At 37.8% G+C, this 72,089-nt stretch overlaps 1 protein-coding gene and 1 long non-coding RNA gene across 3 annotated transcripts in view; one reads left to right on the plus strand and one right to left on the minus strand.

Moving 5' to 3' along the window:
• Window positions 1–13,666: 13,666 nt before the first annotated feature.
• On the minus strand, window positions 13,667–22,453 carry LOC149918194 (uncharacterized). Of its 2 annotated transcripts, none has more exons than XR_016466091.1 (3): window positions 22,388–22,453; window positions 16,721–16,836; window positions 13,667–14,680 (listed from the first exon to the last, which is right to left on the minus strand). It is a non-coding gene; the product is annotated as an uncharacterized LOC149918194 (long non-coding RNA). The 2 variants fall into 2 exon arrangements; XR_016466090.1 differs by lacking the exon at window positions 22,388–22,453 and adding an exon at window positions 18,807–18,840.
• Window positions 22,454–67,240: 44,787 nt separating this feature from the next.
• The window catches only part of ARSJ (arylsulfatase family member J), a 39,727-nt gene continuing 34,878 nt past the window's right edge, over window positions 67,241–72,089 (plus strand). Inside the window, exons 1-2 of the mRNA XM_031596914.2 lie at window positions 67,241–67,256; window positions 68,143–68,519. Coding sequence (XP_031452774.1) covers window positions 68,152–68,519 — 368 coding nt within the window. The 5' untranslated portion in view covers window positions 67,241–67,256; window positions 68,143–68,151. The remainder of the gene's footprint in view (window positions 67,257–68,142; window positions 68,520–72,089) is intronic.

Raw genomic sequence — 72,089 nt, forward strand, 5'->3', positions numbered from 1 at the left:
ATTGAAATAATACAGAGAAAATACTTGTTTTCAATCAAAAGATTTTGAAGTTTAGTAAAGTTTTAGCAAAAACAGCAGTATGTTTAAAATGGTGGATTTCAAGCTGAAATTTTTTCAAATGACTCAAAAGATGCATGAGAATTTAGTTTGCAGCAGTTGGAGATTTTTTCCTTTCTGTAGCCAGTAGAGGTGGAAAAACACCTCTCTTTCTCCAAAACCTCCAGAGAGAATGAAATTGCTTTTCTTCCTACTCTCAGGTAGTATCTAGTCACCAGGAATAATCACGTGGGGTTGGATCTCTCCATCAGCTCTTGTTTATTACAGTAAGATAGGCAACAGAGTTGAGCTCTGTTACCTTTCAAAAAATGAAGCAATATTCTTTTAAAAGTCATTTGTCTGTCTCTGTATGTAACCATTTCTGAAAGATAGCAAGGAAATTAAAGGGTATATTGAAAGTGAAAGGAGGCAAACAAGAAGCATAAGATGTGAAAGCATTTAATATTCTGGCAAAGTAAGTGAAACATTTAAGAGCTGAAAACTTGCCATATAAACACAAAACAAATAAGAAAAACTGCATTATTAATTTATAACACAGGAAAATTACTCTGGAAGCTTGAAGTTTGTTTATGACTGAACTGTTGAATTATATGCATGCCCCTCGGTGGTGCAGCCCAGCCCTTCTGTGGCGTTCTGATCCCTCTTGCCTAGTGCTGAGGAAGGACCATAGACAGGCACTGCCTTAAGCAGGAGCTAAGGGCTGGGTCTCACTTTTGGCCCACACTGCTTGTAGTGCAGTGTCCTGCTTCCACCTATGCTCTGATCTATGACTGCATAGACATACTTGGAGAAAAACACCAGAGTATTGTTATGTCCAGAAATAGGACCTATAATATTCCTTAGGAGACAGGAAGAGAGTATCCTTGAAATGAAATATAAGAAAAAATATCTATTTTTTTTTAAATACCTTTATTTATCAGACCACTTAGTTGTTCTTTGAGAAATGTTTTTGTTCTGAAAGAGGAAATAAATTCTATTGAATGAAATGGATCCAGACATCTTCCACAAATTGATAAATGTGGGGAAGAAACTTTATCACTGGATAATGATGAAGACCAGGTATCTTTGCACTTGTACAGAGCATCAAAAAACTCTGTGAGCTAGAGCAGCATCTAGTACCCTGTCTGCAAGCTGTGTACTGCCAGATATGTTTGCACAGTACATGGTTTTGCTAGCACAGTTGTGTGCTAACACTGCACCCTAAGGTGCAATAAGGTGACTGAGCTTAGCTATATGAAGTTGCTACTGCAGAGACAAAGAGCAGAAAAAGTCTTCTGTGCAGCATATTTGCAATGTTTTAGATTCATCATATCTGATCTGATCAGTATTTCAGCCAGTCTAATAAACCTAGCAGACACCAATCAGCAGACATGGAAGTGACCAAGACCTTTGACTTTATTTTCTAATGTGAGAGAACCTCATTTAGATCCTGAAATTTACTAGCAAAAATCTGAAGCAGAAAGAAGTTATTCCTGCTAACCTGTACTTATGTTAAACTTTGTAGCAGTGTCTTCTCTGAAGACAAACTGAAATAGCTGAATGGCAAAAGGAAAAGGCAATCCGTGGTATTAAATGTTGAGGCATGGTAATGAGCCTCTGGATTTCATCATGCTGAGAGCAGAGGTACCTCAGATATCTGTGGCTGAAGCAGTCACTAGACATTGATCTTGCTTTCTGTACCATTCCATTTTTATACAAAGGGATTTTCAAACACAAAAAGGGAAAGCACTGCTATCTAGGCTGCTGCAAACCAAGAGCATTATGCTGGCACTTGCTTCCTACTGCTAGCTCTGCATGCAGGAGTAGCTAAGGCAAATGAACAGACTCCTTTTATGTGCACCCTGTGATTGGGCTCCTTGTATGAAATATTGACAGCAGGGAGGAAAAGCCAGTTAGCGAAAGCCTTTTTTGGTTTCTACTGTCCTGTATGCATGCCTGTTGATGTGAGCAGACTAAACCAAAATAAATACACAGCGCTTTTAGTGGTAAGCAGTACTGCCTTTGATATTTGCCTACTCAAGCCATAGTTCTATGGCCCTGGGAGTACCAAGACCCACCTTGGCCACAGTCCCTAGCTCTGCCACAAATGCCAGCTGCTGTATGCTGATATGATGAGACCTGCAACCGTTCTCAGCTATACAGCAATCTGCTGCACCTACAGGTGAAGCAGGGGCTCTACTTCTATCTACGTATCCATTATTCTGCATTGTCACTGGCAGGTGTTTAAAGGGTTTTAGTCATTTTTCAATAATCAAAAGACTGATTTGATTCTGGTTTGAAGAGATATGTGTTTAAGCTCAATGCATTTATCTGGATTAGTGTTTATTAAGAATCAAGGTACTATCAGGGTCAAATTGTGACAGATTGTATGGTTATTCTATTACCATGTCCAGTTTAGTAATTTTCACAATCTTGACCTCAGTGAGACTGTTCTTATTCTCTGTCAGCATGTAAAATGGATGTAGCATTTAGTTCCTAGAGAAGGCCATAAGGTGAAAATAATATCTGTATGGTTCTCTCCTCCGGATGATGTTGCATCAAACAAATGATAAAGTTCAAATTTGCCGTGGAAAAAAGTCCTCACACTAATATTTTATTTTTTCAAAAGGCAAGAAACTGAATTAATCTACTGTGATCTCCAGACTGGGCTGCCAACACCTGCATGGCCATGCTTTTTGTTGTCATCACTTTTGAGGTATGCGGTAGTCCAAAAGGTTCATCCTTTTCTCTCTGGTCTTATTTGCTCCCCATCAAGAAACCTCTCTAAATTCTAAGATAAACTTATGTAGGTATGGTGGAAAGTAACTGCTTTTATTACAAACCTCTTACAGATTTGTATTGCAGTAACCTGCTGCACTTCTTTCACTTTGTCCTTGCATTCTGCCAATTTGCAAGAGAGAGATGTGTAACACGGTCATGTACTGCTTTCAGTGCTGAATGATCTAGGTAGGAACTAATCAATAAGACTTTCAGTGATAGATTACAAACTTGACAGCCAGATAAGCTTAGCTTAGGGAAAAAAAAATTGTCTTAGCAAGGAACATTTGCTGCAGAAGGCAGTGTTTCAGTGTAGACTGCAATGGTGCCTACCTTTCCTGCCTTAGTCAAAAGAGATTTTCCTATTGAAGTCTTCATGAGATTTTGCAAATGTTTTAATGTTATCTCTTTTCTACCACACTATGCTTCTTTCCCTCTTACTCTAGTACCTCTTATTGTTCTATTATTTACATTATGTTTTTTTTTGGAGATTTAAGTTGTTTTTCATCTGCTCAAGTTTTTTTGCTTCTATTTTGCCATTCCTTGGGGGTCATTGTTTCAGTCATTTGAATATTTCATAAATAGTTTGAATTCCAACCCAAACACTTCACTTACAGTCATGATTGCCTTTCTCAAGTAACCAAGAACACAGATCTACATGTGTACCAAGTCAAAGGTTTGTTTCCTTTTTTCATCCCAAGTGTGTTCTTGTTTGATGAGCTAGTACAAAATATATGTATCACTTATGTCATCTAGGACTGAAGAATTTAAAAGTAAATGCTTAGAACTGCTATGACTTAGAGCAAAACACGCTGAACACAATGTAAATGTAAATCTGATTGAAACGATACTGTAAAATAATTAAAGAAGCATGAAGATATTTATACATTTTGCATATATGCAAATAAGTATAGAAACTATTCTGCTGAGAAAGGTTGTCTTTTGGAGTCTTTGAAAGCAAATTTAAAAGTTTTCCTGCTTCCTGTTTAAAGTGTGCAGTAGATGTATGACATGACATTGCAAATAAAGCTCTTGCTTCATTGTTAATGCTTGGATAAAAGGAAGATTACAGGACACCAAAATAATGCAAAAAAAGATTGTAACTGCATAGCACAAGACCATCTATTTTAAAGGAGAACTATATATATTTGAATATTTGACACTGGATATAGATTACAGTTTAGGTAATATTCATGCTATAGGCTTCAGAAGTGTATAGCATGATGTAAACATGATATGCTATTTCCAAAATTAATCTATGAATGTATTTTTCTTCCAGATGGTTTTGAAAAAGCGTATAAACGTTGACATGTTTATATAAGTGTAATGAAAACTTTCCCTCTTCAACCTCTTGGACATGGCAGAAGAAATAACTAAACAATAGTTAAGATTTCTGTTTTTGTCTCAGGTTTAATTACTTCCTGAAGTTTCTGAGTCTTAAATGTTCTGCCTTGCCTCTGCCTGAAGCTATTTGTGTTTTTATTTTGCCTGGAAAGTCTGAGCAAAGGAAATTCAACTGTTCTTGAATCTGATGAAACTGAGGGGTAAAAATATATACCAAAATATGTATATAATTTATATGCATTTATATAGAGAGAAATACTTCTACAGCCAAAACTACTGGGAGTTGAAACTTGAAATACGGCATGGAAATTGCCCTCACCAAGAAGAAAGGCTTTTGAGTTTTCTAGAGAAAATTGGTTTTCATCAGCCTGAGTTACAAGCGTTTAAAATTGAATGCTGAGAGTGTACTGGGTTTTGCAGGAGTTTTTCGAATGGGCTCAGAAACTGAGCAGATAAGAACAGCTTGTGCTAACAGTTGGTGCAAAGAACTCATTAAAGGAACTCTTTACTCAGTAAAAGCGTCATTGTTCCATCAAGTTCTGGCACTACAGGTTTTGTAGAAGTATAGCGTTTAACCTAGTTGTGGTAAAGCTTTAAGTTAGCAACAGCCAATTGGCCCATTCTTAAACAAGGTAGATAATATATTTAGTGGAATACAATTTACGTTTTTTTGTCCAGTGAAATCCTTAAAACACCAATAAGGTGTTGTAGGTGCATGAGAAATGGCCTCTACCTCTCTGGTATCCACCTCTGATGGACAGACTGTGCTTTTCATTATCTTTGGTCTTTTTTTTTTTTTTTTTTTACTGGAGATCAGAAGTTTTTTATAGGAACTAGAAGAGATGTTTTGGCCTGGGCTGAAAAGGACCTCAAAGATCATCTAGTTTCAACCCCTTTGCGACGGGCAGGGTTACCAACCACTAAACTAGGCCCAGAGCCCTGGCCTTGAATGCCTCCAGGGATGGGGCATCCACAACCTCCTTGGGGAACCTATTCCAGTGCATCACAACCCTCTCTGTGAAAAACTTCCTCCTAATATCTAACCTAAATTTCCCCTGTCTTAGTTTAAAACCATTCCCTGTAGTCCTATCAGTATTCACCCATACAAACTGTTGTTCACCTTCCTGTTTATATGCCCCCTTCAAGTATTGGAAGGCCACAATGATGTCTCCCTGGAGCCTTCCCTTGTCCAAGCTAAACAAGCCCAATACCCTCAACCTTTCTTCATAAGAGGGGTGCTCCAGCCTCCTGATCATTTTAGTGGACCTCCTCTAAAACCCTTCCAAAAGCTCTGCATCTTTCTTGTCCTGGGGCCCGAGGCCTGGACGCAGTACTCCAGACGAGTCCTCACAAGAGTTTGGTAGATGGGGACAATCACCTCCCTCTCCCTGCTGGCCATCCCTTTTTTAATGCTGCCCAGGATATAGTTGGTCTTCCAGGCTGCAAGCACACATTGATGGCTCATGTCCAGCTTCTCATCCACCAGGACCCTCAAGTACTTCTCAGCAGGGCTGCTCTCAAGTTCTTCTCCCAACCTGTTTAAATACCTGGAATTGCTCTGGCCCAAGTGCAATGCTTTGTACCCAGCCTTGTTGAACCTCATTAGATTCTTATGGGTCTACTTCTCCAGCCTGTCCAGGTCCTTCTGGATGGCTTACTTTCCCTCCAGTGTATTGACCGCGCTGCTCAGTAGGTGTCATCTGCAAACTTGTTAAGGGTACGCTCAATACCATCGTCTGTGTAATTGATAAAGATGTTAAAGAGCACCAGTCCCAAGACTGATCCCTGAGGGACACCACTTGTAACTGGCCTCCACCCAGACATAGAACCATTGATTGCAACACTTTGGCTGCAACCAGCCAACCAGTTCTTAATCCATGAAACAGTTCATCTTTCAAAGCCATACCTCTCCAATTTAGAGAGAAGGATGTGGTGAGGATCCATGCCAAAAGCTTGGCAGAAGTCCAGGTAGATGACATCTGTTGCCCTTCCCTGTCCACCAATGCCATCGCTCCATCATAGAAAGCTTCCAGATTGCTCAGGAAAATCTGCCTTTGGTAAAGCCATCCTGGCTGTTTCAGATAACTTCTTTGTCTTATATGTGCTTTAACATGGTAACCAGAACATAGTAATTAAACAATAAGTTGAATTTGCTCTTTAAATTATAATAAAAGATTAGTATTTGGCACAAATAATTGAGAAGTGTTGATTATTGTCCACTGTAGTTTCTTGATTTATAGAGGAAAAATGATAATATGCTTGACATATGAAAGGGAAAATTTCTGACCACAAGAGGAACAAATGTTCTGATTTTTTTTTACTTAATTGGATGAGCTCACATACATAGAAAAGGAATTTATATGCATTTTTGACAGCTAGGTATTCTGTTATTCTAGATGGTTCACAGGAACAACAAACTTTAACAGCTATCACCTTGAATTTGACAAATCTTTCATAAAAGTCATTATTATCTGCCAATTTTTATGGCAGTCAAATACACCCACATTCAAGAACCATCTGTTCTGCTTGAATGTATTCTATCTGTCTGATGAAGGAAGAATATTTTCAATCAGACTAGGTCTTCAGATATTTTTCAAAAGTAGAATGTAACCTAGGGAAAATAAAAGTTAATGTATATTTATTGTTTAGCTCCTAAACAATTTCCTGCTCAAGTAATTAAATAGACTTTGAAAGAGCAAAGGAGCCGCTAAAGTGCTAGAGCATCAAGAGAATGTCTGCTAAATAAAAGTGACTAGAGCACTAGAATGCTTTGAATTATAAATATATATATTTATGAAATAGCAAAATTAACAACATATGCTAACTACAGGTTAGTGATAAAACTCAACCAGGAAAAAAAAAAGGAAGAAATTATTTAAGTAGTACATCTCAACTTTGTCAGTTAGTACACCAAAGAAGGCATGTAGAACTGTATATTCCCCACTTATGGTATTAGTAGGGTTTTATATCTTCTTGTATGTTTAAAGAGTAGGCAACTTTGATAAGCCAGTAAATATAAACCATAGGGCAAGAGTACTCTTGTTATAAGGTTGTGCTTGCTTTATGCCTTACACTGGTATTTGAGCCAGAACATGCTATGGCTACGTTCAGCCCTGGAGGCTGGTTTTGTTCCCAGAGAAATTAAATTGTGTGTAGACTGGGAAGGGAGGGACGTTTGGCAAGGCATTGGGATGTGTAGTACTAGAACTAGGGATTGAAGAGCATACCTAAATGCCATGTTTTAGACCAAGATGTTTCACTTCCATTAAACAACCTGTTTCATTTGTTTGTTTTAAAATGGTGTGAGAATTGATGCCAAGTCTGCAGCTAGATTTTTGTTTAAAATTGAGTATGTACTATATTACTTCCAAGTTGCTTCCGATACTGAAAAAACAGACTGTGAAGGCCTCTGGAATGTGCAGAGGCTGCTCAGCAAGCAGAAGAGTTGGGCTAGTCTTGCAAACAGAATTTATTAAGATCAAGAGTTTTGTTTCTGTTCTAACCTGAATTCCTTTCTGCTTTTCTGAACAGAAATAAACATACTGAGTTGTGCAGAATGTCTGTGCACTGAGAGATCATTCCTGAAGGGGCAGTGCCCCCAGTCAATCTTGAATTTGTTTTTCCAATTGCATGAATCTAAAATTCTTATGAAGTTTGGCCAGTAGGTGCTTTCCTGGTGTAATTTTGTCCTTCTCATGGCTCTTTGTGTTATAACATAGCCCTATAAATCAGAGTCAGAATCATTCTACTTCCGTTAAGTACAGACCAAATGTTCAAATTTTAGCCTGAAACAGTCATATAAAAAGGAGCACTCCATCCATTTTCAGCCTAAGTCTACCACGATGATCAAAATAGATAATCATAGCAGAACTGAGCAGTCCTTGTGAAGGAACACCATTTGGTAGCATGCCAAGAAATTACTTCACAATAGCAGCTGGAGTTGGCACACCAATAGCATTGTGTGTCTGCCATTCTCCCGAGTTCATAACCTGTGGAATTTGAGAACCTGTCATATAAACAGCTTCAGAGAGGTCCCAAGGAGTAGTCTGTACCAGGTAAAGCAGTCTGATCCAACATGTATGGTGGTTTATGACATCTATAGAAAAAGAGAGCATACTCTAAAAACATTTCAGGATCGTGGAGTCTTTCTGAGTTTGCTATAACTTTATTGATTTAATCTCTGCTAACATAAAAAAAAAGAAAAAAGAAAAACTCGACATATGTTACCATTAGGAGAATCAGGAATTAAGAAACACTGCTCTGGTACTACATTTCTCTGTAACTACCTCAAAGGAGTTTCCCTGGTTTGCACCTTCTATTACTTATATCTTCATAAGTAGTTCATTATCTCTCTGGTTCATTTTTTGTGTCTGTTGTTATCAGAAACATTTGGCAAATAAACAGCAAACAGAAAATTGCACTCATACTCTTGATGTCTATTAAAAAAAAATCTGCCTGATTGCTGTCTGAAAATTACCAGAAAAGCGTCATGTTTTGATTGCTGAGTTTTGGAGTGAAATAGCAATAAAACAACAGGCCAGAAATCAGAGTTGCATTTTCCACAGGCGTCAGCTGAACAAAAAGATGATGCTGATGCTATAAGCAACCCAGAATGCTGGAAGAAAGTTATGGAGGAATTGCATTACTTTTTCTTCAATAAGTTTGAGTTCCTGGCCAGTCCCAGTCCCTATCAGAGCCAAGAGTTTCATGGTTGTTACTTTCTCAAAAATTGGAGAAGGATAAGGCTCTCAATTCACACTGTTATTCTCTAGCTACGTTATTGTGACTTTAGCATATTACTACAGTTCTTAATGAGACTGATTTTTCCCGATATTTTTCATAGCTAAATGTGCCAAAGCTATTGCAAATGGATAAATAGGCTTTCCAAATAAAGTTGTTTTATGAGTAGTTCTTTGGCTTCTCACTTTATTACCTGGAGAGGCTGTCATAATAGTATTTCACTTGATTAGGAGCAGTGTATCAGCAGAGTACACATAATACTGATGCTCTTTTTGCTTTATTTTGCACCAGCTCAGCAAAAACCACACTCAAAAAGAAAGATGAATTGCATTTTTAAAAACTGACAGATGGACAGTTTCGGTTTCAGGGGCCTCAAAACCAACACTTTGGGATTAGACAGACATTGTGCTCCTTCAGAACTTCCCTCTGTACAGATACAAACAGAAAAGTGGTTGTGGCTTGAGAAATTTTGTTCATCTTGTTTGTCTCTGTAATGAGAACAAAGATACAGGGACAGAAACTAGCATGCTGAGACTGGAAGAACTGAGAGGAGAACAGACTTGTATTGCTGGAATATCAGGTGTGTGTGTGTGTGTGCTCTGCAAATGTTTTTGAGTATGAGAGCTTCTGCCAAAGGCCTAAATCAAAAGAAGAGAACAGATCTGTTGCATAACATTTCAGGCACACTGCATTCAACCACAAGATTATATGAATTAACAGACAGTTGCAAATCAGTTCATGAGCTGCAAAGCAAATAAATTAGGCTTATCTTTCCTCTTCTTTCTATAATCCAAAACCAAACCTGTGAGTAGTTTTGTTTTGTGCCTGTCTTCACTAGAAGGGGTTTTTATTCTGTTTGCTTTCTTATTTTGTTACTTTGTCCTTAATGTTGTCTGGTTTTGCTTTTTTTGTGTGTTCCTTGTTTCTTCTGAAATAATCTAAGGGAGAATATGATACAATTGTCCTCATCTTTTCTATAGTGACTTGGATGTTTATATTGCATCCTGTAAATGCATCCAGAATTTTTGTGTACTTTGTACTGTTTACACCAGTTATGTAAAATCTGTGTTGATTCTTATATGTAATATTAGTCTTCTCTCTGCTACCATGTTGCTTTTTTATGTTTGTTAATACATTCTAGATATTCTTCCAGAGGTTTCTGTCAACATGATAGAACATAGTTTGTATTTGAAGGTCAGCAAATTTTATAACTGCCTATTGCTTTGAACTAAACTCACTCTTATGCACCCCTTTTTTGAGACATAAAAAAATTGTAGATCTAATGGCTTGGCACGTAGCACCGCATTTTTGTTCTCTTGCACATAATGTTCTGAGTGACAAAAAGAGATGTTGACTGGTAGAATTCTTTCCATCTATATCTTTCTTTTATTCATAGTTTGCCCTTCTTGTTATTCTATAGTCAGGATTTCTGTTGCAGTCTAGACTAGCTGTAATATATCTCAGTTGAAGTAATCCTTTTTAAAGTCCAATAACAAACTTTACAAATTAGCTTTGAGAGTACTCCTATATGCATTTCTGGGATCTGCAAACACTTTTCTACAAGTAACATAAAAGAATTTCCTGCATAAAAGAATTTTCTCTACTTTTTTATATCTTTTGGTTATCTGCCCAGCTCTTCAGTACATACCTTAAAACAGAACTCACAAAACCCAGAAGTTACTGTACTGCAACATCTTCGGCTCTTTTTGTATCAACCATTAGGACATGAAGAGCTGTTTGAAGTAAATGATGCTTCTGTACGTGTTTCTAACAAAAAGAGTTTATAGTGTTTCAAGATGCACTTAAAATTTCATGGAATCCCCCCGATAGTCTGTATATATATATTCTGGCTTGTTTATGCCATCAGTTTGGAAAGAATTTGGATGCTTTGGTCCTTTTTAAGTTCTACAGCACATAGAAGTTCTAACTATATTTGGATTCTGATAAACAGATAAAAGTTTTGGTTTTGTTTTTTGGTTTTTTTTTTTTGTTTCTTTTTTTGTTGGTTGGTTGGTTTTCTGGTGTTTTTTTTTTTTTGTTTTTTTTTTTTTTTTTTTTTTTTCTGTAACATATGTTGCTCTGATAGAAAACTGGGATTGGAAAACTATCTGGTGAATAATTAGAGTAATCCTCTGCTTTTCCATCTTAATTTAAGGTACCAGCAAGTCTGAGTTTCTATTATTGCATAAAAATACTTTCCTTGCATTCATTTTCTCTAATTGCAGCACTGTAAGCTAGTGTGTGCCTATCTGTCTCTATGAGTAGTTGTGAGAATAATTTTGACAAGATTGGAAGTTGTCTTTCTGCAGTAGAAATTTTCTTAAACCAACTTTGTCTACATATAATTTCCAGTGCAATAAAAGGACATGTACACTGCAAATCTTCCACTCTTTCTATGATTTCTTCAGTGTTAAAAATCATTGTGGTTTAAAATTTCTCCCCTTCTGAGTTCTAGCATTCTATCACACAGTCGCTTTTTTTTTTTTTTAACATATTTGCACAAATTATTTTAGAACATCAGCTCTTACTGCTCTTTCTGCTCCTGATATTGAGGCATAAACATATGGATCTTTAGGAGTAGACATTACCAAGACTGTCTGGATTAATCATGTAATCATCTTGTGATGGTGGAAAAATCTTTCGGTTGTACATAGGGCATTCTAACTTTGAGAAATGACCAAAGAAGTCCTCTCACATATTATGACTTCAGAAACTATTTTTCTCTAAGTGGGTTAGTTTAACTTATACATTTATACTGCTATCCTGCTACTTGATTTATTAAGTCCAAAATGCCAGCCATCATACAACAGTGTTTTTCTCTTGAAGGACATTATTAGTGTCTCTTCCTTGAAAATACAGTACTTAGAAAGATGCCACCTTAACCCCTAGAAAAAACTGAAACAAGTTTCATCTCATAAAAGTGCTATGGATTAGCTAGTTGCTAGGCAAGCTGATACTGTTTTTTTCCGATGATTAGTGTTCAAGTCTTCTTCCTCTTAATCATTGGGTCTCATATGACCTGCTAATTCACTGAGCAGTATTAGAAGTATGAAATGTAGGCAGAAAATGGAGAATTCAGAACCATAGATTTTAAGGGCAGAAAAGATCACTTTGATATTCTCTGTCTTGCTTAACTCACAGCATGGTGTTTTGTCCAGTGATCCTGCCATGAATAATGCTTTCTGCTGAGTAAGAGAGCTAGTGGCTGTGAACAGTTTGATTTTAAATACTTACACTATCGTTTTATACCTAGCACCTAGTTTCCATTTTCTCTTATTACTCCTTCATTAGTGAATGCAAGAGAAAGAAGAATATTTCTGCAGGTGCAGATAAATGTAGGAAGTAATGTTCTAAGAGTAGAAGAGCATTAGATGTGGCTTCATGTATTTAATGCCAATTGCATCACAGCAGGAAATTATGCTGCAGGGTGGTGGAGATCTGTGCAAACCGTGGGTACTCACAGAGCCTGCTGTGCAGAATAACTATGAGAATAATTTGTCTTCATAAAAGAAATTAAATTAGTTTTTAGTTTCTTTCCTTATCTTGCAAAATGGTGTTTCTCTGATTTATTTTTTTGTTGCTTAGAGGGAAAAATGTATTCCGATGAAGTGATCATATAGCTACTATCCAGACCTTTGTATACCAATAGAATGAACCAATATTATTCAGGAATAACTTTGAAGCTGTGGTAAATTGTCATATGCCTATATCTAAATGACAGGGCTAACGCATATGTAGCATATGTGTTTTGGCTGCATCCCTACTTGGAATATTTTTTTAATGTCCTTCCTAAAGAAAATGACATTTTGTAAATATTTGGCACATGTTAATACCCTAAGATCAATTTGCACTCCCTGCAGCTACACTGTGCATTCTGTTCTATATGTTTTAATAGCTAAAGCTAATCTACACTCCCTTGAAGCAAATAAACAAAAATGAATTTTGAAATTTAGATGCTTGGAAATGGTTTAGTTAAGTAAAAATTGCTTGTGGAAGCAATCAAGAAGGTTGTAAAATTATCCCATAAATTATAATGAAAAAATGAAGGAACAAAAAATTACAAAAAGAACCAGGACTCTTTCAAAACAATGATGAATCTAATAGTTGCTTCTACAGAACGTTAGCTATAATTTGCCTAGAGGTGAGCAGAAATAATTATTGTCAAAATATTAAACTGGCAACTTAGGTGCACAGTCAGATATGAGAAGAACTTGCTGAATTCTGATTCTTGGGGTGACTGTTGGTGAAAAGTGCTGCCACAGCTCATGCAGCACATACAGGTGAATCGTAACCAGGGACTTGGCTTCTGAATCAAAATATCTGGAGTGTCTGATCTGACACGTATTCAAATCAATGAGAATCTTTCTGTATGAAGTATATAGAATTACCATGATCTGTGTTAAATGTTTAGTTGGCATGTTTTATCATTTTACCGGAAACCCCTTTCTAGGCTATGTCATGACAGAAGAGGTTCTGTAGAATGCTGATTAAATATGAAAGCATCATGCAAATACTCATTGTCATGCAAATGCATTCAGACAGAATTCTGAGTAAGTCAGTACGGTAAAAAGGCGGGAAGAAAGTTTCATGTGCAGAGCTCCTGCACTGTGATATTCCTGCTAAACATCCATAATCTCCAACCAAACCCTTCTTTATAGTTAGTAAGACATGTTTTTGGAGTTTAACATACTGTTACTGCTAATACATCATTAAAACATTTGGATAGTCTAAGTTGAGTGAAATAAAGGTTTTGCCCTTTGCTGCTGCTGCTCATTGTCTCTGTGCATCCTCAATAATGCAAGGATTATGTACAAAAGAAGCCACGGGATTGAACTGATGTTGAATTCTGTCACGTAGTAGCACTATTACTAGATACAAAAGTTCTGTATATGCTGCAATAATTGACCAAGAAACAAGGCGTAAGGCATTCAAACAGTCAGTCTTGTTTCTCTTCTGTTACAATTGCAGTACATATACCATAAAACATATAAGGAAATGGCAAGCTAACTTTGGGAGCCATACAAAGACAATTTCTTTTAGTGGAAGATTTAGACATTTTGAAATCTATCTACAGCAGAGTGGAACAAAATGTTAGCATTTCAGAATTCTTCATGAAAAAGTTTAGTATTTAAAACAAATAAGTTTTCTTCTTTTCTGTTTCGTCATGAAACACAGCAAAGGTGAAATTTTTGTGTTTTCACAAAGTTTTGAGTACAATAGTTCTGGATATTCAAATAAAACATGTTTCCAAAGCTGTTTTTCCAACAAGCTGTATGAAATGAACTTTTCTGATGGTTTAACTCAAGCCTGTGATATTATTTTTCCTTTACTTACATCTAAATATGAACTAACTTTTCATATATCACAACATTTTCCTATTACAGACTGAGGGGCCGAGTTTGTCTGCAAGGGGGTCTAAGTCAGTTTGTGCTCATAGAGGCTTGTGAAGACTTCATAGCTCAATTTTCTATAGGAGTTTGAAATCCATCTTGTGAAGGGCCTCAACGGCACAGGGATGTCAGCCATTCATTAGTGTTTTAAGACTTAAGAGTCACGAAGCAACCGTAGTGGCCTTCGACCACATACATAGAGTTATGGCATCTGCATTCTGGTATGGAATTCCAGGCCAGCCCTGGTCAGTCTTTGTGCAAACTCCACCCCAAGGCACCTCAAAGCAGAGGGGATGATCTGGCTCTCAACCATTCCATTTTCTGATTCTTGCACGAAGAAATGTGTATCTTTGGCTCTTGTCTCTATTCCCTGTAGACCAGGCATCAGCCAGCTGGAAGCACAAGTAGAAATTATAATATATCCCAACTAGCAGGATTTTTATGTTGTTATTAAACAGCTGTCCAAATATCATGTGAGAGTTATTTAGAAGAATTCTTTCTCTCAGGTTACAGCGCACATTTTAAGGCAAGTTCATAATCTCTCATTTTGATTTAAGAACAGGGTGCGTTGCTGATGTTGTTGGTTTTAAATAATATTTAATTATTTATTCTCGAGAAGGATTTGGGGGTTGGAACTAGATGTTCTTTGAGGTCCTTTCCAACCCAAGCCATTCTGTTCTATGATTCTATGATCTATTGTTGCATGGCTGTAACAGTGAAGTGAGTTTGGGATATTATGAGGCATGGGATGGCACAACAGTCACCAAGTCTTGTAAAAAGGCCACTGCAAAACGTTATTCTAAAGGACAACAATTTTTTTTCTATGAGGAAAGGTACTTGTCCAAGGAATATTCTTTCAGGGAAATAACTGAATACTTTCTGGAAATTACACATTTTTCTCTTTAGTGTTATGCCTACAAGCTCTAGGATTTAATCTTATTAATGTCAGGTAATGGCCATCTCTTCTGATAGCTGAACATGTCCCATTCCCTCAGCCAGTCCTCACAGGAAAAGTGCTTCATCTCCATGTGTTCAAGCTGCTCCTTCACGCTGAAGGCCTGTCCATCCCCATCACAGCACTCAGCCATGTGAGTTCCCACTACCTCAGCTAAGTCAGTCTGGTGACAAGGTGCACAGCCCTGCTTCCTGCTGCTGCTTTCCCAGGCTCCATGTATTTGTGTGCATGCAGTCATCATCCTTTCACTGCTTTGTTGTTTCTGAGGTCTCTTATACCTGTCTTATATCTTTCTTTTTTTTTTTTTCCTAGAACTCTTTACATCTATCTCATTTTTGCTCTGAAAGTCACTGCTAGTGTCATCAAAATTTGTAACTTCAGACCTCTCTGCAGGAGGTGTGCAAGATCAAATTCTCGGGGGAATAGAAGTTTCTGTGATTCCAGTTTTCTGTTAGTGTGTTGCAAACAAGGAGGTTATGATTTTGCATTTTATCAAAATACCCTTTTATTAGAAAAATAAAAAGCATGTCTTATTACAGTTAATTTAATGAGTATGAATACTGTAATAAAGAGGAAGAGCCTGCCTCCTTTCTGTTTTGTAATGTCAGAATGTAAGTTCATTCTGATGTTCCTTTTATTTAAAAATTCCCTAGCTATTATCTCCTCAGAAGATACAAAACCAGAAGAAGAGCTCAGGCTCTAGTCACAGTGTGTGTGTAAGAAGCTTATTGTGTCTACCTTACTTTTTACAGTTCTTTCTGAAAAATACTGAGGATAGTGATGGAGCTATGCTAAAAGTAGAAGAAAAATTGAACCAGAGTAGATTGGTTAATTGTATTTAAAGTGAACTGTCAGCGAGGGTTGATGCTAAATAAGAGAGAAAGTCCTAGGCATAAATTGTACTTACTGTTTCATGGATATGAAAAATCATATCATTAAATAGGAATGTTAGAAGTAGGAATGTGAATTTCCAAAAGGCTATGCATATGCCAAAACATTACCCACCGGTTAGGCCTTTCAGTGCTCTTTTTCTCAGAAGAAAAAAAAAGTGGCTGCTGGAAAATATTCAAAGCTGAAACCTTTTGCTTTTAAGAAAATATGACACTGCTTCTTAATTCTAATTGAAGTTTCTGGCATGCATGCCACATACTGAGCCCGCTGCAGATCACAGGATCATTAGCAGAAGGGAGTGTGAAAAGACTTCTGAATGATAAAGCTGGAGCTCAGTTCACCCTGTGCACCTCAGTAGTATCACAGCAGTACCAACTGCCACAGCTGCTGTTGCCTAAGATATTTCAGTCTTTCCCTGTGGAACACCTTGTTCTGAGATGCTAAGGAAATTGCTGCTCTTTCTCCTGTGTATCAAAATAATAGCCTCCTTTGCTTTGCCCTCCTTTCAGCTGCTAAGAAAGTCATCTGTTCTGAGCTAAAGTTTCTGCATCTGGTTTGTAAAATGTCTAGAAACTTCTTGGCATACCGAAGCATTTCAGAAGAACATCCTACCCCTTCCACAGGGCCTCAGCACAGCTCTGCATTAATGATGTCTTGTTCGTTTGAACTTCAGTCCTTCTTGTGAACTACACGACGTGGCCACTGTCAAAGAAAATTAAAAAGATTATTTCTCTGAGGTTTTTTGTTTGTTTGTTTGTTTTGTTTTGTTTTGCATTTGCTGCAACTTACACATCAGTCTTTTTCTTCATTATTATAATTTATGATAGCACATTGCAGGAAGGGGGAGGTTACAGAAAAAAAAAACAAAAAACCAATGCCATTGCAGAAGGACATGTGATCTGCCAGTACAGGATAGAGGGCATAGCTGGGGTGACTGCAAGGGTGTCTCCACTTTGCAGTGGAAAATACACAGTAAATACTCTCAGGGACATTTCTTTAGTAGGAGCTGGCGAAGTTGGTTAGTCTCCAAAACTTTAACCCTGCATATGTACAAGTATCCAGCTGTTTTTCTTTTTTTCAATCCTGCTGAATATTCACCTTCACCTCGATGACTGCTTTGAGAACAAAACAAAAAATACCCCCCAAATATTTATTTAATGTTGTGACATATGGGAGGCACTAAAATTAGCTGCACAGCTTGTGGAAAATGGATCTCTAAAGCAAATCTTTTTAAAACTAAAGAGGAAAACACAATGTATTTTTAGCAGTAAGGAACTTTTTGCGATGTCTGCTCTTTCCCACTTCAGCTCTCTGTGTGTGTTTTTGTGAAGTTTTCACTTTGGTGTTTGCCAGCACTAGACACATTCTCTGCTAGAGTAAATAGTACAGTTCCGTGGTCTGCTGTTTTTTTTACACCCACTGAGAATCTGGTCCACTTTTTTGAAGATATACGTGGGCATATTAAAGTGACTAATCTTTAAAAAATGTTCTGCTCAACCATTGCCCACCCTTCCGCTTCTCGGCTGCAGACTTCAGAGCTCAGCTGCACATCTGAGCCTTGGTTTTAGTTAATTTTGGAATAATAAATAAACTGAATGTGCAACTGCATTCTATCTTTCTGACCTACTCCAGCAGCAAAGATTTCCCTTAATTCTTAGCCCCCCCCCTGTTTGGACTATGATTTAATTGTACTTAAAAAAATAAAATCATATGCCTTCTGCTATCCAGTTTCCAGCTGCACATTCCCAATGTTATATGCAGTGTTTTTGCCATATGTTTAAAATAAAGAGTCGTCCTTTCCCACCCCTTTGGAGAGCAGATCACTCCACCTCAACCAATAAGAATGTAGAGAAGGACTTGTTAATATTGAATGGCACAGAGGAGAAAAGGGGGCACTCAAAATCAGAAAATTCTCCTGTTTCTTCTTATTGCAGCTGAGTATGTTAGGAAGCTATTCCCACAGGGCTATGCTTTCAACAGAGTTGAAATTTACATTATGCTAAGCCCTTTTCCTTCCCACGTGTGCACGCATAAAGGAGAATATTTTATCTCTTGAATCTTGCAATGTAGACATTAGCAACTTGTCTGAACAAATAGACAAAATTTCTTGGCATACAGTGCTTTTCCATGTTAAACAAGTGAAAAATCACTGCAATTGTTTATACCTTCCTTCTCCCTATCAGCATATGGATTCTACTCAGAGAATTGAAACCAGCGTCAGTGTGAAGCATATTTTCAAAAGCCTGTCAATTCAGAGAGGAGAACAAGCTTTATGTGTAGTTGTTATAAAGATACAATGAACTTATCATCATGGCATCAGTTTATTTACTTCATAGCAAGTAATCTCTGGAAAAAGCTAATCTGTGCATGCTGTAAACTAGAAGAGAGTGTTAACTAATTTAGAGTAGTCATATACTTCTGCAGAACTTATAGCTATTATTGAAATAGAAATAATATTCCCTTGATTTTGTGAAATGAGGACTTAACATTATTTCAAAGATTAATTTAAAAAAGTCCTTTTATAGCAGGAATAATTTTTCCAAGTCTGCAGTTATAGTAATGCTGAATTTGGACCAAGAATAATGAATGAGTAACTCATAAAATAAACAATAAATACATTAATAATCAGGAAAATTAGGACAAAAGATGTTGATCATTATGAGCAAAAGTACCTTTTATGTCTTTCTGGTGTTCCTCTGCAGTCTGAATTTATGAAAGACCAAATTCAGCCTCAGTGTAAAATTAGTGGTTTTGATGAGGTGAATCAGTCCTTGATGTGAGAAGAATGGGAGATGGATCATATGTGAGTGATCCATTAGACTTCCTTGGCTTAGTGAAACTGGTAAGTTATGTTTGTATAGGAAATGTGAAAATAGTTTTCTGGATTTTCATTTTTTATATTGTGTATTTACTTAACGACTGCAATGACTAGAATTCCTCTTCAAAATACTGACATTAACTCCTTCAGGAGACTGCATAGTTTAAAGAAAGTTTATCATTTAAGTAAGCATTTAAGTCGACCCTTTCAGACAATTACTAGTCCATCTGGTAATGGAAAATAGACTGTCAAATAAAACTTACACAAGTGTTACATCTTAGAAAAGTTCAAAGCCTCTGTTGAATTGTTAGGGTAACTCTAAGCTATGGGTAGAATTAGAAACCCTGTAAACCTCATCTGAGATCAGCAGTCAGAGTAGCTTAAAAAAAAATCGAATTTGAGTCAGTCTGATATTTAACTGAAGAACAGTACGTTATTCTTCATCAATTTTGGTCTATGACTTAGAAAGGCAATAAAAAATCACTGTCAGCTGTTAATCTGGCCCAAAGTCTGCTAAAGAGATCTAAGGGCATTGCAAACAGCTGTGATACTGTACTTATAATGTGCAGTGAGACAGAAAGCTGTGGTTGCATCTTTATGATCATATATACAGTTGTCTAAGTCAAACAACTGCTCTGGAAGTTGGAAGAGTGGAAGAGTTAACCACCCAGATGTAGTTCTGGTAAGAATATAGATATTCTTATCTATATATTCCATAATATATTTGTGGGCTTTTAAGTAACATGGGAGCAAAATAAAGTAAAAACAACATAAGCATTACCACCTTCTTCATGTAAGTCCTACAAAAATTATATAAGCAAATAATAGTTGAAGGTTGTCTGAAATATGTCACCTTGCTCCGACTTTCATGTTTTTGTGAAAGAAATGCAGGAACTTTATTTTCAGCCACCGTCATACCAAAACCCTGGGCAGTAATAACATCCTTTGTTATTAAGCATGCAGTTGCCAAAAATAACATTAAATAAGGAGCTGGTTGACAGGAGCTGGATTTGCTTTCTCTTTGTAGGTTTTTTTTCCCTTAAAGCTCTAGAAAGAGGAACAAATTTCACTTTTATTGAAATACTTGACTGTTCCCATTTATTTCTGTGTGCCTGAGATTATACTGTGTTACGATAAGATCTGATGGAACTTGATTTTTTTCATCTCTGTGCTATGGGTGTGTTGTCTCAGCTAGTATAGTCTCATAAAGGGTAGGGCCTTGCTGCATGAGTTATCCTGAAATAGTTGAAACTATTGCAGAGTAAAGCACAATTCAACATGAAAAAGAATGTCAAAATAGACCATTAATCCTTCTCAAGGTGTTACTAAAGGTCAGTGGGATGATGACCCCGAGTAATACAGAGGTCTTTTTGTACACTACAAAGTGTTCAGTTTTCTTTTATAGGCATGTTCTCTGGTGCTATGGAATAAAAATATTCTTTGCATTTCAGTGGAAGCAGAAATGAATTTATATCATGAAAAAGAGAGTACACGGTAATTTCTGAGTCACCAGAGGGTAGTTTGGTGAGCGTGACGGCACATATTAACCACATGCAGTACTTAGTTTGCAAATTTAAAATTCTCCTAAATGCACCCAAGCTTTCTGCCAGTCTCATTTACTTTTTATTGAAGCAATTAGAGAATAATTCACTTTTCTCATTTGCCAAAAACCCAGATAAAGTAATGCATTCCAGCTTGCACAGTTAGTAAGAAGATTTGGGTAGTTTGAAAGCAGGACAAAAGAGTTCCAAAGCCAAGGAGACTTCCCAAGAAAACAGCAGCCTTCTGCTTCCTGCCAAGGACACCATCCGTCATCACATCAAAATGAATAAAAATAGTGCATCTTTCCAAGAGGATTCTTTATGGAGGAATGAAATTTAAGGAACAGCAATTGTGTAATGGTTTGAACCAGTTCTGGCCACTGGAGGATTCCTATATGTTTCTGGCTGCTTGGAAGGCTGGGTTGTGATATAGATTAGGACAGTAGGTCTCATACAGAGCTGTCAACAGTGGCAAAGCCATCAGCTATTGTATAGAACAAGCAGGAAAGAAAATAGAGGATTTCTTTTCATCATGACCATATTAAGGCTTCCTCTACCTGCAATCAAAAATTAACTTCTAAAGGATGAAAAGATTCCTGTTCCCCTCCTCCTTTTTCCAATTCTGATATCATTAATATCATTTAAGGATGGCAAAGCACTGGAATGGATCGCCTAGAGATGTGGTGGATGCCCTGTCCCTGGAGACATTCCAAGCCAAGCTGAAACAGGCTCTGTGCAATTTGATGGAGCTGTAGTTGTCCCTGTTCAATGCAGGGGAGTTGAACTAGATGGTCCCTTCCAACTCAACAATTCTGCGGTTATAGTAAACCTCTGTAGACTGTGGTAGAAAGATATTTACAGTCCAGGAATATGTGAAAACCCTGGGGAACTGGATCAAAGATAACTCCTATCTCCAGACGGTCTCTTCTGTCTGAACTTAAGCATCAGCAGCTCTTCTGCTCCCCTCACTGTGCTGGGGATTGCTCAGCCTGCTGTGCATCTGGCATGTGGTCAGGCATCCATTTTATGCAACCATTGTTGTCATATAAACAGGGGTCTGTCCTGAATGCTTTTCCCTATTCATTTCCAACGAAGATTAGAAGTGATTCCTTGGCTCCATAATGAATACCTATCATGTGTGAAGGTGTTAGCACAGTGACATATAAATTAAATTCAAAGTTTTGGAAATGGGATATGAACTTAAAAGCTTGAAGCTGAGTATTTTCAAGAACTTTTGGCTGCACTCCCTTTTCCAAGTTAGGGCACTTAAAATAATGAGGTCTTGTATGCAGGAGCAGATCTGCACAGCCACATCAAAAGAGCAGAGCTGTGTAGTTGGACTTCTAGGCTGCTTCCCTAGTGCTACCTGCAGTGCCTAGGAAACTGAGGCAGTACTAATATTTATTTAAAAGTCCTGTCATTCCATGTTTCCCCCCAAGTAGGGGGGGGGGGGCAAGAACTGAACCACAGCCTCCAAGTAAAGACATGGAAGGTATGTGGCTAATGACTTATTCATTAGATGACTGTATGTAATTAAAAAGAAAATTCTTATGAGGGTCTGAAAACAGTTTTAGTGATGAAAGGTATTGAATGGTGGAATAATAGGCATTTCCTGAAACTAATTGAGACAGTCTTCTATTATTATAGATTTGTATTATTAACCTGTGGAAGCTGTAACTATAAATCAGGATCAGTTGTGTAACACCCTATAGAGGCTTCAAATGACAAGACATTCACAAAGAATTCTGCCATACAGTCAGGAGATAATATGAAGTTGTATATGAGGAAGCAATAAGACAATTCTGATTGCTCTGAGAAAATATTCGGCACAGATGCAGTAGAAAGGCTGTTACCCTGGGCTAGCTAAATAAATTTGGGCAAGTTCTCTACTTACCGCTGTTTGCTTGCTTTTTCTTATTCCTTTAGTGCATCTGAACATTCTGAGATCTCAGCATTGACTAGATGTTTGTGCATAATGAGGATTTTTTTTTTGAACTCTTTGTCTTACTGTGGTTTTTTTTGCTAACATTTTACTAAGAGCTTGTCATGTGAAATTTATCAGCAGTTTCCCAAAAGGCTAAGTGAGGTATGTGATGTGTTCTGCAATTTCTGTGGTTTCTTGAATGTAATCAGAAAGATTAGTTTAACAGCATCTTCCTCTGCTGAGGCTGTGCTGGTTAGAGTATGACTGTGTATGCACTCTATTTTCCCTCATCCTTCAGGATGTTATTATTTTTAATGTTACAAATATCAAGACAATGACTCAATGGTCTTAGGTTTTTCTTAAATGTTGTAAAGTACAGCATGATCAGAAGTTTCTTTGAACTTACCACTCCACTGATTTTTTTAAAAAATGCCAGAGCCGAAACTCACTCCCACATGCATTGTAGAAACACCATAGATTTAGCTGATGAAAATCACAAGATCTAAGCTTACTGCATAATGACAGGCTCATGGAGGCACTACTGACAGAGGAAGCATGCGGCCATCTTCATTGTTTCTCTGTCTGAGTTCTTTTTCCAGAATAGGTGCTGATTTATCACTCTTCTTGTCGATTTCAACTGGTTTTGAGATTACCCAATTTTTTAATTGAGAGGATCTTTGTGGGAAGCACAAAAGGATGTGTTCCTGCAGTGAGGATTTTATGGCAGATGCATAGGACCTGTGCACTTGAGGTCTGTCCAGCTCCTACTTACACCATCCACGTCCTAGAACACACTACATTATTCATGCTTTTCTGCTGCAGTGCTCTAATAGCACCTGAATCTTCAGCTGATGCTTTGTACATTAACATTGCATGTCAAACCAGTTCTGCAAATGGCTCCATCTTGACAGCAAATTATCTGGTCCACTTTGTGGTCTGCGCCTGAATGGTTCAACCTGCAGTAGGTGCAGGCTGCACAAGACCACCATCATATTTTGTATTAGGATACCTATTTGACATTATGTATGCACTGGAAGGGCTGACAGCCAAGTCTCTCCCCTACCAAATGAAAACCTTGTTATTCTATAGTCTCTACAATTTTACTTAAAATGGAGCTTCACCAAAAACCCACTGATAAATTCATAGGCTAGCTGAGATATGCGGATAAGGCTTTATCATACAATTCAAGCAGCATCTGAGTAAAGGCTCTAATAACCATCTTATCTTAAAAGATAAACCAGTTAATTCTCCTTCTGCCTTTAAAAGAAAGGGCCACTCCTTTTGCCATTTTTGAGAGAAGAGGCCAAGAAGTACCTCAGCACAGCTTTCAAGGCTGTGAAACTTAAATGGAAGGAAAAGTCAGATGGCCATAAGATACCTAATTTTTTACAAGCTGAAAGCCACTTAGTTACTACCTTTGATGTCCCTGTGTCCACTTAGCTGGCCTTTGGCAGCCCTTACCTCTGGGCACTGAATAGGAGGAAATACAAGTACTTGGTAAAGGACTACTTTAAACACTGTTCTGAGCTTGCCTTAAATTCTTGCATTGCAACACTAAGACTTGAATTATCTAAACCCCTGGCATTCTTTATGTATTTTTCCTCATAGTACTTTATTTAAAAAAAAAAAAAAAAAAAAAAAAAAAAAGACTATATATGATTATGAAAGGATTTCCTATCTGAAACTCTGGTTTTAGTTTTCCAAAAACACTGAAAACATTTCTTGCCTTTAAGTTCCCTTAGGACAGATAAAGATTTCTTTTCCAAATGTAGGCATTATTGTTATGAAAATGGTATTTTATCTGTGCTTTTAAAGAAGCAAAACAAACAAACAAACAAAAACAAACAAACAAACAAAAAAACCCACCCAAAATTAGATTTGGAAGGAAATAACATTTTCAGAAAAACAATGGCAAACAAATACTTCTACCTTCTTATGGAGAGGGATGCTGTCATGGTTTTGTCCCAGAAAGCTTACTGAAGGAAAGAAGGAATGGATTGAGATAAAGTAACCCAAAGAAGTACATGTGTTATTTCCCTGCACAGGAATGGACCATTCATAAGAAGGGTAAATCTGAAAGGATTTTCACGTTTTGTGAATTCCAGGGATGTGTTTAGTGAGGGATGCAACAGTAATAACAGAGTTTGGGAGGGGAGTAGTTAAAACTAAGTATTCCCATAAGCTCATTCTGTAACTCTGAAAAAGCACTTACTTTTTGACTTTTTTCTCATCAGTGATCTGTGCATGCGGAAAACGCAAAAGCATTATGAGTCTTATTCACAGATACCAGTAGAGCACTTCCATTCCCTGAACTGAAGATGTTATAATTAGAAAGGATCAGGGTTAGAGGACTTTCTCTTTTTCAGTATGCAGTGTTTATCCATTGGAAGAATAAATATTCAGTGTATTTAAGATGTAGCAAAAAATCATACTGTGTACAAAATGTTTCACAATTCAGTCCTTATCTGATCTAAGTTTTAAGGTTATAACCAACAGTTTTCTGTTTGGGCTTAAGACTTGCACAATGAATGGAGAGAAGCGCTGCAGAACTGGAGTGAAGAGCTAAATGCCAAGAGTATTTGGCAGCAGCTGAATTCTATGTTATTAATCGTATGCAGGCTAACAAGAAAATGAAATAGCTATGGATGAATCAGCAGGGGTTGGTGCCTTGATTTCAAACAGTGGTATCACCTGTAAGGCTTGAAGCCGCTGTGTTACAGTAAGAATTTTTTTGGTTTTCATAAGCACACCGCAATGTTGAAACTCCACTTTTACTTGCTGGTGGATATAATGAAATTTAATCTGAACTCTGTGACTTTACCCATTTGGCATAGGAATCACTTTAACCATAGAGGAAGTATCAGTAGGAAATTGTGAAGCATTTGTTTGAGTCTTTATGTAAGAGAGTTTCCTGAACCACAGCTGTAGGGGCAGGCTCAGGGTTTGCACTGGTGAGAGAGAAATGAAGTCCTCTTAATGGAAATAAATTAATTGAATGTATATGAAACAGGAGAATTCCCCCTCTTGTATGATTCCCTTTCCAGTTCTCATCTTGCTGTGGGTCATTTATTATTGCTGCTCTGCTTACTGAGAAAAATATTTTACACAGGGAATAAATGTTCTAAAAAAACAAACAAAAAAACCACCTTAGGTTGGAGAGTGCGGTATTACAATATTTATACTGAATAACAGTGAACGGATTATAATAAAAGTAAATAATAAAAGAAAGTGATATAATTCCTGAGAGATCTGTAGAAATGCTATAAACTCTAAAACTATCTTTATGGTGCAGAGGAATGTATTATGAAATCAGGGCATCACAAGGCTGGAAGCAACTTCAAGAGATCCATTCCCTTCCTCTCTACTCCCAAGGATATATCAACTGTATTTATGCCATTTATATCATTTATATCATTTATATCATTCCTGACACAACTGTCTAGCTCTTTGTTACAGTTTTTCAGTGGGGATATTCCACACTCTCCTGTATCAATCTGGTCATTGCAGGGCTTTTTATAATGTGAAGATTTTCATGAATCTCCATTGGTCAAATTAAATTATATTTTTCTTTCCTTGTCTTACCTACCAGGTATGTGAAGAAAAAGAATGCCATTTTTACAGCACTTTCATTCGTTCTTTTCTCATGAGCTATGTCTTACAAACCAATTATCATTTCTATTGGTTTTCTCTGAGCTTTTTCCAATTGTTCCAAGCTTTTACTGAAATACAGAATCCAAGCTGAACATAGAACACTAGTGGAGCTCTTACAAGTATTAGATTCCAGTATTTTTCAAATATCTCTTAAATACTTTGATGAGGTTTTTAAATTCAAGCATAACTTGAGTTCTCTTATTGATCCCAGATCTTCTGTTTTCCATCCTATCTTTGTAGGCTAAACATTTCTACATAAATTTAAGTTTCTTGCACTGATCTCTACTGTTTTACACAGAAAAGGAAAGTTTTTGATTTTACTACAGTCTAATAATTGTATTTTATTCTGTCTTCTCAGCATAATCCAGTCCTGTCAGGTTCATGTCATCTACATCTATCCCCTTGTGTATGTCATTACTGGAAGTACTGAACAGTGCCAGAGGCAAAGGTGATTGTTTTTAGCTTGCTTGATGCAAACTGCCCGCACATCTTGTAGTAAGTCATTGACAATGATTCTAACAGAAAGATTTCTAACAGCCTACCCAGCCAGCTTACATAAGCCCTATACTTCAGGCTCTTTTTACTTCGTCATAAAGAATACCATATAAAAATGTTTAAAGCTTTTGTAAATTTTCCTTTTATGGAACTTGTTACTTTGCCCTACTAGGCATGATTTGTCCCTAACAAATTAGTACAACTTTTATTCAGCTCTTCCTTTTGGCCACATTCCCCAGTTATCCATTTTGAGATTTGAGTTCCTTTTTCCTAACAACGAATGTCATTCATTTTTATCTGAAAGTTCTTTGTTGCTCCTCTTATTTGTACCTACCTTAAATAGCTTTTTATTTGCATTGGTATAGAGAAAACCAAAATAGACCTCTGTATGTAGTCTGATAGAAGTGTTGCGTGGTCTTCCAGAGCTTTTAAAGGTTAAAGGAAAAGTAATAGAAGACTTTGTTAGGAAGTAGACTTTAAGTCCTTTTTAAAGGAGAAAATACATCTTCTGTCCAGTGGGACACTACCAAAATAAAGGTAAAGGAGGAGTGGAATTTCATGTATAAATTACAGCTTTTCAACTCATATAACTAGCTCATCAGTCCTGAATAGCAGTTTCCCCTCACTTTATCAATTCCTGAAGTGCAAGTACCTCATCAGAGATGGTACGGTTGAGATCTAACAGCCCTTTAGTAGAATGTTCTTATTTGCTTGCAGAATTAGTTAACTACTATTTTTTTTCCTTATTCTATATCAGCTTAGCATAATTTTATTGCCTTTTATATTTGATTCCTTGAGGCTCTTTTCCTTGTATCTGACAGAACTGTTGTGGCATCATTTCCTCCAGCATGACTTGTTTATTGCAGGCATGCTACTGTTATCTGATCTGACTATACAGTTTAGGACAATGTATTTTTATTTTTCTTCATGGAAACAATACAGTGTTATGTGTAATATGTGTCATCAAATCTCTAAAATATGTGCAGCTTGATGTGTTATGCTCCTAGAAAAAAGATGGTACCACCTCTTCAACTATGCCACTTTGCATGTAAGGGTAACAGGCATTTTGAATGCATTGCTCCCTGACCTAGGTAGGGAAAAGATAAAATTGAATGGCTTTTCAGTTCAATGTGTTGTACTTGTGATGTGAACTTAGTTTTGGAAGTACAAAGATTTGAAGTTTGTTTATTTTATGGCCTCTGTAATTAAGTAGGAAACTGCTACCTGTTTATGTGCTAGCATGATTCCTATTGTCAGGTAGGCAGTTTCTTTTCAATTCTGAATGAAAGAACATCTTGTTCTTTCTGTTTCAGCCGCACAGTACTCACATGCTCATTTCCAAGATATTCATTATAATTTACAAAGCAAAAAGAATCCCTGTTTTGGATAGCTAGCTTTTATTAATATAAGTAGAAAGAGCTAAAGCTGTCAGAATTCACTCTTTGGACAGCCTCCCACAGTTATGCCAAAGATAAAAATAAGGATTGAAACTCACCAAGGAGGTAATAATAATGTGAAATAAGAACTTTTTGAAATATTTGAGTTTGTGAAGAACCAGGTACAAGATACGTAAGCTTATCTATTCTGAATAAATTTTCAGTGATTTCTAGTATAAAAGAGAATGTAAGGAATTGTAGCATAATGATGATATAGATAACAAATCTATATTGAAAAAACAAGTTGAGAAAATTGTATTGTTCCTCCATATGCACAGTATTCAGAAATTGTTATCTGCTTTGCCTTGCTGCTTGATTTATGCTGCTGCCTTTGGCCAGTAATTCAAATTTACCATGAACAGATTACTAGCCTGGGTAGAAATGTAGCACTGCAGAAAAATACTTGCTGTTTTGTGGTCTGCTCAATCTGACCACAGATGGTCACCTGAAGGAAGCCTTACTCTATTCATACTGGAAAATATAGCCACTACTGTAGCCTTTGTTTCTGCACTTGTTTGCAATGTTTGAGGTTTTCACAGAATCATGGGGGTTGGAAAAGACGTCTGGAAATCATCTAGTCCAACCCCCTGCTAAAGTGGGTTCCCCAGAGTAGGTTGCATTTTTACAGCCAGAGGCTTTCCATACTAGGGTTTGTTTATCAAAGATACATACACAGTAACCAAGAGTGTGGGTTTACTGCATGTAATTAGTGCCTATTAAAATCTTACATGCATATTTTTGTTGCACAGTAACATCAAGTGAACAGTGTTCCACAGAATCAATCAGTGCATGGCAATGTCATATGAATGCAGTTTGGGTGCTGTAAATGCATGCCATTGCTTGTTACACACTGTACTAATTTCCTGTGTAGATTTAAACTTGATCTCCCCCAGGAGTGATATCTCTTGAAGGTTTAAACTCACAAAAGCAATGTCAGTGAGCAAGAATAAAGGTAACTCTGGAACTTCCATAATTTTATCAAATATGTTTGGAGATCATGTTTGAACATTGAAATGAGCAATGGCAGAAGTTATAGAAATAGTTTTATTTACAGAAGTGGTCTTTCCAAAACAATTTTTTTTTTTTTTTTTATTTGCAAGCCTTTTACCTTCCTTTTAATTGTTTTTCTCAGTTAATGGAATTTAAGTGCTATTATCCTCCACTGTAGCTGGCAAGCCGCATTCCAAAAGCTAATGTGCTATATGGATGTGGCCTTAGCTCTCCCTCTGTGGAGATAGCAGTGTGAGACGTTTTTGGTTAAGGTTAATGAATATACTAATGAACGGCAAGATATAGCAGCTCGATATTACAATTATCATCATTATTTTGTTGGCCTTTTAGATCTGGCAGAACATGCTAGATAGTGATTGCTAACAGTTAGAAGGAGCTAGGGAGAGGAAGAATAAATACTTCTGAACAACCTAATGAAAAGCCTTATTTGGCAAATGCCTGCTTTCAGTAGTTCAGGATTTCTGCCAACTCATGCGTGAAAATGTGAAAATGAACCTAATAGAATTTTCCACATGTATTAGTAAGGTCTTTACATGTGCTTTCCTAATCTTTCAGTACTTTTCACAGGAATGAAAACACCTACTGGCATGTAGAGTGTAGACACTAATATCACTAGTATATACCTCTTCCTAGTGCATCTACTTTATATTACTGACAGTGATAGTAGATAGCATGTATAAAATGTATGTTGAGCTTATCGGTTATAATGTGTACATTTATCTGGACTTTACCTCCTTTGCCATCTGAAGAGATGTACTAAAATAGTACAGAACCTAGAATAAATGCTGTATAGAAAAGCAGAACAGCTGACCAGCATTTTCTTCCCCAAGTGAATCTTCCTAAAAAACTGCATTGTATGAAGGGCTGCATCTGTTGAATTCAGAGACTGCTGTATTCCAAGGATGAGTTAGATAATCTCCTTTTGTAATCTGTGAATTATTTGGTGATGTTCTGCCAAACCTGATCTGGCAGGAGGCAGGGCTTTTCTATTTTCATTTTTATGAAACTCTGACTGAACTTTTTGAGGATGCTTTGGTGTAATATAAATATTTAAAGGGCTATCAAAAATATTTCCTTTTCTTTCCCCTCCCTTGTCTCAGTCCTGCAAATACACTTTGTTGAATGGAGTGGCTGGCCACAATACGTATTTGTTTGCTCTTCTCATTCAAACTTTCAGTGCTGGCTTCTAAAGAGAAAGGTTCTCCTAGTAGGTAACTTGGCTGCTGTAACTATTAAGCAAAAATACTGAATAAAATCCCTAAACCTGAATGATAACTTTAACTTTTTAATTTATTTTGTCATTTCTTCCTACCATGCATGTTAATATTTGTCACAGTTGGATAATATAACTAGTGGAAGCAATTTGACCTGACAGTTCTCAATTGAAACACTCTCATAGCGAGTGGCCTCAAGTTTCCTTCTCCTTGTAAAGCAGTTATCTGCCATGTAATTAGGTCTCACCAAATGACACCAGCATTACACTTTGTAGAACAGAACTCTATGAAAGAAAGCTAACTGGTTAACAGAACTTGGTACTTTTATGGGCTGAATTATTTTATCCCTTAGGGTTTTTCTACTAGATTTTATGTTTTTGACAGCCTTTAAATCTGTTGATGCACTGTCTTGCACAAATGCTAATAAAATTTGGTTCCAATAAATAAATGCAGTAACAGGAGTGAGCTTCCAACTTAACTACTCAAGCAGTGTAATTGTTTGTTTAAGTGCAAGACACAAAGTTTAGATTATGGAGAAGAGAGACATCAGGCAAAGTGACATTTTCATCAGTGATTTGGAAGCAAACATTGAGTCACTGTTGATAAAATAGGCCAGTGACATGAAGATTTGTGGAATGGAAAATATTGATGGGGACAAGACAGTCATACAGTGAATTCTGAAACATTTGGAAGCTGTATGTATATAATATGTGATTAAATGCTGTCAGATGCAGGGCTGCAACAAGAAACATTGATTATTTTAATTTCTACAGAATGAGGAATTCCCCTAACTTTCAAAAAAATTAGAAGCTAGGAAGCAATTTCATCTCATAGCTATCATCTTGTTTTTTATTTACAGTTTGTTTTGACTTAGTTACATGTGTCCTTTTCCATGTTTGTGAAATTCTTGACACATCTTAGACACAATATACTTAAAAGGGTTATGTAAAAAATGTTTTTCTGGATGACCACAGTCTGTAAGCTTGGGTACTTGCAGTAGACTAGGGCTGAAATAAAATTCTACTTTTTTAAAGGATTCATATAGATTCTACTTCAGGGAACGTGATAAATAAATGACAAGCTGATTAAGATCAGCTGTTGCATCATCAGTAGGACTTCATTTAAAGATTTTTAATGAGTTATTGTTGTATGTCAGACGGTAATCAGTGGGTGGTGTAGGAGCTAGTTCTAACTAATTAGCAGATCTCAATAAGCAGTAATTATATGCTTTCAGTAAAAAGTAAATATTCTTGTCTGGTATTCAGTGGTTTAGAATTTAGTAATGAGACTAAATGCGAAATCTATTTTCTGTAAATTGCCATCTTAATCAGATGAAGTCACTAAAGAACTAAAATGTTACCAGTAGTATTCATAAGTGAGCTAATTAGCCCATAACATAAAATTATTAATTCTTTGTAGCATTCCTACTATCCAAAAGGCCAAACACAACAGCTTCATACAGCAGGCAGCATATAATAACTCAACAGCCAAAGAATGAGAAGCAGAAATATGGAGTTTCTCTTCTCTGAAAGTTTGTTTTGTCACTCGTACTTAATATGCTTTAGGGTCTCCATCTCTCAAACTGGAAGAATGCTGCCTATCATTTTTCCGTGAAATATAAGTTTAGAAAAGAAATGCATACAAACTGAAGGATATCCAGACTTCTATTTCTTCTTCCTTTAGGTCAGGTAATCTTCCTAGCCTAATGATGAAATGTGATATTTGATGTGGTGTGTGATATAATCCTGACAGTTTACATTGCCTAACCCCGTTCTTCCCTCAGCAGGGGATTTGAAGGTAGAGAGTTGAGCAAGCTGATCCACCTACAATGATTTTCTTGTTCTGCCTCTGTAATTAATATAGGAAAACACTAACCCTCCTCAATGGTCACAGACCTGGCACAGTTCAGTGAAGACAGAAGTAGTCAAGGAAAGTGAGCCCAAAATCTCCACAGCATTTCAGCCAAATGTGGGCAGCCACAGCAATTGACTTCCTGTCAATGGTTTGCCAGTTGCCTTAATTCTCATGTAGGGAGAGAAAATTCTTCTTCAGTCTCAAGCAAGGACATCATCTACCTGAAAATTAAATACATATATCTTCCAGTTCAGAAGATCAAGGAGATACACTTGTATCTCTGCTAAACACTGTACATTGATTATGAGAAGGCTATTGAGAATTGCTGGTTGGAAACCAGTTTTTATCTTCATGATTTTGTTATAGAATATCTCAAGTGACTTACTGTCTCCCAGTGTTTGCTTTTTTTTTTTCCCCCACATTAATCTGTCAGAAGACAGTTCTGCTAGCTAAAATGGAAATGGAAAGAGAATACCTCTAGGTGAATACTTGAGAGCTGAAGTGATTTCTTGAGAGTCTTATCTAAAGTAGAAATTGCAATTTGTATGGTTTTCAATTGCTGCTCTATCATCCATCCTAGGCTTCAGGAAAATTCTCAGTAAAACCTTTATGGATGTTTGTCATATGTCTCTTTCCTATACCAACTCTTCTAATTCTGATTCAGCATCTACAAACTGTGTATTTTCATTCAAAACAAAGCTAATATAAATATTCAGCTGGTTCTAGAAAGGATTTTTTATTTTTTCACAGTGCATCTTATCCACGTTTGTATAGTAGAAATTTCTGGAATTGACATCCCACAGTGTCTTTGTACCATTTGTTCTGTCAGGACCATCTATCTGGGCTCTGCTGGATCCAGATAGAAAGGTTCTCGGTATCATTTATTTATAAGGTCTTAAAAAACTTTTTAATCTCCTTTATGACTGTTTTTTCCTGGAATATATTTGCCCTGTACTTCATTTTTCTTTCTATGCCACCATAAATAGTAGTTTTTCTTCTTGAATCTTCACAGCAGAATTTGATGCTTTATTTATTTAAAATGTTACTCTTCAGTACAATCCCACGAGTTATAAAGAAAGGGTTGGTATTAACCAATATATTAATCAGTGCTACAGTGATGTTTTTATCTGAATGCTCTCTCAGAAAGTACAAGTTTTCTACTGAAATGTCCATTACAGAAATACCCAAACTGGATTAGGGCCCAAATGTCTGTCTTTGAAAAGCAGTTCAGGTGCTTGGCTCATGAAATGGAAAATAACTCAGGTTATAAGAAACATTTCATCACAGTTTCAGGATATGAAAAACACAAACATCTCAATGAAAACTATTTCATATTTAAAAAGATGAGGGATATATGGTATGGGCAAATCCTTTGAATAACAGAGCAAATCCTTTGAGGAGGGTTTCATAAATATTCATTGAAGTAAAAAGAGAAATTTGTTTTGTATTGTTTTTTGCTTCTAGCAATGCCTTTCTCAAAACTTCTTAACTTTTAGATAGCATATCTGACTGTCATGAGCAAAAAGAAGGCACACACAGTTTATCTTTATTTGAAGATGATTATTTAAGAATGGGTACCTAACAAGGACAGTTAGAAAAAATATGTATAAGCTTTTTAAAAATATGTGTATTTGTAATCTATTATAATGTTTGAGTTTTTAAATCTTTCAGAAAGCTGTAGCTCAATCTGAGTAACAGATCCTGACACAGTATTGTTTGACTTGGATTATCCAAGCAAATTCCATCCTTTGACTATCTTCTGACATTTCCACCTAAGAATATAGCCTGCTCACATAGTTGATAAAACAGTTCTGGTTGAGCAAATTCTGACATTTTCTGATTTTCTAATTAGAGCAGGAGAAATATGAAACTTGTTATCTTTTCTAATGCAAACAATGCCACTGTGGGATGACAGCAAAATTCTTTTACCTCATGAATTCAGTATTTGAGCCAAATCACTTTCTTATACTCTCTGTTTTGATTTGGAATCAAACATACTATTTATTCTTTTGAAAATCTTCCAGTGATTAGGCCCAATTTTTCCACACCCAAGTAAATCCAATTTGGTGCTACAAAGCAAAAAACATAATAACTTGTAAAATTATGGTTTGTTTTTTTCTTGACTTGTTTTGCCACTGTTATCATTTCTGAAATACTCTTGACGTTGAGTTCTGATTTTCACTTTCTCTGTTTTTAAAATCATTTTTAAAATATATCTAATTCTTGCCTCTGAAGAAATCAAACTGCCTGTGGATTTCATGTGTGGTGAAAATGCAGTGTGGTAACGAAATGTTTATTTAAAAAAATAATTACATTTTCTTTTTGCATTTGACATGGCAGTGAGACATTCTATTGAAAAAGAAATTACAGACCAGCTTCAATTTTACCCTAGACAGTCTTGCCACATATTTCAACCTACAGACCTGACAGTGTGTATCTTGTGCTGAAATTACTCAACAGCAACATGGGACGATTTATTTTTTGCTGCATCAGAGGCACAGCATGCTTACAAAGTGAACAAACTGTTGTAAAAAGCTGTCTGCAAAAGCATGATCCCTTATGATTGGTTATTAAATAAATTAAAAGGTTGCTTCTTCCAAACATGCCACATGCTTTAATAGGTCACAAAGCCATCGAAGTACTTCATTTTGGCTAGCACTACCATCATTTAGGTAACAGTGAGAATAAGTGAGAGTAGCCTGCATTCTTCTGGAGGGATTTTAAAAGCAATTGTTCAAATATGAGCTAAAATGACATGTGATGTCCCTACTGAGGAAACAATCTTTGCTTTTTGGCATTGTTATTGTACTGTGTTCAAAGAAGCCAGTAGTTATTTTGACTTGAGAAGTACCCGGTCCTGTATCTGATCTATTAGTCTTTCCAAAAATTTCAGAGTAACCTCATTACCATTGGAAATATTAAAGAATGTGCATTTGGTAATCACAGAATTATACAATCATAAAATGACTTCAGAAGGGAAAGATCCAAAGATCCAACCCCCTGACATGGGCATGGTTGCAAACCACAAGATCAGACTGCCAGTTCTCCATCCAACCTGGCCTTGAGCAGTTCCAGGGATGGGGCATCCACAGCTTCTTCCATCATTGTCTACTCATGTAAAAAGTCAATCTCCCTTCTGTTATTTAGCTACCCTAAAGTAATGGAAAGCTGCAATGATGTCTCCACAGAACATTCTCTTCTCCAGGCTGAACAAGCCTGCTCCTTCGACCTTTCTTTCTTGAAGAAGCGTTCCAGCCCTCCAGTCATCCTTGTGGTGCTTCTTTGAACACAGTTCAACAGCTCCATGTCTTTCTTGTGCTGGGGCCCCTGGCTTGGACACAGTACTCCAAATAGGGCTTCACAAGGGCAGAGTAGAGGAGGACAATCACCTTCCTCTCTCTGCTGCCTTCTCTCTTTTGATGCAGCCCAGGCTGCAGTCAGCCTTCCAGGCTGCAAGAGCACTCTGCTGGCTCATGTCCAGATTTTCATCCACCAGGACTCCTGAGTCCTTCTCTGCAGGGCTGCTCCTACAGAGAAGGATACCAGTAATAAGGTGTAGGACTAGATATCTCACAAAACAAGCAGATTTATAAATAAGTTAGACAGTGGAGCCTTAGATGTTTTATTTAACTGGTATGTGAATTATAGAACCAGAGAATCGTAGAATGGCCTGGGTTGAAAAGGACCACAATGAGTTTCCATGGCTGTATCTGGAACAAGCTTCAGTGTTTCTGAGGTGGATTTTCTTCTGATTTCAGATCTGATCAACACTTTCCTAAAATAACACTTCAAGAAATACAAAAGGACCTGAAGTTTCTGGTCTAGCTTCTCAGAAGCACTTAGGCTTTTCTCTGTCTGTTTTCAGCTGAGACAGAAATGCCGTAAGAGGCTAGAAATCTCATCTAACCCTTCATTGCAGCAGAAAGAGAAAGTTCAGCTCAGGCCTTCCCCTCATCACTGTGCACCCCTGTTCTTTTCCTTGCTTCTTGCATGTTACTTTGGTCCCATCTGCCCAGCAGAAACGTGGCCTAGGAAAAGGTGGGGCCCTGCAGCCAGCAGTGTGAAAGCCACTTCTTGTGGTGGCAGGAGTCAGGCTGCTGTCAGGCCTGTCTAGCCATTTCAGAGACCTTCCCTAAATCACTCAAAGTAGAACATCTTCACACTTCAAGAAATTTGGCTTCATTTCAGTAGCATAAACTATTTTTTAATTTATTTTTTATTTTTTTTAAACAGGGGAACAGCTTGACTGAGCTTTTGGCTTCTGTCATAACAATTGAAGCTCGGCCCTGAGCTTTTTACCACCCAGACAAATGACAAATCCCAGAGAAGCTACACTCATTTTGTCTTCTTCCTCTCTTTCTTTTAACAAAAATTCTGTTGGATGCACGGATGCACAGTAGCCAAGTCTCCAGTCAGAAATGAAAAGCCTAAGCCTGGCTGATGCTGCTGGGAAAGAGTGGTTTTAGACATACTTGCAGGTTCATTGAAATTTTTAAAAGGTTACATGGAACTGATCTGCTTCAACTCACAGCCAATAAATCTTGGCAACTTTTTATGAAAGTTACGAAGGAGAATCAACTCCAGAAGAGAGCTACCTAACTGACACTGACTTCAGGTTTCTGTACCCTGAGGTTATAGGAGCTAACATCTCAAAATGAGAGGCTCTTTTACTGAGCAATTTGTTGTTGTTTGTGATAAGAATCACATTGCCAATATTGGTCCTTGTTGTTGTTTTTAGTTCATTCATTAATTATTTAATTACCAGGGCATTTCTGAAATCTGAAGTTTACCTAATAACTTGCAAAACACCATCTTTTGTTTGAACTGATTGGCTTTTGCTCTCTGAGACTTGAATCACCTTGATAAAGCCGAAGTAGTCAGAATTTCAGCCATCTACAAAAATACCAGAGTGTGACTAAATGTAAATAGAGAATGCACCCAAAGTGGGCTCAGGGAGATGGATGTAGCTCATGGCATTTGCAAATCCAAAAGCTTTTGTAGGTTTTCACTTTGTAGTTGTGGTTCACAAGTGTAGCTCACAATGAAGATTTTCTATTGGAGTTTTTCCATTTGGGTCAAAAAAGTTTTTGGTTTTGATAGGTCTACAAGGAACCACGAGGCTCTTGAATTCCACTTGCATTCTCCGTAAGGCTTGGTGACTGGGAGACTGAATGAGAATTGGAATCATAGCCTCATGGAATGATGTCAAGCAAGGTCTGATGCTTGCAAAGTGTGGGCCACTCTGAAAGGCTCACTTGGCTCTTCCTCTGAAATTCCCATTGGTTTTTACACAGTTATGGAATGTATGAGATATTTCTCATTCAGTGCTGCCAAATGATTCTCTTTGCTTTGAGATATAATTCCATGTATGTTACCCCAATCAATAATTACTTCTTAAGCACTACTAGATACCATCCCTTGAGATTAAGGAGATATCCGTGTAACAAAATCAGGGTAATAACCAGAATGGTCCGTCATATCCATTGCGTTACAATAGACCTGATTCACAAGAGTACCTAAGATTACTCCTGGTATTGATCCTCATATTATCTCTGTGCTTATATGGACCACTGTAACAGTTACACTTTGCGATGCACCCTCCAGGAACTGCATTTCTGTCTGTCAAAGGATTTGACACATACTGGAAGCAGTACTTGATACAGTGTTACTTTACAACAGACATAACTGGATGTCTCCTGAAAAGGCCAGTAAAAAATCAGGCTCATTTTAATGCACTTTATTATAAGGCTTATTTTTAAAAGTAAAAAAATTAAGATTTGCTGCACAGTACAACTCACATTTAGTATGTACGTTATCTAGGACAGACTTTGAATTAAACATGGCTAGCGTTAGGAAGTAATGTGAAAAACTGAAATTTTATGAGTTACTTGTGTTTTAAAAGATACTTCTGTTTCATATCCAAGTGGTACAAGAGTAGAACAGCATTTTCTGCTACTGTAAACATGAACATACTTATTGATTGGGAAGACATAAGCAAACTGATTCATGTTTTCAGTAATATTTTTATATCCATCTTACTTATATGGATGGACTTTGTATAATATGAATGCCTACACTTCTAAGAACAAACAGGTTGTGACATTCCTGGGAGTAAGTGAGGCCCTTTTTAATAACAAAGGACACCATGTATAATCCTCTTTCTTTTCATCTTTTCCCTTAATAATATATTTAAGATCTTTTATGTTTTTAGGTAGGCAGTAAGTGAAGCGTTAAACCTAAAATCAGAAATTTTATCAAAAATTTAGCTTCTTAGCAACAGCAAGCAATCCGTTGAAAATAAGAAAAACAACTCTGAGTCATTTGTTTTTCAGTGTAAGATCATCTCAGCAATTTGAATACTTTTGCGATTATCTTAAAAGGTCAATGAAGCACACTTTGAAGAAGGAGAGAGATACAGAAACTTGAAAAAAAAAATCTGTGTTCTTTTTTCAGCAAGTAAACCACCTTTTATAACTTTCTAGAACATTTCTGAATGATTTTTGTGCCACTGAAAGTAAAAAAAAAACAAAAACTCACTGCTAATAAGGAGAATTCCCTTTAAAAAGATGTTTTAAAAATTATTTAAAGTGAGATCTGCAAGCTGGGTAATTTTTCCAGAAGATATTATATTTTTTATGCTGCTTTATTTTTTTCACTCAGCTTGGCAACTTTTCAAGAGTATTTCTGCATGCAGGTGCTAATCCAGTCAATAGCAATAGCACAGAGCAGAAAGCTGAGTGCATTACGCTGTTCTTAAAAATATAGGAAACTGTACGTGTGTTAGAAAGCAGTATGAGATGTTTAGTCTTTAGGAAAGTAAGCATTAATGAACTACGATTAATGAACTTGGAAAGTATTTTTAGACTGATTTCTCAGAAATGTCAACTAAAAAGCAAGACCATATTATTTTGATTATTGACATTGCCGTATTTGACTGCATCTTTATGTCCTGGTAAACTTCAGCTACCTTTTTGATTGTCAAATGACAGAAAAGGACTTAAGGAAGAAGAAATTCCAAGAAATAAACCCATGCTGAATTTTGCTTAACACCTCAGTCATCAATAGAAGGAAGGAAATAGCTCTGGGCTTATATTCTAACTTGTGATGGATGAATCTGTGAAGGTTTGGAGTTTTCAGTTTACTGAATAAACAGACAGATATTCACATGCAATGAACTGTCTTCTGCACCTGCCAAAATGTACTGGAAATCCTGTGACAACAGGTTTTTTGGCAGAAGTCAGTATTTTTCCTTCCAGACATGGCCTAAAAAGTGCAGAGGTGCAGAAAAAAAAAACAAAAAGAAAAAAAAAAAAAGAGAGGAGAAATACAACGATTTTTGAAACTGAGAATATTTTGCTTGCTGCTTTTCATGGTTCTTTAGATAGGAATATATTTCACCTTGGACTAGTTTGAGGTACTTTTTTTTTCAGTTTTTAATAAAGCATGATAGTCTCTCACAACCTGTATATTTGCTCACGATGTATTCCCCAGGCAGGAATTCACATTTGACTCTGAACAAGCAGAAAAGGAAACCTCCTGATGTGGACTGCTAAGTAGATATCTAAAAGGCATTCATTTAAGTGTAACTCCTCAGAAATTATTGGGACTATAGATAAACAACGTGTCAAACAACTTCTGTACATTCAAGATTTGAGGGAAAGTGAAAAGAAAGTCTCCTCACCAGTGGGGTTTGTGAAAGAGTCACTAAAATGACAGTAAGAAATTGTGAACCACAGCTGACTCCAGTGCAGTTACATGGGCTCATACCAGCATGACATACCTGAGCTTTGATTTTCAAAGTACAACTTCTTTTCTAAGCCATTTTTTTAAATTTTAGAATGCTTTACCTCCTAGCCGCTCTCTTTCCCTCAGCAATCCCTTAATTTCTGGGCTGCTACATACAATTGCTTTACTTTTAATTGTGTGTGTATGAAATAAAAGGATAGGATGCATTTATCTATTTTATATTCAAAATGCTTTTAAATTTTTCTTTTTTGTTCTTGAGTTATTTTGTAGTTATCAAAAAAACTAGGGAATGGCACAAAAGAAATTTTGGAGGCAAATGTGTAGCTTTTCAGAAAAATTCTGTTTAACATTCTGATTGATATGTTTGTGGAACATAGAGTTATTCACCATGTTTGTGATCATCAACATAACACAGCCATGATTTATGCTGCTATTACTTTAAAGAATTAACTGAGAGATAAGCCATGCAGTGTTTCTTGTAATGTTCTGTTGTTCTAAGAGTAAAAACATTTGTGGATACTCTTGTATATACAATTCCAGAGCCTGAATTACTACAGTATTTGTCTGGGTTTATTTTGGCACCAGTTTTAATGTGCTAGTCTACAGCATTTGTTTATTTGCTTAACTCTTGTCCTAGGTTTCTACGAAATTCTCAATTTCCATTTAGTCACTCAGTTGCTTTTCTGAAAATTGACACCATTGTGGATTCTGGGAATATAGTAATAATGAAAATCTCTGTTTCCCTGTATTTGTTTTTATTCCTACTGTCACCCATGACACTGTGGGAAATAAATCTCAGAGTGAGTAAAATTAAAGATAGAACCAATTTAAAATAGGTCTTTAATACAAATTCGGCAGAAACAAGAGCAATTTATACACAAGTCTCTGCCTGCCCATCATGCCTTTCTAGATAGATCCAAGCTTGTAGATTTGACTTCAGTTGACTCTGAAACCTTCTGACTGGCAACACTATGTCCAGAGGCCCCTAGGAGATTATCTGTCACATTTTTGCTTCCTGATGTGACTCGTTTACCTTGCGGCTTCTTGAATCTTGTCTCCCCAAGCAGGCTCTGTTAGCCCACCTGAGGAAGGAGCAGTCTCTTACAGAAGAAACCACCTGACCCAGTCATTTCCTCAAGGAATATTTATGAACATAAAGGAACAATTTAAAAAACGCTTCATTTTTTTTTTTTCTAATAAAAAATCCATCCCAAAATGTTCATGCATTGTGTTTCATAAGAAATGCAGAAACTGATTATGTAAGCACAGACCACAAAATGAAAGTTCACAGATAATACCCAATACTGCAGAAATATAGCTGCTGCAGAGTTGCAGTGTTCCTATTTTTATAAGAAATTGTAGGGAAGCCTAAACATGCATGCTGAGATTGTGAGAGTAATAGTCATTTTAGAGAATTTCCAGGGAACAGATTTCTATTGATATCACACAACATCCTACTGAAAAGATGGGTGAAGGATAACATTCCCTCTTTCTCTGGCTTGGCCATCACCTATTACTAGTTTTCTTTTGGATACTTCTACTGCTTTCAAATTAAATTTCCTTCACAGCGCATGTATGAAGAAGCTCTGCCTTGGGGAACAGTGAAGTTCTTTCTGCTATATCTGTGATACTGGCAAATGTCTGTTTTATGTGCTGTTTTATATTGTGCTTTATAATCTCTTCTGATTTGCCACTCATAAGTTTTTTTCTTCAAGATACATCTGAAGAGCTCCTGATTATTTCATTTTCTTTTCTTTACCACAATTTTATTTGAAACCATTGCTAATTTCTCCAGCAAGAGAGGAAACTCAGACAGTATGGTTCTCACTGCTGAACTCAAAGTTGTGTCAGCCTTTCCATTATGACAACTCCTATTTTGAAGAGTTTAAAATGTATTATTTAAAATTCAGCCTAGGCTGGGAGCTTTTAATAAAAATATTTTTAAATGGATTTAGTTGCCTTTTGTATTTCTTTGGTCTTTGAAAGATCTGTCAAGCAACATTTAGAATGCTCTTAATGTGCTTGCAAGAACAAATTTCCAAGATGCTGTGTTTTTTTAGCTGTTTGCTGCAATTACTCAAATTATACTTTCAATCTTTTTCTAAAATATCTTGCTCTTCTAGTTTTTATTTTACTGTGTTGAAGGTTCTATAGCATCACTAAAAATGCCTTATTTCCTTTCAGTAGCATGTTTACATTTAGTGCATATTAATTTCCTATTCACTTCTATTTCTGTGCTGTTTTTCAATTTAAAATTTCAGGATTCTTGTCTTTAAATTGTAAGTAGTACAGTTCAAAACCTGATAGTTAATTGTTGCAGAGAATGGAGTCAGAAAAAATTCAACTGGCTCTATTGTTTTTATGATCAAGTGCAATCTGATCTACTGCCCACTGGTTCCTGCATTACAATCAGGAAGACATGGTCCTTCACAAGCTGCTGCCTAGTGGTTGCTCTGGTAGATCAGAGATCAATTCAGGTCAGATGTGGAAATATTTCCTATTCTCAGACAGAAGAGTAACATTTGTGATTAGGGTCGAAGGAAATAGAAGGGAAGGCATAGTTTCTAGTAAAATGTGATTACTGATAATCCTTGTTTTACAGAATTACAGAACATATATATATATTCTTCTCTGTTGGAGTTCTGCTTCAATTAGGTGATGTCAAGTTTGAAAAAGTTCTTGAAGCATCAACTTTATCATTTCACTCATTTTTTAGACCTGATGTCGGTATAGCCTAGATAAGTGGAGAAAGGTATTATAGCACAGATAAGCACTGAATCACTTGTAGACGAAGGAAACAAACTGTGAAATTTACTCAGCAGAATGGGCAAAGTGCCAAAGGAGCGTAGGTCACAATTCAATAAGCATTTAAGCATATGCTTAAGTTTATCCTTTTCCACCAAAGGACTTACATGGGCTTAACTTTAAGTATGTGCTTACATCCCATTGAAATCACATGATTAAGTGCTCTGATGAATGTAAATTACTTGAAATTATAATGGAAAACTGATGGAGACAGTATTTTTCAAGAGTAGAAAGTGTATGTTAATAATAGATTACAGGTATGTACTTGCTGACCCTATAGAATTCCTTTTTGTATGCCTTTATACTGTAATTGGTTTATAATGACAAAACCCTACATTTTCCAAGCACCTATTGATTTCAGGTCTTTCCTCATTTTCTTTGATGTTTCAAAGCTGGAATTTTGTTTGTCTTTTCTTAAAATTACTATTTTCTGAAGTCACTGAATAACTAGATCACTTTAAAAATACACCCATTTTTGAGGGAGAACTCAGCTGTGGACTTTGTCTTTGACCTTCAGATTCTGAATACCAGAACATTTGACCTGACAAAATAGCCAAAATAATTGGATTTAGATTTTTCATCAGGAGGAACAGGCATTAACCTCCCATTTTGTCAGCATAGCCAGTGAGCTTTCATACTATTATAAATCTCAGCTGTGATAAAGCCTCAATTCTTAATTGAAAACTATCATTTTTTTCCAGTACAATGCTTCTGCTATTTTTAGACTTCAAGTCCTGTGTTTTTTTTTTCCTTTTGCTAACCCACATTTTCTCCCTGGCAGTCTCTCTGAGTTCTACTGTACTTCAAACAATTTGGCAACTAAATGAGTGTTTGAGGCTGATTTAATCCATTAGTATGAGATGCCAATTAGATATTTGTAGAAAGGCTTTGCTGAATGTTATTTCTTGAACAGCTGAACAAGGCCCACAGTTATTCAATTCCAGCCAAACTAACAATAATGTAAACTGAATCTCTTTCTGCATGTAATCATTCCCACAAAGAATAAACAGTTGATTCACTTTTATTCAGATGGTCTCTTGTTTTAATCATTAAAATAATATAAACTCTCAAGAAATGTTCTCATTTGGTTACATTGTGCCTTGATTCATTTTTATATGAAAGCTTGGCAGACTGACCAATTTTAAATATGAAAATGGAATAACTTAGAGCAAAGAACTAGGAGACAGCTTCCTTGCATTCTCTTCCAGTTAGGTTATTCACTCTGAAATAATATCTCGAAAACAATGCTTATTCATGTTAGACAGAGATAATAAGCAAGTGCAGTTCTCTGGAAAGCCAAAAAGATAGACTTCCTAGTCTCGTTCTGATTTTTATGGAAAGAACTTGAAGAATAAGATTGCAAGTTAACATCCATTCAGACTGTCAAATGATAAAGCTCTGATTCCAGTAATGGCATTTTCCTTAGTAATTCCCAATAAATCCCAACTCTCCATCTCTTTAGCCCCAAGAGCTAGAGAGCGTTTGGCAATTTTAAAATTCAGCTTTAATGTAGGAACCTGGTTATGAATTTCAAAGCCAATCTGTAGTATCTCTAGGCATGTATTTCAGAAATCTTTTACCCCAAGCAATAATAATGTTACTGAAGTAAGTTGGGGCAGCCTGTCTGTGGTTTCAATATAGTTGAAGTTTAAATATTGATATGGCTATAAATGAACCTGCAGTCCTATTAAAATTAATGAATTGTAAAGCATTTTGGTAACCAGTATGAAACCTAAGGATATATAAGATTCTATGTGTTGCATTAGAAACTGTTGTTATGATTATTCGTTGATTGTGGAAAGTTTGTGTTTGGAATTTTGAGCTCAAAGAATAAAGAAATTTGCACACTGGTGCAAAGCAGAACAAGCTTTGATTATATGAATAGCAATGGCTTTTGTGAGTGCTTTGCTCTATTGCAGCTACAGTGCTTGAAGTAAGAGTTTCTCATCTATGATCTTTTGGCAATATCTGCAAAGAGCCATACTATTGTATTTCACAGTCTGTTACTATGGAAACAAAAATATTTTTAGTAGTGCCTTTCAGTTGAAAATTTTGGTATTTCTAACGAATGCTGAGCCTCACAGCACCTGTGGGGCAGGTCAGTGCTTCACAAGTGGGAGTGATAAGATAATGAGAGCTAAATGACTTTCTAAAGTCACAGATAACACTTTGCTTGGTGGGGAGTTCATAGCTCTTGGCGTTAGTCTGTGCTATAACTGCTCTTGTGGAGCACCTTTTTTCACTAATGTAATCTAATATATGATTTAGCAGAAGATTCTATGAGCTAAAAAGATAAACTGAGTTTAACTAATAATTCATTTAATTTCTAAGTGCTTTGCTTATTTTATTAAAAATAATATTAACTTTATTATTATTATTATTTGGTCCACGCTAAATATTTGCTCTGTTTACAGAAATGGGAAAAAAGAACAATGTCTTCTAATGAGAGAAAAGAAATCGTGTAAGGTATGTTACTAGGGGATTGGTCTGATAACTTTCTTCCATTTTATTAATTGGAATATCTCTATTGATAATCTCTTTTTTATTTAGTTGCTGCTTCTGATTCAGTTTATGTAACTAACGCTTGCAGAAAAGAAAAATATATCCTTGGTTCCTTTTACAGAAGGAGTAGTTCTTGGTACAACTAGGATGTCTCATAAATCATGTACGTACAATCACCATTTTGTCACCAGATGCAGTAGATCATGTGAATTGATGTATTTTCTTATTTGAGAACAGTCTATTGAAAGGAAGGCTTAACTAATATGTGACTGAATAACTTGTGCTGATGTTGTTTCTTCTGATCTCAGGGTTTCATTTTTAAACTAAATTCTTGCAATGTTACCTTAATTCTTGTTTCCAAAAAGAACTGCCTGAATTTTCTCAGAGGCAGGAATAACTGTACCATTTAATATTCTTATAAAAATGACTCCCAAAACTCTAGCTATGTATCAAGTTCACAAAAGTGAAATGCATCCAAAACATAGCAAAATGCGATTAAGACATAGAACTTTGGCTAGAATCCATAAAATCTGTTAGGTATTCTGCAATGCTACGACTGTCCTTCCCAGAGCTTTTTTAAAAAAGAAAACTGAGAAGATGCTAAGGATGGGAAAAGTTATAATTTTATCTGAAATGTCATGGCCAAATTCTGAGGATGGCATGTAAATGTCTGTAGAGGAAAAAAACTACCTCGTTAAGAAGAAATTTGGCTGCCATTATGTTCATTTGGCCTTCATTTGATACCATAAATACTCTAAGGTGCATGCAAGAAGAGTGTGGTTTCTCTCTTTTCTAGTGGAAAAAATATAATCAGAAAGTGGTAAATTTGCATCTTGTTTTGTTTACGCTGACTTTTAATCTCCTTCAGAGGCTTGCTGAGACATAAAATACAGTAATTTTAACCTGAAAAAAACCACATTTCCTATAGGAACAGCTTACTGCTTTGTGTCTGCCAACTGGATGCCATCTGATATGTAGCATGCAAAGATCAAAGCATATATGTCCTTTTATAAACCTGGAAAGCAAAGGCAAAACAAATTAATGTCCCCAAAATACTGTCATTAGGTAATAGTTTCCCTACTGATTTTGTGATCACCCTCAACGAGCTATACGTATGTCATTTGTGATGTAATTTTTACTTGTTGTTTTGAGTTCAAACCTAGCTACTATGAAAACAATGATAAGTGGAATGTAAATTCATTTCTAAAGTATTTCTCTACTAGGGAAGAAGCTGCTGTTCCCATACCCTTTTTAAACTGGAATGACTTATTCAGAAGCAATACTGTTGAGAGGCTTCCACCAGAAACACATCAACACTTAATTAAATTGTGGTGCTATCTGAGAAGAGAGGTGCAGCAGTTTCAGTGGCTGACAGCTGAATTTATACTCATTGATTTCTATTAGTTGAGGCCATGCTTTCACAGTGCCCCGAGTTTGGCAGCAATTGGGCTTCATGGCAGTGTGCCCTCAAGCCACAGTTCACTACTTCCAGCTTGTGCCAACACAATCTAGTTTGTCTGTAGGCTCTTCTCATGGTATAGATGAGCTGAACTGATTTAAAATCTATATTTCCTTCCCCAAAACTTCTTTTAAACAATTCACAATGCAATCTTTTGAACTGTCACTGGAAAGATGCACTGGAACCTGAAGACAAAAAACAAGTGCTGAGGGAAAGTGGGAAATTGTCACAATGCTGATTGTAACATGAGAATGCAGCCTGGGATTGGAGTATGCTGATTTGCTTTCTAAATGAGGTTATGTTCAAAGATGCCTACTGGTTCGCTGGGGGAGTTTTTATTCCATGTTATATCATTGAACTTAGCTGCTGTTCTTCTAAAAACGTACCTGCCACAGAAATGCCTTTCTCTTACTTGATCTTAGTATGTGCCAAGGCTTATCTTTGTGTAGTAAATTAATAGTTTCCCTTGAGTTTACTGTTTCTGCTTCACTTCCTTCCTTCTTGTTGGGAGATATTGAAGTGATGATAAAACATGTATTTGGATTTGTTTTGGTTTTTTATTTTATTTATTTATTTATTTATTTATTGAGAATTTAGGTTTGGGAAGGCAGCTAAAATGTAGAGATTAAATAATTCAAGTTTTTAGACTTTATGATTAAAGATAACTCATGAGCAAAATCCGCAGATGTGTCCAGTTTAGACTTCTGGACAGGTGATGGGACAAAGTCCCCTAACACTGTTATTTCAGTACTGAAGCTAGTTTGGACCACAGTAAAATTTAGAGCAGTATCTGACCACAGCAGATCCCCTTTACTGAAACAGTCTTTACAGGATGCTTCAATAGCCAAGCGTTACTGGCTCATAACACTACAATCAGCTACTGTCCTATGAAATAAAAGGCAGTACAGAGAAAGAGTAGTTTTCTCATGCTAGGTTTATGCCATCCTCACTTGGAAGAGCTTCAGAATTTGTTGATAAATCAAATTTTCAAATGTTCCCTTTTCTGAGGTAGAACAGTGTGAGGTCATGTTATTTGTTCGTAACCATTGTTTTAAGAAGGGATCACTGAAGTGTTTGGGAGGTTACTAAAAGTTTATCCTATAAAGTAAAAGAAATGTTACTGGGGAGGGAGGGAGGGGGGGAAGAAAACCATGCCCATTTCTGTGGTAGTCATCTTGAAGCAGGCTGTCATGATAATACTGTAAAGTTAGGCCTTAGAACTTGTTCTATTGCAGCTGAAATGGAGATAGATATATATATATATATATTTAATCCTAACGTGATCTCAGAGTTCAGCACCTTGAACAGGACATGGGCTACCTGGATTGTACTCCCTCCTCTGCCTGAGTACAGTTGAGCCCCTGTATAACTTAAAGGCAAGTGACAAAAATGAACTTAGGAAGAAAGAAGGGTCTTGTGCCCTTACCACAAAGCCAGTCATTTTCTCCAGCTCTCTTCTGACTGAATGAGTCAGTCTGCTTTCAAAGGAATGTCAGGCTCCTGAGGAGCCTGAACTTAAGGGCTGTAGACTGCAAAGTTAGGTCACAGTATGTGAAGCTGTTTGCTTCCTACGCTAATGTCTGTGTATTCTCATTTAGGAAAGATGTTGATTAGTTTTTCTTTTATGTATTTATTCACTTATTTTCTTTGGTAGTAGAGGTATTTCATTTAAAATGAATTCATGATACATGACAGTTTCTATATCTTGTGCAGCCAGATCTTCCCCTTGGATTCATTTCTTGCCTGTGCTCTTCTTGGTTCTGGTAACAGCAAAGCAGAACAAAAATAAAAAAAACAAAACCACTGTGTTTCCTTGGCAATTGCAGGCCACACTGAAGCAGTGTGTTGGTACAGTACCTGCATGTGTGTTCTCACTCCTGCACCCTCTCACATGGATTTACCAGGGGAATGACAGAAATCTGGGGGGAGATGCTCCTCAAATGCTGTATGCAAAGTGAGTTACGTCCTTCAAACACTCAGTTCAATAATAAAATACGTATAGTATTCAAATCCACATTTTGTCATATACTTAACAGCTCCTTTTTCTCAATTTTTGTATATGCGTGTCTGTATATTCCTTTTTGCTTTCTCTTTACCTTAAGAAAAAGGTAGAGGCCCAAGCTTCCTCCTTGTTCATGGGGAAATTAAATGTGCTGCTATGAAGTGACCAGTTGCAAGAGAAAAATTATCAAAGACTTGTTTCTTGTGGATTTTTACTTATAATGTTAACCACCAGAAAGAAGACCCTTTTATTTGTCCTTACTTTTAGCGAAGCATGAAACTGAGTATAGGTACCCCAATAAGCAAGGAACTTTCAGGAGCAAGAGTAGATCTGTGATTTATCTCCTACCCAGAAGTATGGGTTACTAATGCTGCCAAGAAGCAGAGACTTCCTGAAAGCATGGTGATAGAGCTGCTCAGTATGAGAGCCTTTGCAGATTGAAGTAAGAAGGAAATTTGAAATCTGTGGGAAGGCATTATGTCAGGAGGGCTAACCCCACGAAGTACTTGGGAGTTATTGCAATTGAAAGGAGAATTTGCTGTTTCTGGATTGTGCCCAGTGGACCTTCCAGCTTCTCTCTCTACTTGTTTCTGGAGATCTCATTGCTCCTTTTCTAATTAGGATTCCCTTTCCAGCAGTTACCTTCCTTACGTATGCTTTGAAACTTTAATTTGAGCCTGAACGTGGTTTTAAATGTACAGAACTGGCAGAACTACCTAGGACTTTTTTTCTAAAAAGATCTGAATGCTAGTTAAGTTTGTTAAAAGGAAAGGGCAATTGGATTTTAGGCGTTCCAGACTCCTCTTCCCGAATAAAACAGACAGCTTTGGAAAACACAGCTCAAGAAGTGCTTTGCCATCTCGGAGTGATGCAATGACAATATGATTGCTGCAGAGCAAAACGACAGCTGTAATTAAAAAAAAAAAAAAAAAAAAAAGAAATGAGCCTTCTTCAAAAAATTTCCTTCAGGTCAGTGGTCCCCATGCTGTAATCCACCCATGACAAATTGCAGGTTTGTAAGGCTCATTGGAGCCTGCTGGGTATCATGCAGTGTATTACATATACCTAAAAGAATGACACAGTGAGTATAATGCTTGACATCTATGAATTCCATTTATTTCACTTGAAAATTTTCTCTTGAAAATGGAAAGTGATTACATGCATTTCTAGCAGAATCCCCAACCAGTTTTTAGCAAATGTCAGTACCAGCCAGTACCACTAATTCTTCCCTAAAGACCTGGGAAACTGCTATTCTGTATTCATTTACTAATGCATCTGGCAAAGTAAAAACCTCTCATTGTTTCCAGAAAATGAACTGTATCACCTCAGAACTTCCTGTCCTTTATCATTGATCTGTTTCTTTTCCCTATGTAATCATTAAGCCTGCATTTTACCTTTGCCATAGTACTTCCCTGGCATTTGAGCATTCTTATGCTGCTTTTATTAGCCACAGATTTTCCATAAAATTTTGTCTAGTTCCCATGTTATCCTTTTTGTCTGTGGACACAACATCTGACTAGGGAAACTGCCATTTATTTCTTCTTTCTTTTGGTTTGCACACCTATTTGAGCATCAGAATACAAGCCAAACTTGTTCTTTTTTCATTATGATACCAATTGCTTCCAATTATTATTTCAGTCCTAAAATATTTAGAAACTAAGAACTGTCTAAGATATCTTCTACATGTAGTTCAGTTTAGGGGTTTGGTTGTTTGGTTGTTTTCTGTGATGGTCAAAATGATTTACACGAGTGTAATGTTGATACAAGCTTGCACTGTTTTAACATGTCATGACGCATCCCATAATGAGACAAGAATCATAGTATGATTTGGGTTGGAAAAGGCCTTTAAAATGATCTAGTTCCACCCCCCCTGCTATAGGCAGGGACACCTCCCACTAGACCAGGTTGCTCAAAGCCCCATCCAGCCTGGCCTTGAATGCTTCCAGGGAGGAGGCTTTCACAGCCTCACTGGACAACATGTTCCAGTGTCTCACCACCCTCACAGTAAAGAATTTCTTCCTAATATCTAGTCTGAACCTACCCTCTTCCAGTTTGAAACCATTTCACCTCATCCTTTTGCTACCTGCTGTTATAAAAAGTCCCTCCCCAGCTTTCCTGCAGGCCCACTTGAGGTACTGGAAGACCGCTGTAAGGCCTCCTTGGAGTCTTCTCCAGGCTGAAGAGCCCCAGCTCTCTCAGCCTGTCCTAATAGGGGATGTGCTACAGCTCTCTGATCATCTTCATGGCCCTCCTTTGAATCTTCTCCAGCAGCTCCATGTCTTTTCTGTTTTAGGGGCCCAAGAGCTGGACGCAAGAAGAGTGTATCAGAACTCAGAGGCAAACTTCCAAATCCTAACCGCTGGATTGGTTTTTTTGGTAGCATCGTTTGGAGAGACTGTAAAAGGAGAAGAGATAAAAGGATAAAACAAAACATTTATTTTCAAATAAAACTACTCCCTTTTAAACATTCCTTCCTTTCTTGCCTTTGCCAAATATGGTCTCCAGGCCCATGATCATGTTTGAGAAAGCAGGAATCATGCTGAAATTATCTGAGTCTAAAAAAAAAAAAAAGAAAGAAAAAAAGAGAGAGAGAGAAAATTAAGGATAAAGCCAATGATAATCCAGTATTTGCTTGTGCCTGCCTATGCTATACAACTTTGCATCTGTAATGTAGCAGAGGAAAGTGGAAAAGTGTGACTTGCTCTGTTTTAATGAGGCAGTACCAATTGAGTCTTTTCTCCTATTATTTACTTTCATTTTTATTATTCCTTTTTTTTTTTTTTCCTGTGATATCTTCATTGCTTTGTGAAGGTATTGTGGCTGCAATTTTGTACATTCAAATGTAGGTTCTGAAACTTGCTTTTACCTCATTCTCTTCTGTATTGTAAAATGTCGAAGGATTTGGCCCATTTCTAACCCACTGGCGATTAGGTGGTAACCCTAAAAAGACATGATTTCTGCTTCCAACAGTAATTGTGGGTGTGTTTTACTTGCCCTGTGCAAGTAATAGGACTTATAGTAGCAAATTTAAGCATGTACATATGCATTTGCAGGACCAGAGTCACAGTCAGCATACAGTACAGGAATACATTACTGTAACCTACTGATGCAACTTACTGTAGGGGACATGCTTTAGCAGGAGGAGTTGCACTTAATGATCCCCAAAGGTGCCTTCCAGCTCCTACTATTCTCTGAGCGTACAGATTCCATCTCATGATGCTTGCAGCTACTGTTAGGAGCCAGCAGGGAGAGGGTGCTTCCGTTTGCCTTAAGGCAGCTCTTCTACACTGTGAAAATTCTTATTATGCCAACAGATGTATCCTTGGGTTATACATATACTGAACTACATGACTTTGTTATGTGTCTGCAAATCAGAAATGTGTTTTCTAATTACATCAGAGTTTCTGCATTCCTGCTTTCCACTTTGTAGGAGATGCACTGAAGAGGTTGCATTTGTATATTATATTCCATATAAGTTGTAACAGATTTCTTCCATACCTGCAAGAATTTCCACAAAATTGCATTTTATTTACAACCTATGCTAATGATGACTGTAAAGTTGTTTTTCTTCACTGAATTTGATATATCCGTAAAACATTTGCCAGTTAAGATATGCTGAAAGGATAAAGCAAATTCTGCTCATAATATTCACTGAAGTAATTCCCAAATAATTTGTCATGCTAGCTAATGGATTTGTGACATGTCTTAATCATAAACCACATAATGCATCTTATGGACATAAAACACTGCTACTTCAGAAATGCAAAAACAGAAAACGAATTATTCAAGATCAGTAAGAAATTCATATCCCATGATGGCTCTTTACTTCCTTTTCTAGCATAAGGAAAATCTAGTTCTTAAAACTTTTGTTATGTAAGTGAGAAGGACCCTGTCTGGTGCATCACTGTCATTTGGCCACACATAGTCCAGTGAAAAAAAGTATTAGCAAAATCACTCATTTTTATTTATCATTGTACTTATTGTACAGTTTTTGTCACTCCACACATATAATATCTACCTGGCTATTGCTGAATACGTTACTTTGCCAGATTTCTCTCAGTTTTCATGTGAATGTTTGTTTTACTTTCCTCTCTTTAGAAGCAGGAATATCAATGCTTAAAATCAGGAATCAGGCAAGTTGGATTTTTCCCCCAGCTTTACCTTTTGGCTGACTTTTTTCTATCTTAGCATGAAAAAACTTCCCAGAGTACAGTTCAGCCTGTAAGGGGTTACACTTACTGCTCACAGTGTTTAGTGAAAATAAATCATCCTGAACTTACTCTAAAAGCATCCACCAAGTGTGCGTCCACTTGTTTTTTCCATGTGTGAATTTAGCTTTCACATCCATAAACTGCTGCAATGTTTTTAGATATACTAAATCAGTTCAGTACACTGTATCAGAGCAGTTTGCATCAGTGTTGAATTATATTTTCTTTCTGAAGAATTTCTCTAACAAAAGAAATGTGTTGTTCAGCAAATGTCTATGATCAGGGCGATAAAAAAATAGCAGACAAATTGCTTGAAGCAGAATGTGTCATGCAGTAATTTTCAAAGAACTAACCATATTAACAGAGAAAATACTGGGACTAGTGTTACTTTAATGACTTTGGCTTTATTGAGTGCTTCTGTCCCTACCTGCTGCCCTTAACTTTGCCTGATTACAAAACCATTTACAGTTGAAACTGGTTTTATGGTTCAGCCTTCTTAAAGGCAAACACCTAGCAAATAATAAAAAGAAAATATAGCAACATTTAAAATGTAAAATGTGAGAAAAACACCATAAGTATAAAACGTATTTGATAATGACCTCACTGGACTCTCCAAAAGGCAAAATAACTGAATCTATGAGATTCGGTAACTGTTGGGAAAGTCAAAGGAATAATATCTGTTTCAGTGAAATCTCAGTGAAAAGGGTATCTCTCTAGTTGATACCACAGCCTATGAGAAATTGTATTGTGGTGGCATTAGGGTTCTTTTTCTTGAAATTTAGGCATTCTTACTGCTTATTCTGTGCATCAGGAAAACAGACTGTTCATAAAGTGTAATTGGCTGTGACTCAGATAAACAGTGTATGACAAAACATAAAACTGAGATTGCAAATTTGTCCAAAATGTTATTGCCTGACAAAACCTTTGTCAAATTAATCACTTTATATTCATAATACACAGCTTTACACATCATAGCTTTTCTGGATTTGCATTTCTTAATTGTGTTAGGCAAATTACAGGTTTCCAGGAGTCTAATTGGTGATTAATGACTCTTTAGAAGGCATGGAAATGACTCAAAGAGAATTTGTGGCAGAAGATGTTTGAGGTCCTATCACTTCTGATTTAAAAACCTATCTGTGATTGTTTTTTTGCTAAACTAGTCCAACTCGCCAAGTCAGCGTAATTACCTGTTGTAAACAGACTACACAGGAGAAAAAGCAGAGACAGCATCTCTGCTACAAACAATTAGGAATGAATTACACAAGGGTATCTTGGCAGTTTTCAGATTGGTATATATCTTAACAGTCTTGGAGAAATCTAAATGAAATTAAGGTTGTTTGAACTTAGCCTACAGGTGACCTAGAGTTTAGCTAATCTGTTTCAGCATTCACAACTGTACTGACTGACTGAATTTTCTCGAGAATCCCTAAAGCGGATAGCTATCTGTGTGTGACATATCACAATTCTGTGGTTCAATGGACTTTGAAAACTGTTGGCAACAAACAGGTGAATAGAAAGTCTCGTACTTTAGAAATCATAGGAGCTACACATGCAAACTTTCAGCAGCTATATGCTAAGTGATGCAGGAGTCCACTGGTAGTGTGTTACTTGTTACTATGATGTAGGCCCAACCTTTCACAATTAAAGATTTTTACCCCCCAAGTTTTACCCAAGGTATTCTTTTTCTGAATATTATGCTGTACATTGGAAACAGTAGACTTGGATCAAGACTTTTAGATCAAATTTTGATCAGTACAGTACTGGCCGCTTAAGAATTAATACATCTACAACATTAATTGCACTACATGGAAAGTAAATTAAATTTCCGGTTTCATGCCACCAGACATATCCAAGTTACTGTATCCATGGAAATGGTGCAAGCAACAATGGGATATTCTTTGGTGTATTTAAAATGAGAAATTTAAGAATAGAACTGAATATTTTATATGTATTGTAATAACTGTGAGAAATCTGCTTTAACCGAGAGATTAAGCCTACTTACTGTTAACCAAATTTAAATGAATGTCTCCATCAGTGTGGTTAAAAATTAACAAGCGAGCAACAGGGCAATGATATTGATTGCACCTGTGGTAGAGACCTCCTAAATTTTCAGCTCCAGGTTTCTGCCATAACAGACAACCTTATTTTCAAGTCACATTTATTCAGTTGCCAAGTCAATCTTAAATCCATGGCATTCTGTATTGTAAGCAAACACAGGCCTCTGCTTTTTAGAAAGCAACTGGCATGGTTTGCCTACATACAGACCATGATTTTTACAGATGTTTTGAGCATCCAAATATTCATTTAAAATATTTAATTAAAAATAAATCTTCAAATAAATGTATTCTGCCAGTAAAATCAAAATCTATTTTGTACCAAGTGTATATTCATTATTGATTAATACAGTGCATGTGTATTGCTTTACTTTCTTTAACTCAGTGGCATGTTGCATGGTGACTCATATGATATTTCTTATGTCAGTTCTTTTATTTTTCTAAACCTAATGTTTTGCTTCTGAGCAAAACAGATGTCTATTTTTATTGTTAATATCAGCTATCATCTTTGGATTTTGCTTCTGGTCAGTGCTTATACTAACAAAGCTCCACAGATGGGAATGCAAACAGAGGGTGAAATACAGCTAAATACTGTGCTCTTTGCTTTTACAATTCTATTATGATCTGAAAATTCATTTCTGGACACAAACTTCATTGTGAAAGAAGAAAGAAGAAGGAAACATGAATTGAGGCCATTCATGATAAAAACAGATTATATTTGACCTTTCTTCTTTGAAAAAGCAAGGTAACAATAAAATACATTACAAACTAAAAATTCAGAAAGTGGGTAGGATCCAAAATGTATTTGTATAGGAACTGTTAAGTCAGGGCCTGAACCACTGATTGATCACCTGAGGAAAAGACTGAGTCAGCCCTGGAAGCACAGGTGAAGGCAGTTCAGCTGTGTGACTGGAAGGGGTGGAGCCTGGCTGCACCTCTCCCGGACCCCATTTAAGGGTTGACTGCCATTGTGGAAGGATCTCTTTCTGGAGGTCCCTCCTCTGTGGAGCTTTTCCTGTGAACCTAAATCTTTGGCTACAGGTGAGCATTCCTTCCCTGTTTGTTTCTTTTCTCATTTTCACTACGTAACACCAACTGTAGCAGTATTAGAGAAATATATTATAAAATCCCATGAAAATTAGATGCCTGACCCATGATCTGAGGGCATAGTTTTGGCAACACTACCAATGTCCATAAATACATATGTTATTGTTTACATCAGAGACGCTATTAGAAGGAATTTTCCACAGTGGTAGAAACTCTATAGATAAATCTCTCTCTTTCCAAAACCAAGAGGGATATGGCTTTAATGCAGTTTTAAGCATATGTTTCTACATGTCAGACAAAAAGGCTTTGATGTTCCTTCTTCAGTTTTACATTTCACACAATTCTCTTGCACAAATTAGAATATATATTTTTGATTTATGAAGGTTCTGTAGTGAAAGCTTAGACCACTGCCATTTCTATGTCTAGGGGTCTGTGTTGTTACGGTTGCATGAGTTATTGATAATACAGAGTGAATGAAAAAGCCCAAGAAATAAAAGAGAATCAAAAATCTATAAAAATTCTCTATTCTCTACTGCTGTGGTTTTTAAAATATATTTATGTACAAAAATGCATAATCGTGAGACTACAGAATCATGAGACTACAGTGGGTTTTATCTGCATGTCACCAGCAAGAGGGCCAAAATGGTGAGACCTCAGTGGATTCTGCTTCAGATTTTTTCTGGACTAGACTAATTAATCATCCTTAGCCAAAATCTGTCCTAGTGTCTGTAGGCACGGTACTGTAGAGTGGTTTAGGTTGCATGGTGCTAAGTAAGCAATTTTTTTCAGTGATTGCATTTGGGAAGCTACCTCCATTTGTCAGTATACCTGCATCTGCTCACACAAAGATACTTGCACAAAATTCCAGCTCATCTGCAATCTGTGATACGTACACAAGTACACATTGTAAGCTCTAAGGAAACGGAAAATAATTAAGAGATGTCTGTCTTGTGACAACTTTTCTAGGGCACCCATTTCTTTTGCTTTTAGAAACATATACAGACCTTAAACAATGTATGCTTTGAATGCTCTGTCCATTACTTTTTCTGCACAGGATAGGTATTTGCTTCCCTACATAACATGCAACACCGCAAAACTCATTAGGTAATATAAAAGTATTACTGTTCAGTCTATGAAAAGATGTGTCCCTGGTGGAAGTAAGCTTAATGATACTGTCAGTAGTACAGAGCTGGCAATGAAGCATCTGCACAGGTAATTCATCCCAAACGGGAGGGCAAGGAGACATGAGGATTTCATTTCAATTACTCCCTATCTGTGGTGAAGGAAATGCTAACTCACCTGGGAGAGCAGCTTGACTTTATTGCAGGACTGTGTCTATCTAAAGTGCTCTCGCAGGAGCAGGCCAGTGTATAAATGAATCTTGTGCAATGCTGTTTGCTCAGAAAGAGGGTGAAGGAATGAACAGTTAATGAGGACAGGTAGGAACTGATCAGTGATGAGGTTACAGGGCAAGATAACAGACCACTTGAGCCTAACATTTGTTTTTATAGTAAAGCAAATCTGTTTGGGTTGTTTTGTTTTCTTTTTTGAAATGAGGTTTAAGTTTCCTCTTTCCCCTCAATGTTTGATTACTTGGGGACACTTCAAAATGCATGAGTGCAATTGAAAAGAGAGCCTGATGGGAGTCATTAAACATGCTTGACAGGAAATGGGGGAGCTCTTTATGGAGAGGGTGTTTGTCCACAGCATGGGACAATTCTAGATTTGAACATAATTAGTCTGAGCAGCGATATGCGTGATGTTATCAATGCAGAACACTAGGAAGGGTTCTGAGAAAACTCTTAGGTTATGATATTTCCAGATGGGGAAAGCAGAGGATGGCAGGATGGTATGTTTTCATAAATACTGGCATACTGACAGTTATCCAAGCCCAGCTGACATCCTGTTTAATGCATGGAGCTATTGCTAACTTTTGGAATGCCCAGGAATTCTCAGAGGAAGTGATAAACCCCTACCTGTGAAATTTAAGCTCATTGTTATTACTTACAGTGTAATTGTACCTTGAGGCTCTAATTTGCATAACATGCTCTTATACAGCATTTTGGCTGGAACTTATTGCCCTCTGTAGAATCCAAGAGGTTGCATTTTATGCCTTTTAATTACTAATGGAACTTAATCGACAATGTTCAATTGTACTAGTATTGAGAACACTCTGCATCTTACAGATGTTACCTTTTTAATGATAGTGTTACATTGAACTCCCTAAATATGAACAAGTTTAATATATAATTTGATGAGTACATTCTTTTTCTTCATTATCATTTGGTTCCTTAGCAACACTTATTTTCTGCCAAATTAGTTATTTCTTTAGTTGATGCCTTGTGGAAAAAAAAAAAAATACAGAAGTTCTGCTTAATACCTAAAATGATTTGTAGTTGAATCGAGATTTTTGATTAGAACTCTGTACTTGGATCTAAATCAATTGAAAAGTGGTTAGACATCATTTACAGGTATTACGTTTGAAATGTTAGTGGTTTCATCCTAGATCCAAGTGGAAAAGATGCCTGCATTAGAAAAGGCACATGCACCATTATTCATAACAAATGACTGATAAAGCAATACCAGATGAGATAAAACAGTGGTTGTGGAAATTACTTTTCTGTCCAGCTAGGAATCCCTTGCCAGTGGGTGACAGAGTCTCACAAGGTCATGTCTGCATGGCAACTTAAATGAAGTTTATATAGCATATGTATCTCCAATTATTTAAGGTATCTGTGCTCTGCATGGTCAGTTGAGTAGTTATAAGAAAGGTAGGTAGCAGTGTTTCACCCTCGTGGGAAAACTGGCAAAAAAAAAAAGCAAAACTAACAGTGTATATGCCTCAGTTCTGAGGTGGTAACCAGGTCAGGCAAGTGTTACAGAAAGAAATTACAAAAAGATGTTTGAAGATTTTTAGATTGGATCTTGCAGGCATGCCCTCCAGCTCAGATAAAAAAACACATTTGGTGGTATCACAGAAAAGGCTTCTGGTGGCATTGCTGTTATCCTAGCTACAACATTTCTGTGGAGAGATGAAAAGGTCATTTCTACTAAAGAATAATCCTGCAGCTCTCTGAGGAGCCAAAAAGCCCACTTTATAAGCAAGTGAATAATAAACTATAGTGATTTTTTGTTGTATTGTTATTGCTGTTATTGTTATTTTTTTCCACTGAGAGAGGGAAATGAAAAGAAAGAAAGGATATTAGCAACTTGGAAGCATTTTCCAGAAAAATCTATAATCTCGTGGTTTCCTTATTGGCTTTCCTCCCTAAATTTATATTGGTTATGTCAATATATTGATGTTGAAATAAGCAAATAAAATCCCAGAAAAATGCCATGAATTGCCCATTTATCTTAATTTCATTCAGTGTCTTCCTATAGATCCCTAAGCTTTTTGCAGAGACTCTTCTTTTGGTGAGAATGTGGCAAGCTGATTGTTCTACCTACCAATGATGAGAAGGGGTGAGATAAGGAGCAAGGAAATTAAGAATCTTGCACAACTTCATTGCTGCTTCTTATCTATTTCCAATAATTTAGCTATTTCAAGCAGATAGTCAGTTCTGAGTCAAAGAAACAGAACAAGCAAGAATATCATGAAAAACCAGCTGCAATTTAGGGAAATAAAAAATCAGAAGTGATTTTCTGATTTTAATGCAAAATGCTGAATAGACGTTTTCATTCTAGAAATTGTTGTGGCCATGATCTATTGTGTATTTTCCAAAGATAATGATTTGAAGGACTGCAAGACCTTAGGGAATTTAAATAGTATTGACCTAATAATTCATAGGGATCTTAATGTGGAACACTGCTGCAAAAAGAACAAAAAGCTGTTTGTTTGCTTGCTTTTTCTCCCCTGAAAGAATTGTTAATTAGATGAAATGTTGGACTTGGTCAGGTGTTGTTCATGAGGATAGTACACTGTGGGAGCAAGAGCTTGGTAAATTTTGTTATCCTTTTTTAGCATGCTGAGAGGTTTTATTGCATAAACTTCCATGTACACATGTAAAAACAAACAAAAAACCATCAATACCATTGTTTAGAAGATATTTTCCATCTATATAGTCACTGTTATTGGGATGGAAACAAGTGCACTAATTATATATATATATATATATATAGCCTATTTTAAACTGACTCTGAATTTTTAGATTTGCTTAGGAAACAAAGGACCAGTCTGATGTTCAGTAGAACAATTTGCCAACTCCTCCCCCTCCAAAAAAAAACCCCAAAAAACACCAACTAACCATAATAGTAACTGTATTGTCAGTATTATGAAATTGGAAGGCAAAATACTTCAGACTGGAGTGAAGCTGTGAGACCTATGATATGTGAGTACAAATATAAAGAAGAGTGATTGCTTTAAGCTTTTGGAAATGGCATACTTCACATTCCATACAGGTATTACTGGTTGGCAGTATATTCTGTTAGCACAAAGTGAATGTAAACATAGGCAACTGCTTATACTTTGCTCTGCTTAATTTTTTTTTTTTTGTAAGATAAAGCATTTTTCAGTCTTATCCTATAATCAAGGAGCTCAACATGAATCAAACTACTGTGACTTTTTGTTTGTTTGCTTGTTACATCTATACAGTAAAAAACAAGGCCCAGCACAAGTCAAATAGTTCCAACTGAATCTTTAAAATGTAGTTTTCAACATTATTTTCAAACAGCCAGGACACACACACACACACACACACACAAACCTAAATTAATACAGACTTCCAAGCAAACACACATTTAATAACAATTTCTCAAGTTCCTTGTGCTGTTATACAGATCTTTAGGATCTCCCAAGACATCTGCACAGAATCATAAAATATCTAAGGAAACCACAAGGATCGTCAAAGTCCAACTACACTGCTGTTATCTGACTTTGTCAGGCCACTAGTTTCAGCCCTGCCTTATACTAGGGCTCAGCCATCTTTATGAATGACTACTAGATTGACACATTTGTGACAACTTAGTGCATGTCACCTTCCTTGCAGCACTTTGAGGAGATTGCCTATTTCTTCATATAAAGCTGCATTCTACAGTCTCTGTCAGGTAAACAGTAACCTTCTCATGAAGTATTTATTTGCAATTCCCAAATCTCCCCAGTCATTCCTGGCTTTTTTGGTTGAATGTGTTTGTAGCATCTACACTTCTTCAGTGACACCAAAATAATTTTCTAACAGCTTACATTTCAGTTCAAGTACAATTGTTTTAACTTTCCACTGAACAAGATGTCAGTGCTGGACAATTTGTCTTGCACTGGGGCTTTTGTGTGATACAGAACTATTGTGTTCAATCAAATCTTTATTAGAAATGTTCTTTTGGATGTAGAAGGGGATAGCGAGAATAGTGAAGGCGTAAGACAAAACTTAAGCATGCATCTTTTGCTCTACTTTTCCAATATGTTATCTGTAACAGTCTAAGAGTTTTCTATCTATAAGCTTTATCAGCTTTACTTGAATATTAGAATTCAACTAAGCTATTCTGTTATTCTGCATATTGACTAAACTTGAAAAGCAATATCTGCTGTCAAATATGGTTTCCAGTTTTGCCTGCTCTAGCTCTGCTAAAAACATTGAATCCAATGACTTACCACATTCCATCATGCACCTTCCCAGGCTTCAGCAATACGAACCACATTGTGTTCCTTTCCTCCATTATTATTTCATTTGTGGGTGTCTCTCCTGTTGCTTTTTTGGCAGGTTTGTAAATTTGAGCTAAATGTGAAAGAAGAATGTCTGAAATTCTGCTGTCTTTCATGGGCAGTCAGGTACAGGAAAGAAAGTGGGTGGAGCCATTCCCTCAGCAGCAGCTGGTGGGACAAGCGACACTTGCACACTAACATGTCAATCAGCATGTACATAATTCCAGGATCACCACAGTAAACTCTGTCTCCTGTCCCATGGGTGTATCAAAGACCATGTAGATGAAGCTGGGAAAGGAAAGAAGAATGTTCTAAGAAACAAAAGATGGAAGGTTATCCTAGCATTGTGCAAACAAAATGATCCAGTTGGTTCAACATGCAGCAGTCAGCCTGATATAAAAGAACAACAGAAGTAAACAGTGCAGTAGTGTGCACTTGGAACATCAGAAATTGCAGTGAATAGAGGTTTACCACACTTAGTGATAGGGAAATTTCCAGAGGCTCATAAGCCAGTATCTTTTTTTAACAGGAGTTTCAGCAGTTTCATAGCCTGAACATCTTCTAGGTCCCCAATGGGCTAGTAGCCACTAGAATACTTTGAGGCAGGACAAAACTGTAAATATCAAAGGCGATATAGGTTGTGCTGGAATATTTGTTATCTTTATTGCATATGAAAAGATTTAATCAACTATCTTTCCAAAAGAACTGAAGAGCACCACGAACAGAAGTGTATCTCTAGAGTAGGAAATAGAGAATGAAGATAGTAATAGACAAATCTTTAACAAATCTTTCTAGTAGCTCTCGGTGAGTTCAGGGCAATGATTATAGGAAGCACTTATATGGATATGTATTTGTTTTAATTATGTTGTAACCTCCCTTTTGGTCAGGCAGAGCTGATTGAATTATGGGACCTGAAAATGTATTTTATTTGACCTGAAGCTTGTATTTTGTAAAGTAATGAGTCATCCAAATGCTATTTCTAGTATTTAACAGCTATTTAAAACATCCTGAACCTTACAAGCACTTCATTATCATTCTTCCTTCTGAAGACCATTCACTCTTCCAAGTTAAAAGCATCCCTTTCCCTTGAAGCTTATGTTAGAAAAGGACAGGTTTTTTTTGCAGCTGTGCACCCATGACTTTGAAATCAGATATTTCACGCAAGGCCAAAAGCATTATGTAGAATTATGTTTTGGTACAACTGTAAGCTTTTGACCAAACTGTATTTTCAGCTTTACTGTCATCTGGAAAAGAAAGGTAGTTTTATGAATGACAGGCAGTTGGTAAAATACTTGCAGCAGGTTATACCATTATCCCTCCTAAACTAGAATAGCTGCTGCTTCACAAAGATTTCTTTTCTCCTGTAAAACTGTAGTTATTCTGAAAAGACCCGTCATATTTAAAATTTCCATATTTACTTTGCCTTGTGCTATTTCTCATCCAGGCCTTTTTAATTGCTCAGATATTAAGACAAACTTTAAACATAACAGGCGACCTTGTATATTAAAAAAAAAAAAAACAACTGTGATCTAACTGTTCCACTGCCTGTGCAAAATATTTTCTCCTCATCCTTGGTGTAGCAAAATTCCATTTTGCTTTTGCAACTGAGAAGCTCTTGCTGCAAAAGGACAGTTAAATACACTGTACACTAAATAAATGCAATAAATGCCACTCTTTTGCAGACTGGGCTTCATAATTAGTAAGTCAACATAACTACTGTGCCATGATGCATACCCACTTGCAACCAAGAAGAATTGTGTCCTCTCTAATGTCTTTAAGAACTGCATGACGCTTTTCAGCAGGGATTTTTCCTGGCTACTACTAAAATATCCCCTTTTCCTAAGGAAATACACTAGGCAACATATCATCCGCTTGTGGTTTCCAGAAACAGTTGTTTCAGCGAAACTGTACAAACTTAGAGTTTGGTTCTGTTTCATTTGGGGTAGCGAGCCCTACGTATCAGGGAAACAGGAGGGTGCTCCAGGAAGGCAACTACCGGCTCTGAAGTTCTGTTGTTTCAGTCGTTACAGGGAGAGGTATATCTAAGGTCAAGTCCTAAATTTTCAGAGTGACTTTAATGGGATCAGTTGAGTCATTTACATCACTGCAGGCAGCTGAGATCAGAACCTGGACCTTTGCCTATGAAATACAGGAGGGAATCGGGGAAAATCTGTGTTAAATATAGAATAAGTTAACAGCAAAGTTCTGGTTATGTCATCACAAACCAGGGAGTAAGCCATGGGTGGAATCTGATAATTCTCAAGTAGCACATCTGTGAATTAATTACCAGATTCCACCAATGAAGGCAAAGGGGATGATCTAAGTCCCATGACTCACCAAGTTTTTATTCGTGTTTATAATACGCTGTTTCTAGCGATGAGCATCTGGCTCAGCGCGGCAGTGAGCACTGAAGTCCTGCTTTTCTCCTTTATTCTTAGGCAGGTATGCTGAGGACAGTTGCATGAAAATATATATGTATATCAAGCAATAACAGGTTAAAGGAAATGCTTAGTTACATTTCCTGCTCTGGCAAATAAAAAGAATATTGGCTGTGCGTATAGGCCAAAGTCTGCTTTGCTCTTACTACGTTTGTAGTTAGCAAGCTAAAAATAACAGCTCAGAAAGCTGTTCTTTAAACACAAAGTTTTCTGGCCTCAGGCATAACCAGGAAGAGCAGTGGAATGCACATCTTGAACTGCAACCTTGTTACTGACAGCTCTGACTGGAGGAAGAAACACACCGTCTCCAGCTAGTAAGACTTACCCTTCTAATACCAATGTGTTGAAAATGCAGTTATAGTGTTATCATAAGATAACATTACAGTCACTTTTCACAAAGTGAAAAGTCTATTTTCACAAAGAGCTCAGTGCTGCCCCTCTGCTGCCTGTGAGCCACCAGAGGCCTCCCCTCAGCTCCTCTGCTCCGGCCTCAGCGCTCCTCATGCGTTTTACCCTTCATTCCCTTCCCCATCTTTGTAGCTCTTTATAATGTATCTCATTTGAATATAGATTTTTGTTTGTTAATTTCTCACAGAGGGAGAAGAGAGGAGGCATGGCTCACAGTCGTCCCTGGGTCACAGCCTCCCAGGCCCTGCTGCACAGCCCTCAGCCAGATTAGTTCTTTGCTGTGCTAACTCTGCTCTGTGTCGTGATTGACTTTGAAGGAACAGTCTCCTTCAATTTTTCAGCTGCACTTAACTTTATAAAGCTGCTATCTTTTTGGGCTTATACTTGTGTGTCAAATGTCTGTCTCCAAAAGGTTAGATGGCAGCCTGATCTAAAACGAGGGGAAAAGGGCATATCTAGCAACAGCCCCTACCTTGACTGAAGATAACTGCAGACAAGCTTTCAACTAAAGTCATCCTCCCAGTGCGTCCTTAATTGACTTAATTTTATGGTCTCAGTACTCACAGAGACTGCATAACAAGTGCTAAAAATATATCATTTCCTAATGGTATAACAAATTTGATTTTAACTACTGTATATTTGGATTAATGTATTCACTACACTCAAGTTTAAATATCTGTGAAGGTTCTGTATTTTTTCCCTAAGGGAAGAACACTTCTCCAGCTTTCACAGCTCTGCTTTTCACTGAGCATCCTGACTGGGCTGCATAAGCTGTGCTTGCAGCTCCTGAGTGGTACCGATATTTTTTTTTTAAGTGCAACATTATGGGTAGCATGTTATTTTCCAAGGCCTCTTTACTTCAAGGTCAGCAGATATTTTACTGGCAGAAGCCTACTTTTGTTTTAACAAAAGGGAAAGGAAAAAAAGAGGGAAGTTTTGTCAGTCTCACAAAGAAAGAAGACCAAGCTCAGGGATGTCTGATGAGGTTGTCCTCAAATATCTTCATCTGCACTTAGGCAATGACTAACAGGGTTTGGTATGGCTAACAAGCATTTTATAAGGCAAGGCTGGAAAATCAAAAGCTGAGCTCTCCTGTCTGCTCATATCCATGGTCTCTGGGGAGATAAACTCTGATCCATCTGTGTAATGATACATTTTTTTTTCTCAGACTGCAAGAATCTGAATTCTACACTCTTCTGTTTGGTTCTCTAGTTCTGCTTGCTGACAGTCACCTGCTCAGGTGTGGTCCCCTTTAGCTAAGTGCCTGCCACTCTTAGTTCTTTGGATGTGTTGAAAATGTTTTGATTATCTGAGCAAAATCATATTTGCATAATTACAGATAATTTTTTATGGATACATAATATATGAATTATCATGTTTTCTTAATAAGTGTTCAGTGATACTTGATGTTAGTATTTTTCTTTTAAGACAATGAAAAATAAAAATTAATACAAAATATCTTTAGTTACTAGAAAATGCGAATCCTTTTTATCAGATGCTTAGTGTGATGCTCTAATGTCTACTTGCACCCATGGTGCTTTCATTAAGAGGATATTGTATTTTGTTTTCCACTCAGCAGTAGATGTGTTGAGGCAAAGTTGCATTACAAATCCAGTTTTGGTGTCTTATATGTGGGGAAAAAGGAGTAAAAGAAAATCTAAGTAGAGAATTCTTTTAAAGGGAATGTCATTTCAGTACATGAAGGTTTCAGAATTTCTTCTGTTTAAGATTTGGTAGTGTTTTGGGTTGGTTTGGTTTTGACAAGAGCTTGAGTTAACATGCTGTAAAGTTCCTCTGAATTCAACAGAAGGCATTCTACCTTGGGAGTTAAACTTGGTAGGTACTGCAATGCAGATATTATCGATACCACTTTCCAGTGTTGACAAGCCCTTAGGTAGAATATTGACATCACCAAATCCACTTTTGTTTCCATGTTCTCCCTGATGCACTGCTGTCAGGTACAAAGAAAATATTTTTCGGTGAAAATTTTAGTGGTGACATTTCTGTTCATGTTAGATTGCACAAAATCAATTTGAATCGACAAAAATTAAGGTTCTGCAATGATAGCATAATTTTATTTTTTCTCTCTAGAACAAGAACACCAAGAGCTGTTATGAACTGAATTACATTTGCGTAGACATCCAGGCAAGCAAAATCTAGACACTTGTGTTGAACAGTGTTGTTAAAGGTAAGTGAAGAACACACACCAACATTCAACATCTAATAGAGGAACCATTAAATCTATTCTTGTGCTGCCTCTTATGATGTGGTAAAGCTGATATTAGATACTTTTCATTTGAGAAGCCATTCCAGCTGATTTGTATCATGCAGTGCCAAATATTCCAACGTCCAAAAATATTCCTGTGCTTTGCAGAGGATATGAGGCAACAGTGCTCAGGGCTGTGAGGAGCAGAGTGGCAGGGGCAAACCAAGCCTTCAGTGCTACAGTCAGCTTGTAAAAATGAGATGGAAACGTTGATCAGAGAGGAAAACCAGCCAGCATGGGGTTAGTGGGACTGGGCTTCTGGGGCACAGCAGCCACGTGCCTTAGACTATGTGGCTGGTTAAGAGTTAACGCGTTAGAAAAATTAGTTTGAAAAAGTTGTTCCTGTCGGGATGACTCATGTTAGGCAGGTCAGACCTGCATATTCACTTCAGTTTAGCGTAATCATGCATGAATGTAAGTTTCTGCTTGTTTCAGTGTCTTTCAGGACTAGGGGGAAGTTGTATTTTGCAAGTGCAGCACATTCATGCTTCAACTCAGTTTAAGAAATGATAGTACTTTGAAAAGGAGCATTCCTCGCATTCGCCACAGTCTTACCAGAATTGGAGGGTTTGGGATTGGGGTCTGCTTTGCGGCTGAAAACAAATCCGGTACACTCATACATTCCAGACGTTTGCGGTGATTTCAAAAACGCTAACAACTATCGATAGCTCTGGGAGGGAGAAGCGGGACCCGCCGGCGGCCCGGGCTGCCCTTCGCAGCCAGGCTGGGGGCGATGGCAGCAGCGGGAGCCGCGCTGAGCTGCCGTGGGGGCTTCGCACCGCTCGGCTGGGGCCGGCTGGGGGCTGCCCGGCACCCCGGGGCCCTTGGGGCGGGGGGCACGGACGGGAGGTGAGGTGCGGAGAGGCCGGAGGGGCGGGAAAGGAGGGAGCCACAAGTTGCCGCGGGGAGCTCGGGAGGGACCGGGGGGCGGGGGCTCGGGCCGGGGTCCCCCTGCCCGCGGCGGAGCCGTGCGGCGAGGAGGGGAGAGGCGGGCAGGGGAGGGAGGCAGGGAGGGAGCGGCCCGGCAGCGCCGGAGGGGGCGGGCGGAGGGCGCCTCGCGGCCGGCTGTGCGCGGAGGGGCGGCGGGGCCCGGCCCGCTGGCGGCGGCGCTGCGCCGGGGCGCCCCGACTCGTCCCGCCATGGGCACCGGCCCCGGGACGGGCCGGCAGCGGCGCCCCGGCGCGGGGCCGGAGGCGGGCCGAGGGTGCTGTGACCCCCGGCGCGGCCCTGCCCACCCGGCCGGCACCGGCTCCGGCACCGGCGCCGGGCAGGGCGGCCCGAGCCGCCTTTCCCGCGGCAGCGGTTGGAGTTGTCGAAGTTGGTGGTGGCCGCGATGAGCGCGGCTCCTCTCCGCTCCCCCGCCCGGCGGGGCCCCTGATGGCTGCTGCCCCCGCCTCGCAGGCTGCTGGGTTTGGTCTCGGGTGGCTTTTTTTTTGTGCGTGCGTGTTTTTCTTTTTGTTATTATTTTTCTCCTCCGTCTCGCTCTCGCTCCAGCCAAGGTGAATGGCCCGCGGTGGGTGTAGCTGGCCTCAGCGGCTCCGCAAGGGGAAAATGCTGGCGGTGGGGGTGCTGGCCGGCCTCTCGGTGCTCAGCCTCCTCACCTACGGCTACCTGTCCTGGGACAGCCTCGGACGCGGCCCCGGAGAGGCGCCTGCAGCGCTGGGAGAAGAGCCGGGGGTCGGCACCCCCAGCTCGCAGCCGCACATCGTCTTCATCCTGGCTGACGATCAGGGCTTCAGAGATGTAGGGTACCACGGCTCGGAGATCAGGACGCCCACTCTGGACAAGCTAGCTGCTGAAGGGGTTAAACTGGAGAACTATTATGTTCAGCCTATGTGCACACCATCCAGAAGCCAGTTTATCACTGGAAAGTAAGTTTACCGCTTCGTCCTTCAACTCACAGGCTTACACGCCGTTCCTCTTGAAAAGAACCTGGGTTTCTTGGGTGGAACCCAGTCAGGTATGCCTCTGCCTTACCCTGTAGGCAGAAGGGTGCCTTTCTGATTCGCTTAAAAACCTTGAGTGAAATGGACTTTCTTATATGTTTGAAGTAGCAAGATAAAACTTGCGCTCTGAGAGCCAGTAAGAATTCAGCACTGTGAGCTGCCCTAGCAGAGTGTTGTGATACGTGTGCATTTACTGCATTGCTAACATGTGTGCTAGTTGTCAAGTAATGTTGCTGGTACTGCAAAATGATCAGCTAAGGACTTGCTGTTTGATTTTGACGTGACTTTGAGGAGGGCTGCGTGCTAGGGAAGTGAAGGTGTTAGGTGTCCTCACACAGACTGCAGCTGCACATTGGCTTGTTGGTCACACTGAGCCTCACCTTAACGTAAGTTCCCTCTGGGGGTTGCATTGAATTTATGGGATGGTTCCACAATGCCTCACGTGTGGATGAACGCAAGGGCTCAGAACTCTTAGGATTCTCAAGGCTATGGAATCCCTCTTATCATAATGCTGCCACCACTTTGCAAACATTTGGAAACTTCTCTCTGAAGCCCCTGAAATAGGGGCAGTGGTAAGTGCAGTGGGTGGGTATTGTGTAACTTGCTGTCTTTGGTAGTTTGTGTGTTACCACGTTCTATTAAGCAAACAATCCAACCTCAGGGCTTTTTACATGAGAAAGTTACTAAGATTTAAGGAGAGGGGCCGACGGCAACAGGAATTTGAGCTGTAGGAATAGTTCCCAAAGAACTCCAAATGTGGACACATTCACTCTGGAACAAGAATGCCTTGTTTCTGTTTAGCTTAACTCACTCTGACAGGAACAGGGAAGTCTTAAAAGAACAAAAATGGAATGAGAGGAAAAAAGTTACTTAGTTTATTTTCTCATTTCTTTAAATATAAACAGGAACAAAGCAATGTTAATAGTGCTGGTAAAAGAAACACATGTTTAAATAAAACAAGCAATTGGCCTGGTGTCTTCATCTCCATATGGTAGAGCTGGAGATAATTCCCTCTAGTCTCGCTCTAGTTCCAGACTTGCTGGATAAGTGAGATTTGCATGGAGGACAGACACAATATCTAGAGCAAGGCTTCCCATGGTTTTTCCTCTGCCCCCCATATCTGGACAACCCCAGAGTTGTTTTGAAACACCTACTCGCTCGTTTACAAGGACACAGTTGCCCTGCAGCAACTAACGTAACATCTAACATTGGGAAATTAGTACTGGGAAAGCGTATAATGCATCCTGGTTGTCTTTAAAGCCATGCAGCAGTTGGAAGTGAGGACCGGTGCCAGTAGCATGTAGCCAGCCAGCTTTCTGAGGACCGTGGTTTGGGAACCAGTGCTTTACAAAGGGAATGTTATGCTGCAAAATGACTCAGTCAGCGGTAAAAGGAATGGGAGAACTGGATTCCAGGGGGTACTGTGTTGGCTCTTCGTGGCTGCAGGGGTTGCCTTTATGCTAAGTAGAATAAAAATAAAGGAAGGAGTAGCAATACCTCACTTTAATTATGTTGATCCTCCACTGCACATCATTTACTGTGTAAATACATGGTAACAGTGAGTAGGCATGTTCTAAGGAATCCACTTTGTTCATCAGCTTGTCAGGCGGAAATAATTCTGACAATCTGCCTACTTTGGTTTTGGAACCTTCTATAGGAAAAAATAAATTTGCTTATACTTCATCTTTATTTTCTCAGTCTGCTGTTCTGAAACCCATAAAGTGTTTGTTTTTTTTATGTTGTTCTACTTTGGGGATAAAAGCAGCAGAGAGAGAAGATTGCTGGACTGAGAAGGGAGGAAATGGTGACAAATTAATAGGTTTGGGTAAGCTATTGACAAGACAGATCCAGAAGGATGCAGCCTCTTATGGCTCAAGATAAATGCTGGTGATAACTACTCTGAATGCAGAGGTGCCTTAATTAAAATGCTGGGACTCAGAAGCGTTTAATCCAGGAGAAGTGCTGTTATTTTTTGAGTTCCAGCATGTGTTAGTTCAAGCCTATTTGTTCACTGAAGGCCCACCTGGATGCTCCGTGCTTCCCAATGCACATACTGTGCATAGCGCGTTCAAATGGTACCTGATTGATCTGTGGAAAACAGAGGAACTTGTGTAAACCAGAATCATTAGGGAGCCCTGGCTTAAGTTGCCAAGTGGAAGTTAGACTTCAGGCAAAAAGACTTTGAATGCTCCAAATTCTTTGTAGGTCTCCATGCAGTCTCTCTAAGGTTTACACTAGTTTTTGGTAGCTCTCCCATGCTAGTGAATGACTGGGGGGAGAAGGTTAAAGAAGTAAGGTTAATCCTTTTTTTTTTTTCTTTTCATGTTATCCACAGCACTGCAGCTGGTAAGTCTGTCTTTTTCACCACTGCCTCTGTTTCACTTTCTCATGTCCAGAGCTTGACTCTGGCCTCCTTTAAATTCTTGCTCTCCACCATTGTTACCTGTCAAATTCCCGTAGGCTAAGAGTGAGGTTCTACAGCTTTTATTTCATTCCGTATTTAAAGGTGCAGGGAGGGGGCTGCAGCTGAGCTGAGTGTTGGGAGTAGGGAAGAAATGTGTGAGCCAGTGGGCTGGCTGCCACGTGTGATGTGCTGTCCCGGCAGGCTGTGCTGGGGCCAAGCAGGGAGGGGAGTGAGGCGACTCTTGGGAAGCAGTGCAGCCCTTGCTCTGCAGCTGCACCAGTGACCTGGCCGAGAGTTTGCTCCTCCCTGAGCTATCCTGGGACTGCTATAGTTCCTGCCTGGGCTCCTGCAGCTGACTTGAGAATTTGATAGCCAGTGCTCTCTGAAGACTTCCTGCTATTGTTGTGTGCTGGTTTCAGCAGGGCAGCAGGCTGCATATGCTCAAGAAGTATTGAACAGCTGATAAATTGTAGAAAGACTGTAGGCAAGTTTGAACATAAGTTGTCTTCCAGACCAGTTCTGTGTTGCATGACACAGTATTCTTTTTACCCTCTTCCTTAAAAGTAATCGACATGCCTCAATAAGGAGAAATAAGGAAATTTCTAAGTACATTATTTTATTGGAATTTACATAGAAGAACATAAAAAGTAAGGATTGTAGCCAGGTTATAATCAGGTGGTAGGAAAAGGGTGCAAGAACACACAAGGGTCCTGTGCTCAGCCTGTGCCCAGCACAGGCTGGCATGTGGTGAAACACTTCTTGAGTTTCTTGTATCTGTGCGCTTAATGGCCTTGATGACTTCTTATTCCTGTAGTCTACTTTTGCCAGTAGAGTTTAAGATGATCTGGCTTTATTGAACACTCCAGGGTTATACAGCATACAATGAAAATCTAAGATTATGTATGAAGTTTTTTGTTTCCCTGTGTGTAAGAGTTGTCTGAAGTGAGATAGAAGGTATATCATTAATCTGCTATGGTATGGTAGATGTAGTATTGCTTATTTACATAATTTCTTACATTATCACAAACAGTCATCTCCTTTTTAAAGGAAGGATTACTAAATCATAGTTAGTATAGACATTTTCTCAAAGC

The sequence above is a fragment of the Phasianus colchicus genome, chromosome 4 (assembly GCF_987193195.1).
Source record: "Phasianus colchicus chromosome 4, bPhaCol1.hap1.1, whole genome shotgun sequence".
Taxonomy (NCBI): Eukaryota; Metazoa; Chordata; class Aves; order Galliformes; family Phasianidae; genus Phasianus; species Phasianus colchicus.